Source organism: Podarcis muralis, chromosome 12, assembly GCF_964188315.1.
Source record: "Podarcis muralis chromosome 12, rPodMur119.hap1.1, whole genome shotgun sequence".
Lineage (NCBI taxonomy): Eukaryota > Metazoa > Chordata > Lepidosauria > Squamata > Lacertidae > Podarcis > Podarcis muralis.
The window spans coordinates 34,555,139-34,626,978 of record NC_135666.1 but is presented as its reverse complement, the minus strand read 5'-3'; the positions used below and the strand labels follow the sequence as shown (position 1 = coordinate 34,626,978).

The window sequence follows — 71,840 nt, the reverse complement described above, 5'->3', positions numbered from 1 at the left end:
CCACCGTACAGATTATGGAACCATTATATTGACAGGATAGCCTCAAGTACATCTGAGAGAAACTCAAATAGTAATTCTTTCTTATAATTTTTTCTGCCTGGGTACTATATCTGTAAAGCTACTAGTATCATTTGAAAAGCTAGTCCCCCACTACACAATCTTGTAACAGATTGCTATATAGTTAAGGAAACAGGATAAGAAACATAAGAATTAATATTAATGGTTACTATCCTCACCTCAGTAAAATAGAGTTCAAGGAAATACGTACTGTAGGTCAGCACAGCAGATCAGACAGCAGCTCCAAAACAATGACAACAAACAAAGTAGCATTAATATAATGGCCTGGGTTCAAAAACATTGTTTTTAAAATCAAGATTTTTTTAAACAACAACAACAACAACAACAACAACAACAGTACCATTAAACATCTCCAGCACTCAAATGAAACCTGATTGGCTCACACAATTGGCAAATCAGAGAACACCGCAGAGCTTGCTTCAAAGTTCAATTACTGTGAATTTTCCCACTGCCTCTAATGATAACCAAAAGCAAGTGCAGACAGTGAATTATTTTTCTGTGTTGAAAAGGAAAGCTGCTGTCAGCACCGCCAAAGTCAGAAGGATGCTAAATGTTCCAGCACTTCCAGCATTCGCAGAAAGTAATGAGGTGAAACTATTTTTGCCGTAATGTGCTGAAGACAATGATTACCCATGGCAGTGTCCACACAAAGGCTCGAAGACTGTTCTCTAGAGGCCTGTATCTGTTAGCTGCAGGCACTATGCCGACTCTCTCCCCAAGCCCACTCGTTTCCTCCGAAACCATATGAAGAGAGCCCACACATTCAGTCTGAAATGAGTTGAAACAAGCAGATAAATATAGGTACAAGGTATTTGCTGAATAGAAGAAAAATGTGCAAGTCTACAGGACATTGTTAACCGACAGTCACTGGCAATTATCTCCCAGAAACATAAGCCTAACTCGAAAGCAGAATAAACAAGAAGATATTAAATACAGCATCTCACTTATTAGAGGCGTTCAGTCACAGGCTACTTCCAACCACAAGAGACTGGAGTCTGCTCATTTTTGCCATGATATAAATACAGAATAACACCCGCTTAATTCAAGGATATTTTCTGCAGTGTTATGAAGAGAGAGAGAGAAGGATCTGGAAGGAAGCTTTACAAAGAAAACAAACCTTCCAAGGTGATGGCACAACTGAAGCTTCCTTCTAATCCAAAAAAAAGGGGCCTCCTGGATCATAATGCAATATATCTGGAGCCAATGGCGATTTTGTACATAGCTGCTTCACTTGACTGAGCTGTTCAGAAGAATCATTGTTGTTTTTGTAAGGGCTCCACAGGAACACAACAGCAACAAGCTTGCAATGCAGAGGTTCACAACCCTTGGCATCCTGATCGTCCTTAAGTCAAGGACAACCCTCGCCTCCAACTCTTTGAGCTTTTGAAGGAGCAATTAAATTAAACTTTTGGAGCTGCTTTATACCTGGCCAGGCTATGGTCAACCCCAGACTGCCAATCTTTTGCGGGCAGGATTGAAGGCCATCCTGAGAAATTCAGGTTGGCACAATTAAAGCGGATTAAAGTATTCTTTTATCTTAGAGCTACAAATCCAGCTTAGGAAATGCATGGAAAGGTGTTTAGCTGGAAGACGTAGAAACGCCATGAAAGCAAAGCTGAGTGAATACTCATTGTGATGGCCTAGGAATCTGATTCAGAGGCTGAACCTGAGGAATCCCAGCCTGCACAGGAGTCCCCGCCTCCAGGGCTGGCTGAGCTGGGGCAGGGGCTTGAACCTGAAGGGCCCTCACCTGTGCCGAATCCGCTCTGGCTCCGGAGGTGATCGAGAACCCATTGCCTGCAGGTGCTCCTCTCCCAGCCCTGTCAGGGGAAGGTGAGGTTGACTCTGGGTCTAGTAACCCTCCATCCTCTCCGGAGCTGCAGAGGCTCAGGGCAGAGAGGTGGAGGGAACTAAGTTCTCACAGGAGGAGTGCTCGCCTTAAGGCCAGGAGAGGTGAGTCACCTGTGGGCCAGGACCGCCCTATGCCTCAGAGGAGATAAAGGCCAGTCAGCCCAGTCCCAGGTTGTGGGAGCAACATCGTTGGTAACCTGTTCCTTCCAGCACCCTGTCCTGCTCTTCCAGAGTTCCTGACCACGCCCAGCTCCTCGCCTTGGACCCCACTTCGCCCTTGACGGACAGCCTCCATACCCTTGTCCTAGGACCAGACTCAGACCATGCCACACGGTAACCCCCCCCCCCCCGGGACCAGCACAGTCATTGCCTTATAACAGCCCTGCAAACAAATCAGAACAGAGGCTCAATAAAGACTGAGCATTATCTAAACCCTTTGTCAGCTTTGTGCAAGCAAGTCAGGATGGGTGCTAAATAAACAGGTGATGTGGAGGAGCCCTGTTTGCCCAGTTAGACCAGTTTGTCAGCTCTCTGGGGTCTTGGGAGGGGTAGTGGAGGTCTTTTCAAAATGAGGCTGCCTTTACCATCCATGGCATTTGCCATTTAGCTTCGTAGAGCTAAAAGAGAAAGGTTCATGATCATAACAAAATGCCACATGTGGGCTTTCCTAATTCAGCTTCTGTGAACATTAATGTCATATCCTCCAACACAACACAGCCCAAATCCAGGACACCATTTGGGGGTGGTCCAAAATCCCATGTGAGTCATGAGACCCATGCAAGATCATGGACCCAGGAAAAGCGCTTTTCCAGGCACTTTCATTCAAAAATGCACATTTTTGGGTGCTGCACAAGATCGTGGACCTCAAAATGGTAGCCATACTCTCATGGGAAAAACAGTATACCCTGGTTTTTCAGGGGCAGTTGGTGGATATGTAATATATTATTATTTTTCCACCTTCCTTCCGTAGCGCTCTGGTGTAAAAACATAAGAAGAGCCCTACTGGATACAGAATGAGACTCTTGTTTGCGGGATTGTTGCTTCAAGTCCCATGTTGGATGAAAGATTCCTTCATTGCAGGGGGTTGGACTAGATGATCCTTGTAGTCTTTCCAACTCTACGATTCCATGATTTCATGATTCTAGCTCAAAGGCCCATCTAGTCCAGTGTCCTGTTCTCATGGTAGTCAACCAGATGCCTATGGGAAGATCACAAGCAAGAACCAAGGACAAAAGCACTCTCTGCACTTGCAGTTTCCAGCAAGTGGGAATTCAAAGGCTTACTGCCTCCAACAGTGAAAGTAGAATATAGCTATTGTGGTACATGGAGTCCCCTGCTGGTATTGTATCCAGGAACTAACCAATGGTCTACCATGTGCCTTCAGATGACACCCTGGGAGACCCTATCCTACAACTCTATATACTCTTTACATTTTTAAAACTCCTCTTATTTAGATCCTTTGATAGATGGTTATCAGATGTCACAATATTCAAGGTCCCAGGCAATAATTAAGGAGTGCCTACCTTAACAGGCTTTGTTTAATTAACTGATTTGATTAATGCTACCAAGAAAATGTTCTGCCAACAGCTCTGAAGTACTGGCAGGTCTGGGCTTCTCTGCATTCTTCTGGCTATAACTGTTGGGCTTGTTCCACCCAAATATGTCTGTCCCCGACAAGGTTTTAGCCGTGTACTTAAAATAGAAAATTGGTATAATTCTCCAATGAGTGCTATGGGCAAAAGGCTTCAGATGTAGATCCAGCACTTGGCCTGAGAGTCCAGAAAAGGAGGGGTGGGGGATCAAAGCTGTTGAGTAAAGCCATAGACTAGGGATCAAGCCCAGTAGCATTTGATGCCTGGCTTAGCTTTGTATCAACTGCTTCTTCTCAAATGTTTTTGGACGGAAAATAATAGGGAAGCAGACAAGAAGAGCGGGAAGGAGCAATCACAAGCAAGCGTGGAAAAGGACAGGAGCATCCTCTGAATTGATAAATGATAGCCAACACAAGCTATTACCCCATCTCTGTTTGGCATTATGATTATGATTGTTGATGAGATCAACATCTGGTCTGATCCAGGAGGGGGATCTTCTTATGTTCTTAAAGGTAAAGGGACCCCTGACCATTAGGTCCAGTGGCGGATGACTCTGGGGTTGTGGTGCTCATCTCGCTTTATTGGCCGAGGGAGTCGGCGTACATCTTCTAGGTCATGTGGCCAGCAAGACAAAGCCGCTTCTGGTGAAACAGAGCAGCACACGGAAACACCGTTTACCTTCCTGCTGGAGTGGTACCTATTTATCTACTTGCACTTCATGCTTTCGAACTGCTAGGTGGGCAGGAGCAGGGACTGAGCAATGGGAGCTTATGTTCTTACACATTAACAAAAGGGTTGCAAAAAAACAAACATTTCTTGCAAAGAAGCTGCAAGGTTAAGTGCAGCAAAGCAAGGCCATGCAGAAAAAGCAAGATCAATTAAGATACAGGAATGCCATATGCAAAATAAAAAAGATACAACATGGATATATATGTAAGTGATTGCAAAAGAGTCACATATAGCAGTTCAGTAGGGTTGCCATATTTCAAAAAGTGAAAATCTGGAAAATGTTTTGTTTTGTTTTGCTGAGTTGTTGTTGTTGTTTTTTGCAAAATAAAAAAGTAAAAAAGATTTTGAGCTATTTTTTAGGGAATTCACAAAAAAATCAATATTTCCAATATGGGCTGCCATACATCTGGATTTTCCTGGATATTTTAACTGATTTCTGAAAATTCCGCCCAGATGCTATTTTCAACGAATGAATCCTGGATATGTCCAGGAAATTCCGGATGTATGGGAGCCCTAAATTCAGCATTTCACCTTTAGTTTAGTTTTGTCTAATATTATGCAGGTTGTTAAGTATATTCCACCGCCACCCTAGTCTCTATTGCATTATTATCCAGGAGGGCAGGTCATCTTGGTTGAATTTTGCTATTCGAAACGATTTCTTCAGGAACTAGTCAGTGTTTCATGAGAGTTACCCTGTAATTTTAAAAGTGCAAGATAAGGATTGGAATCAACAGATTTCCCACTAGCCCACTGAACTGTAAGAACTGTAAGATGTTTTCTGATAGAATCCATATTTGTATGCAAAGCCGTCGAGTTCATGACAATCAATATGAAAGGCATTAGCTGCCCTCACTGGTTCTGGAATCTTATAATCGACACCACTGCTTCTGAAACCTTGTGGTGTATATAAATTGATTTATGCAAAGCAAGGGGGTCGGAACATCTCAGTGGTTATAAGTTTCTGAACGGGGCTGAGGAGGAGGAAGGCTGTGGAAGAGGTCAATTTCAGGACTGGGGGGATAATTATCCATCACCAGACTGCAAGTAATTATTTCCTGCTTGCACAAGCTGACCCATACAGCTCACTAGGTGGAAAGCATGGAATTAGGAACTTTATTAGAAGTGCCATTGGCACCTTCCTTTGATCTGACCTGTATTTATGGCAAGCAGTGCAGGTCTACTGTTTATAGGTTTCTTCTGTGTCAGCAGCTGTAATATACTGAGCCAAATATAATGCATCTCATACTTTGTTCTTTCATATATATATATATATATAGAGAGAGAGAGAGAGAGAGGATACACACACATACATACACACACACACACACACACACACACACACACACATACACACGTATTTTTTGCTCTATAAGACTCACTTTTTCCCTCCTATGCTGCTTAGACTATAATGCATAAAGCTACTCATGAAATCCTGATAATTTTTAATCAATGAAACCAGAAGACACCTCACCTCCCAAATGCCATAGATAACCAACCTTGAAATTCCAAAACAGTGAAGGGCTTTCATTCTGTGCCATTGCCAGCTCCTCCTTTCAGCCATCCAGGAAGACCGCTTTAGGGAAGACACGTATGAGGAGAGGAAATACCCATGTGGCTCTGGGCAACTGGAAACAACAGAACATGCTTTTTTCACTGCCAATACTATACAGATATGTGAGCTAGGTTCATCTTGCCTATACTACATAAATTCCCAGGTCGCACAGAACAACTTTATACCTCTCTACTACTTCAAGATGAAAACCCAGATGTTACATACTTAGTTGCTAGATTTTTGCGCTGCCATGATGGAGACTCGTCAAAGGATGGCTTGCGCCAAAAACTAGGCCTAAACTGAAGGACGTGTGCTCCTAAACCAAAATGCAGGACCTGTGCTCCTTACGCTCCCTCCCTTATAGTCGCTTTTAACAGTTTGTCCTTGTTTTTATGTTATGTATGGTATAATCACCTTTTAATTACTAGTTTTATCACTTACCTGTTTTAAGTCTTATGTCAGTGGTGTCCAAACTTTTTTCAAAAGGGCCAGATTTGATGAAGTGAAGGGCCATGGGGACCGGCCAAGGGCTGGTCAAAGTTGTTGACCTTTTTTAAAGGATTGAAAATTGAAGTAGTTGAGGGTTTTTAAGGATTTTACCCCCAAGGAATAAACTGCCACAGGGGCCAGATTAAACTGACTGGCGGGCCGGATTAAACCCCCAAAACGGACTTTGGACATGCCTTTCTTATGTGTTCAGTTTATCTGTATGTTTTACCTAATGTTGTTCTGTGACTGAAATAAAGTTTGATACTGATAGTTTTGGATTCCAGAGCTCTGCTTGTCAGTGAGCCTTCTACACTGTTATCCATTGAGCTCCCAACTTTTTAGATCCGTATGAAGGGACATTTCATGTATTGCCGAAGGTTATATTAAGCATGCTGACCAAGATTAAAACATGTGTTCCCTTCTTCCAAACACCACATCACATTCCCAGGCCATGCACAACTTAAACCTAGTTGAATAATTGCCTGAATATTAGCTGAGGTGACACATGCATCGAGGATGTAGCACCGGCATTTTGCTTTTCGATGCAAGGGGCTTGCGTTTTGATGTTTTCCTGCCTTTTCAGATTGGGCATCCCTTGTGACTTGTGTGTAATGAAGAACAGGCTACTGGTGTAGAGACAAAAGAGCTGGAAGCTGCATAGCTGTGCACAACTGCACTTGGGAAAAGAATGTCTTCTGCATTCTTTTGGTTTTGTTTGGGCTAACTAGAGCCTCGTGGTTGTTCACACCACATAAATGGTGTGTAAATCTTTTATGAACGTAGCCTTGGAAGTGAAATATTCACACAGTGGCTTCTTCCCTCTAATCTCAGTTAAATTCTTCAGGGCATTCCTTTCTGATTCCTTGGAGCTGTACTTACATTAGGTCCCTTGTAAATGAGAAACGCTTTCATTCATTTTCCTCTGGCACCGACTTCTAGACGTTTAAGTGGAAACAATCATTACACAATTACCAAACTGCACATCCCGCAGGTATAAAAAGTTTTCTCATAATTAGAACGGGGGAAGGTAATGGTAGAAATGTTTTAGCATGGCTTTAGTCCTTTCTGAGTGTTCAGAAAACTTGGTAAAGCAACATACAAAGGAAGCACAGGAATGAGTGCGCTTTCTCCTCTCTGTTCCCACATCACCTTCTGCATCAGAGGGCAAGTGTCCTGAATGGCTACCAACTTGAACGGCTTTCAAGGGGAGTTGAACAAATTCATGAAGGATAAGGTTATTGATGTTACTAAGCATTGTGGCTGTGTACCTCCATCAGAGGTTGTAAGTCTCAGAGTACCAGCTGCTGCAAATCCCAGTTGGGGAGAGTGCAGTTGTGTTCATGACTTGCTTTTATTATGATTAACATTTATCGATCTACATAACATGTAATTGCTAAACAGGCTTCTAAGCCGTTTTTCAGTATAAAACCAATGGCGCTTATTTAAAATGCACACCAACGGATTGTCATCAAAGCATTAGAAGAAATATTCACAATTAACATGTTCAATAAAACAAGCCCATTCACAGCACAACAATTAGAAGAGTTAAAACAACAATCCAGTCAGGAGGTGTGTGTCTTCACAAGTGTGTGTCTGTGGGCTCCCTATAAGTCTCTGGTTGGCCACTGCCAGAACAGCATGGCTGACTAGATGTCAGGATGCTCCCAGCGGCTCCCGGCTGTTGCCCAGAAAAGTATAAAGACAAGGAAAAGTTTCTTACCGTCCTCTTCTATTTCACTATTTACAGAGAGAGGCTTTAGAATCCAGCCTCTTGGATAATGGTGTTGTCCCAAGTGAATTTCCACACCCCGTCTCTCCCACTTCCTCATTTGTCATTCTCATTCTCTCTTCTGAGTGCTGCTATGTGCCCTCTGTCTTTGAGCTCTTTGCTCTCCTACTTTTAAGGCTTGCCAGGTTCTGGGAGATGGAGGGTCTGGAATGCTTTCTAATGACAACGTGTCAGCTGCATGTTGTTTCGGCTGTCCCATGATTTCCCAGCTTTTTCCCTTATCTGCGTCTGAGCTGCTACCTCCCTGAAACCCCTGTTGTAAATCCATACTGTCTTCCTCTTCCTCTTCCCTGGAAGGGTCAGGATGGGGAGGCGGTCTCCACTATTTCTCCTTTGCCCAGTCCCTGACACTAGATGGGCCTTTGGTCTGATCCAGTGGGACTCTGGAGAGCACGCCTGCATGGGTACACCTGCAGGAACATCAGACTGGATTTGCTGGTACACCTGCCCAGCCCTGCCTTCACCGCTTTGCCTTTGTTCAGCACCATTCAGGTAAGCTGAAGGCTTAGAGAAGGCTTTTCCTAGTCTTGTGTGATGGACTCAACCGTGATGAACCCAGGGCAGTCTGACATTCCGATTTGGGCCGAAGAATGGATCTGTTGCAAACATTGCACACACTATTTACGCATGATTGATGCAGTCACAAAAAGACAACATCCACAGACAGCCTGTGGACCAACATTGTAACACTGGGGTAGGGCATCGACTCCTTTCACTGTGCAACATTTCCACCAAAAAGCATGCCTGGGGGCTTATGGATTACAGTGGAACCTCTACTTATAACCATACTACATTCCGGAGGTCCGGTCATAACTAGAAACATACATAAGTAGAGGCACACTTTTCCATAGAAAGTAATGGAAAAGTGAATTGATCTGTTCTAGACTATAAAAAACACCCCCTAAAACAGCAATTTAACACGTATTTTACTGTCTAACGAGACCACAGATCCATAAAGAGATCCCCTCAGCTTTCCCCTTCCACCGCCCCAAATCTGAATGAATCCCTCCTCTACCTTTTTCCTCGATGGAAGGCATTCTCAGCGCCCCTCCCCCTGCGCTGGGCAGCTTGAGGCTCGTTTGCCGCATGGGCTTCCTCAGCAGTCCCGCTACTGCCACGGGGCGGGCAGGAGGGAGAAGGGCACCGTTGGCCATAGGAAGAGCCGCAGCTGCCACCCAGCATGCCCCCACAGCTGTTCTGGGTCAGTCCCGGACTCCTGCTGCTGGGCTCCCCTGATGGGCAGGCGCCGTGGTACAGGGTGCCACTAACCCTAATGGGTAAGATGGCCCTGCTAAGAGCAGCAGTAAGACTGGTACAAAGTGCACTCTATTACTTTTCAGGGTTGATGGCCTTTAATATTATTTCATTACAGCGCAGTTTGCTCTGCTCTTCACTCAAGTCTCACTGAAAACTCTGTGAGTTTAGATTTGCAAAACGCACAATAGAGAAGGCCCTTTGGCACTTGGAGCAGCTTTGCTTCTGCATCTATCAAATCGACTTGAGACTGAAGCTTTGTTCCCTTTAATGCTGCCTGCTAACCGAACTGAGCAGTTTAACTAGTGATCTAAGTGAAATTGTATGGTTTTGTGGTAGTAGAAGCAGGATCCCTGCCCCTTTTGCTTGTTCTCGAAAGAGAGAGAGAAAGAAAGAAAGAAAGAAAGAAAGAAAGAAAGAAAGAAAGAAAGAAAGAAAGAAAGAAAATTAGCCTTTCTGCATGGTCACCTCTCCTGATCCAGGAAGTCTGCTCTTCCTCTCCTCCCTTCTTCCCATTTGTTGTCACAGTACAAAACCTGGAATGATTAATCATTTAATTCCACAGTGCCGGGCTGTTTTTATCAGATGTGTTGGTTATGGCTCACATTCCAGACAATGGGTGACAGCCGGTGTTAGAATCAAATACTAAGTTGAGCTGGAATAAAATAATGCAAAATGCTTCTGAATCTTATAGGAAAATGAAGTACAACTTTAATCCAAAGTAGAAGTATTAAAATGTGGTCAAAATAGCCTGCAATTTTATCTGTGTTTGACTACTGGTCTGTGATCAGTTTTGTTATCTATTACCTCAGGCTTTGATCTGACTATATAAGTCAATCTGTTATTGTATTATCTTTGTAATTTTATCTATTTTGACCACATTTTATACTTTACACTGGATGAAAGTTGTCCAGTAATCTGCTGCTGCAACCACCGCTGATTCCCAGAATGCCTTGCCACCGCTTCTGGCTGCCTTCCTCCTTCCTGAGCTCCTCCTCCTGCCAGACTGACTCCATTCTGATTTCCTGATTTGCAGTTCCAAGACACCAAATGTTCAAATGGGCCTCTGCTACAAATTCCCTTTTTCGGCACTGCAATATCCTCTTTTCATTTTCACGATTAAGTGCAGCTTGGTATTTGTTCCGTGATCATAATCAAAAGGCTGGGATCAGGATTCTAGAGATGAATAACTTAAGGACAAAGTGGTAGGCCATAAAATTGCGGGGGGGGGGGGGAATTAAGCTTACAAAACAAAGTGATATATAGTTTGGTCACCAACTGATTTTGATTTGACAGGAGATGGAAGATTGATGAAACAGGGTGATAAATTATTATAAACTAAAAGGCGACGAGAGATTTATGGTAAACAGTCATTCCAGATTGTCAGTAGACTCACACTCACACTCACACACTCTTTCTGTCACTATATAACTTTTGTTATGACAGCTACACATTTTTGGAAGAAGGGCAAAGACATAAATAATCATAGCAGACCTGAGTCGGAACCATGTAAAGAGAGGAATTTGTCTAAGCCAATGACCCTAAGAATACGGCGTGCCACTGAAGTTCTACTGAAAACAAGAGGGCCTTCTTTCACATAATTCTTATAACTCAAGAGTTATGCATGTTGGATGAAAGCAATGGATATGCCAGTGCTATTTTCCTAGAAAAAGAGGTGCCGGAACTCACCATGAACGCCTCCCTCTTTCTCCCTGCAATGGCACACACCTGAGAGGTTCTGGAACCCACCTGAGAAGTGCCAGAACTGAGTTCTGGAAAGTTCCCCCTTAACAAAAGTCCTCTATATAATCAGGGATTGTGACCAGGAAGAAAGAGTTCACTCCTCAAGCTCTTTACTTCTGGGGCATTTCTGTGGAGCAGAAATCGAGGGATTCCAATCCACCTTTCTCAGGTTATTTGCCGCCACATTCTGTGGATTCAGCAGTGGCTGGTGGAGGAGGACAAACTGTTGTCATTTATCGCCCAGCCTACAGAACGAATTGTGCATTTTATTCCGCAGAATAGGCTTGTGTGCTCTTCAGAGGAAGGAAGCATAATAATGACATCTCTGGCAGCAAGAGATTTTGCAGACTTCCCTCCTGGAGTGCACCATCATGAGGGTATGGATCTGAGCCAATGGATTTGTTATGAATACATGCTCCTCAGTGGTGCCAGGAACATGTCCTCATGGTGTGTGCTTGATGGAAAGCTACCACAGTGAGCCTCTCTCTCCCCCTGCTGTTAGATATTCATGACTCTGTGGCTCTTTGCATTTGACAGAATTGTCATTCAACCTGAAGACAAAACTCTATGCCTTTTAATCGATGTCTTTAAACCCAGTTCTCAAGGTTCTGTCACATTTTTCCATGGCCAAGATGGGCTTCTTAGTCACTGTATTTAAGTCTCACCTTGAATTAAAAGTCGAAGGCCACTGACAATTTGCAACAAAAACAACCACATTGAAAAGTCACAATATATTAAAAAAAAATTAAACTAAAAACAGCAAGAGTAGAACATAGATTATAATAATAAGAGAATCCTTAAAATGGTAGCCGCGTGAGACACATCAGAATTTAAAACTGCAGGATTATAACACAACAGCAGAGTAAAAGGCTAAAAATAGTGTTAATAACAGCTATGGTTTCTAATAATGGTTTCTTAATTGTTTCCTTTCTAGAAATAGAAGTCTTTCCTGTATGGTGGAAATCCATTAGAAAGGAACAAGGCACACTTCCTTTGAAAGAGAATTCTGAAGCTTTAGTGTGAGTAGCAAAAAGGCCCCACTTTCCGGTCCCAACCAAAGCACGCACAACCTTTTCAAAGTCCCCACTTTTCAGGATTTTGTGAAAGTCTGGATGAACCCTCAATAATATCAAATAAACAGAGTTCAGTGATGAAAAGAGGTAACCAAACTGATGAAACCAGGTAGGTTACGACAATGTAATCATACAGCTAAAACCAGGTAAAACAGTTACTACAATTATAAAAATGAGTGAAACAATTCCAAACAAATGCAAATATTAAACAAAACGTAAGAAGTGGGCCCCACAAAAAATAACTCTCAAAGCACAGGCTAAAGAGACGTATCTTCAGCATGTGACATATTACTCTGCTGATTTTATTTTATGAAACGTGCACAGAATTGGGCTACGCCACTGAATACAAGCTTTCCAAGAGTCTGTCTGTCTTATCAGAATTAAGAATAAACAGTTTGCAAGTGTTTGTTAAACATGAATATAGCACTGAGCGTAGCTTGCCCTGCAGAACAAGAGGATTGAGACTGAAAGTCCAAAGGGAAGTTTGGGAGAATGGAGCATTACTTGCAAGCAGAGCACATGACATTAGATTTGAAGCTTGACTAACATCTGTTACAGCCACTTAATTAGTGCAGAGTCCTTTATTAGCCTGGAGGGGAAAAATAATTGCAGGTTTCCATATTTGTGGTCTGGGATAACTGCTGCCAGATGAGGCCAATTCAAAGTCCACAATTCGCTGCCCTTCATGTGCATTTGGTAGATGAGTCTTCAGATAGCTTGAACTTGAAAATCCTTGCTCAACAATTAGTTTTGCTGAGTGGTGCTTTTTCTTGTACACCCTGTAAGTGGGGGAAAGCGCTGTAAACAATGAATCACATTACTTTGCCATTCCATCACTACCAGTTTCAGGATCTGCAACTGAATCACCCAGAGCACAATAGCACCAGGGAGCTTGCAAAAAACACGTGGAATGACTGGAGTAGCCATGAAATGGGAAGGGGGAAGGGGAAACAGGGACGTGGGGAGAAAGTCATTTCAATTTGCATTTAAATGCGAGCTTTTAATTTTGCACTTTTTGAAACAATACATGAACCGAAATTCATCCAACACAATTGGCACTTCACCACATTTTGAAATGCGGTTCTGCAGCCAAGTAACACGTACAAAAATGCATGTACCAGAGAAAAAAATTGTATATGTGATTGACAATAAATACATTGGGGGAATTTCCTTTGCCAGGAAAAGTGTGTGTGTGTATTAGAACGAATTGCATACAGACATGTGTATATTAGGAGACATTTGCACTAAAATGCTGATGACTTTTCATGAGGTTTTACAAACTGATGCGGAAATGTGGAGATCTGAACTAGGCACTGGAAAAATGAGAAGCTGGGAGAAACCGAAATTGACCGATTCACCCATTCCTACAGGAACTTAGATGGAAGTACTTCCCGATCCCATCTCCTACTCATGAACATTTTTATGAAATTCATATACACACTGCCAGCAATATCAACCATCATTGAGAGAGATACATTGCTGAAGTTCTCCCAGCTGTGAAAACTTCAACCAGGGCCTTGAAAGGCTTTTGATGTGTTATCTTTGGAATAAGATTTTCCCAAACATTTATATCCAGCTTTTCTTCCACACTGGGACTAAAGGTTGTCTTCCATCCAGACACTCACCAGACTCGCAGCTCCTTAGCTTGTTAGGTTGTTGTATTATATGTCTTCCTTAGCCATGGTTATTTCGATCATCGGAGCCTAGAAACTACATTATCATGAAGTGAGAGCAGCTTGAAACAAAGCAAACTTTGGAAAAACAAGCAATTGCTTCTTTTATTGTCTGTAGGACACCTCGTGGTTAGCTCATGGTTTGTTAAACAAGCCATAGCTTAAAGAAATCATGACTTGGGGTTATGTGTGAACCAGGCAATTATATTCTGAAAGCTTTTTCTCCTGTTTTTCCTAATGCAGACCTTTACATTACTATAAATTATACAACAGCACCCAATTTGCACTAAATGTAGGCCCAATTTTGTGTTATAGGATACCTGTGTTCCAATGGCTGCATCCTATTGTCATGAATGAGCCAGCCCCCAGGGAAGGTTTGTAGCCAGCTCCCAGTGACGGAAGTAGCCAGGAAGAGAGAGGGTTAACTGCCAGGCAAGATGAGCACAGCCCAGTGCCAATTCCCCTGCCCTTAGGAATGTCAGTTGATAAGAGAATGGTGGAGGGTGAGCCTTAGCCCTGCCAACTCTCTCAAGAAGTGCAAAATACTGGGAATAGAGAAGGAAGCAGTTCATCAGTCAGGAAAGAGTGAAGAGACAGTCCCTTAGAAAATGAGGAAGAGGTGGGAGCTGACCCTCTTAGTCCCAGGTCTTGGCGAATGGGAGGGCTACGGGATAGGAGGCAGTGCAAAAGACACCAGAGGGAAAAGTTCAGTTGCTTCTGGTCTCACTGGAAGTAGGCTTCAGACGGGTCATCATGATAAATGATGGCGATGGCTGTGTTAGAGCCGTTCGGAGTTATCTCTTTGTTTTGACAATAAATCATCCTTTATTGAACTACGCTCACTGTGTTATCAAACCAGGAACTGGACTCCTGACACCTATGCTGCTTTGGAAATGTATGAATGTAGGAACCACGAGAAAGGAGTAGGAGGTCATGAGAAGGACCGCACAAATGTCTCTTCTCCAATCTGATCTTTCATGATCCTATTTACATGGTTCTTCTTCCTAAGTGTTCTTGGCCCCTTCCCCCATGGGGCATCTTATATCATTGGAGCTGCCTGGGATGGACCTTGCCATCAAAACTGGACCATGCTTTTTTGTCAATGGATGTTTGATCTATGCTCAGATGTAAGGCTATTGTTAAAAACACCACAACTAAATTGGCAGTGAGGGATATCTAGGAGAAGTGAATTACATGCAGCCAATTGGTAGCATCTTATAAAATCAACTGATGAGGTAGTTGCTCAGATGGTGTCTCCATTTGATTCTCCAGTCTGCAAAGAACTGTCACGAGTCTGAAATAAATGCAAGTTTCAAAAGCACATTTTTACAATCTAGAAATAACTGCTCCAAATCTTGACAATATTATGCCAACTGCAGTGTGTAACAAGGTTTTGCTTTTAAATTCAAACAAGCCTTGCAAGGTGCAGGTTAAAGGTGTCTTAAAAGAAAAAGGAGGGAGGGGGTAGATGGAAGGAGCAACTATAGTGATTAATGTAAAGGTCACTTGACTGTTCAACTAAAATCAATCTCCTCCTCTGTAGCTATTTGGAACTTGGAGAAATGTAGCCCCTGTGGGGATTTAATAAGAGGAAATAGCAGGAATTTAGCCTTAGTAAAGCACGTGGAGAGACCATGGTCGCTATTGCTCCTATGGCAGAACATTATATTGTGTATTTCTGTCAATGAGTGGGAAGATACCATGGTTCTCCTCCCAGGCCAGTGGAAATATGTATTATGCACTCGAAGACTGCAAGGCTACAAAATGTACCCAGGATAAATGACTTAGCCTGGCATAGGGTTGTATCCAATGAAGTCATCCTGGAAGTATAGGGACTTCTGATTGCTCAGTAGGACTTCCTCTTCTGCCATCTTCTCATGCATCTCCCCAATGTGACAACTGATTTTACAAACAAACAAACAGCAAAAATGAGATTTTAGAAGCATCACATTTCAGGTCTACTGGAAACAAAGCATCTTCATGAACCATTTATATCTCACTGTGTCTTGATGCGGCTTCCGTTCCATGCAGTTGGGCTGCAACAGCTGAGTTTATTGGCATCTATTCTAGCAACAGTTGCTCCCAGAGCCCATCAGGATTTGGAACGATTTTCCAGCCGTGATTATGGTTTCACAGATAGCGTGGACCTTACCTTATTTGGAACATTTATAAACAGATGAACATTACAAAATATGGTATATAAGCACAGAACAATAAAAAATGCAATCAGTATGGGCAGATTAAACAGTTGTCAAAGAAGAAATCGGATGCTGCCTGCTGGTCATCTCATCCTTCGATAGCCTGCAAACCCTGCAAAAATAGCATCTGACCAAATGTGTATGTACAAAGTTGGAACATTTAATGGGCAGCGTGTTCCGCAAGGCTGGCGCCATTGCAAAGAAGGACCCTTTTCTTCCTTCCCCGTACCTGAACATAATACTTGTGCCATCTGACACATGTTGTTGTTGTTTAGTCGTGTCTGACTCTTCGTGACCCCATGGACCAGAGCACACCAGGCACTTCTGTTTTCCACTGCCTCCTGCAGTTTTGTCAAACTCATGCTGGTAGCTTCGAGAACCACCGTCCAACCATCTCGTCCTCTGTTGTCCCCTTCTCCTTGTGCCCTCCATCTTTCCGAGCATCGGGGTCTTTTCCAGGGAGTCTTCTCTTCTCATGAGGTGGCCAAAGTATTGGAGCCTCTGCTTCAGGATCTGTCCTTCCAGTGAGCACTCAGGGCTGATTTCCTTAAGAATGGATGCGTTTGATCTTCTTGCAGTCCATGGGACTCTCAAGAATTCAAAAGCATCAGTTCTTTGGCGATTAGCCTTCTTTATGGTCCAGCTCTCACTTCCATACATCACTACTGGGGAAATCATGGCTTTAACTATACGGGCCTTTGTTGGCAGGGTGATGTCTCTCCTTTTTAAGATGCTGTCTAGGTTTGTCCTGACCTGGAGCAGGAACCGGCAAGCCACTCCAGTATCCCTGTCAAGAAAACCCCATGGACAAAGACTGACACATGTTACTTCCAAGCAATTCAAATACTGGAGTCAAATGCCTACAAAAGCAGTGCAGAACACATTGCTAAGAATATAAGATGAATCAGGTCAAAGGTCCATCTAGTTCAGCATCTTGTTCTTTGAGAAGCCAGCCAGACAGCTGTGGGAAGCCTGCGAGTAGGATCTGAGCATAATAGCACTTTCCCAGCAGCTTGTGTTCAGAGCCATGCTGCCTTGAACAGTGGAAGTAGAACACAGCTAGCATGTCTAGGAGCCATGGACTCAAAATTAAGCCTGTAACTGGAGGGACTGCCCTTTATTTTTTATACCTAGTACGTTTCCTAGTACGTTTCAAAGTGTTGGTGCTGAAGTTTAAAGCCCTAAACGGCCTTGGTCCAGTATACCTGAAGGAGCGTCTCCACCCCCATCGTTCTGACCAGACACTGACGTCCAGCGCCGAGGGCTTTCTGGCGGTTTCCTCGCTGCGAGAAGCCAAGTTACAGGGAACCAGGCAGAGGGCCTTCTTGGTGGTGCCACCCACCCTGTGGAACGCCCTTCTATCAAACGTCAAAGAAATAAACAACTATCTGATGTTTAGAAGGCATCTGGCGGCAGCCCTCTTTAGGGAAGTTTTTAATGACTGATGTTTTAATGTATTTTTAATGTTTGTTGGAAGCCACCCATCTGGCTGGTTTGCCCCAGCCAGATGGGCGGGGTATAAATAAATAAATAAATAAATAAATAAATAAATAAATAAATAAATAAATAAATAAATACACCCCCCCCCCCATTTTTTACAAACAAATAATGAAATCAATAAGATTCCTTTGCCATTTTTTCCCCCTCCCAGATGCCAAGCAAGCCTGCAGATGTCCTACCTAACCAGGAAGAACTAAACATTCTTAATGTGACTGTTTGCATTTTCGGGTCTGAGGAACTCATGCATACCTGCATACTTCACCAACTATTTTGTAGCAGTGTGCATGTGAGGGATTTGTTCTTATTTCATTTTTTAAAAGCCACAAGGCAGAGGACAGGGGGCACAGGTTTCCTTCGAGAAGCACGACTCAGCAGCATCTTCTCCTTTTTTCTGTTTTAAAATGCTTTATTTACACTTATGCGTCATACAAATAGACAATGAATAAAACAAACATATAATACCAAACCAGAAAAATACAAAGCAGAAAACAAACACATAAATACAATAATGATAGCAAAAACTGCAGACAAGAATATAGGCGCTATATTCTCCTATGAAAAAGAAAAACACCACTCCAAGAAAAGAAGATAAACCAAGGTACCACTGTATTATCATTAGCTACCAGTCTCACTCCCCAGTTTGTAAAATGGGCAATGGTGCATTCAGGGCAAGATATCCAGGGTCCATCTCAGCAGAATGAAAAGATCTCCCAGATGCAGAAGGACTCGGCTACATTAGTCAAAACACAGCGTTTTGAATGCATTATAAACATGCAACATAATATGGCGCTGGAGAGCAAAAATAATAATTCTATGTAATTTTCCATTGTGTTTTTCTTTTGTTATGATTTATTTTCTCACTTATTTATAGCGTCGTCGTCCCCCCCCCCCCCCGGTGTGTCTAGATCCACCCTTACTACATTTTGAAGTCATAGAATAGGATCAATAGAATAATAGAGCTGGAAGGGACCGGAAGGGTCATCTAGTTCAATGCAGGAATATTTTGCCTGACGTGGGTCTTGAACCCACAACCCTGAGATTAAGAGCCTCATGCTCTACCAACTGAGCTAAGTAACACATAAAGAGGGGGTTTCTATAGGGCCACTATGTCCCGAGTGTAAAACGGTACCTCTGGAAAGTGGACGAATGTGTGATCTGCAGTGAACATTTGCAATGAAGATGAATGCAGTCAGAGTTATAAAATTTGCCTGCTCGTCCTGTAACTGATGGACGGTTAGATCTCACCAGTTATTTCTGGATGCATATTCCACTTACATTCCTTACATGCACTGTATTTACACTTCAGGGAGAAATTATCACATGAAGAAAAAACTTAGCAAAGCTTGGCAGTTTCCCCATAGTTTATGATGGGAAAGTATAGTCACAACAGAAATGCCACCTGCCACCTACACGGGTAATTTAAAATTCTCTGCTTTTGTATCAGTTTAGCAGCCCTTACACTATTGCTTCTTTAAAAAGTGGTAATGGATGTCAGATAGAAGGTGAAACCAGCGGGATGAAAAGCAGCAAGGGGGCTATTTGTTTTTCATGCGCAATATAGTTTTCCTTTAGGAAACTCAGACAAACTGTGGACGGCAGCTGCAATACAAAATGCACGTACTCCTGCATACATCAAACTGCTCTCAGTTCCTAGTCAGTAATGGAGCAATTGACACAATATAGGCAAGTGTGTGTGTGTGTGTGTGTGTGTTTAAGTTCAATTAATTTCTATGGGGAACATGTAAAAAAAACCACCACCCATGTTTTCTCTCCCACTAAAATCAATAGGATTTAAAAGGTTTCAACATCAACTGGATGATAGCCCATTTTCTCCTTGCAGAATTATGATGATAGCTATAACACACAACAGTGTCGTCCTTTACATGCTTACTGTAGATCCTGCTGTCTTCAATTCTGCTTACTTCCTAGTAGTTAGTGTGTTCTGGGTTGCATCCCAAATTGCAGCAAAGGACAATAAGGTTTGCAATGCCTCCTGCTGTTCTAAAGTACTCTTTTCTTCATTCACCCATATACACTTTGAAAACTTGTTTTTCATTCCAGGCAGTGGGTTCCTGCATAAACCCAAAGTATGGTATGCTCTAAACCAGGGTTTCCCAAGTTTGGGTCTCCAGTTGTTTTTGGACTACAATTCCCATCATCCCTAGCTAGCAGGACCGAGTGGTCTGGTCAAACTAAGCATTGCTGTGCCTTTGGTTTAAACATACACATCTAAAGTATGTATAAATAGCACTAATGGACCAAAGTGTTATGACCCCTGAATCCAGTATTATCAATCCAGACACAGATGACACAGCAAGTTCGGAGCTCTTAAAGCAGAAGCTCAGGGATGTGCTGAATATGAGCCTGTGTGGTGTAGTGGTTAAGAGCGGTAGTCTCGTAATCTGGGGAACCGGGTTCGCTTCCCCGCTCCTCCACATGCAGCTGCTGGGTGACCTTGGGCTAGTCACGCTTCTTTGAAGTCTCTCAGCCCCACTCACCTCACAGAGTGTTTGTTGTGGGGGAGGAAGGGAAAGGAGAATGTTAGCCGCTTTGAGACTCCTTAGGGTAGTGATATAGCGGGATATAAAATCCAAACTCTTCTTCTTCTTCTTCTGAAGCTTGGAAGACCATCATGTCTGAGGCTGGAAGACAGGAACCCCCAGAAGAACCTCCCCAGGGCCAGAGTCAGGCCCAGTAACTCACCACTCCAGCAAAGCAGGGCATGCACTAAGCAAGAGGCTATGGAATGGAGAAGAAGGGCCTGCCTTCAGGCCAGAGGGCTGGACCTTTAAGAATCTGAAATCTCTGTGAGTGGGTGGGGCTAAGAAGAAGGGGCAGAAGCTTAAAAGGCCTTGGTTTGCTCTCAGCCTCTGTCTGAGCAAATTGCTCACTTGGAGCTATCTGTGATCCTGCAGCTTCTGGCCTGCCTTGCTGTTGTCACTTTTGGATAAGCAATTAACAAGTAGCACCACTATACCAAGGGGGGGGGGGGGAGCTCATGCCTGGAGGCTGAATGTGGTTCTGTCTCTGGTCCTTGAACCCAGGACAACCCCCTCATTGGCGCTGTTTTACTTCCTGATTGTTTTTGCCTGCCTGGAATGTGTTATTGATTTCTGATATGTTACACTTATTTCAATGTTACATTAAAATGGTGTATAATTGTAACAGAACTGTATTCAGATTACTGCAAATAATGTTTGGACACAAGGCTGAAGCCTTGTGTTTTTCCATCGCGAAGGTGGGGTGAGCTAAGTTTTATGACTGAGTCACAGGTTTTTGGATAGATTTTCAAAGTATTTACATATGTTAATGAAGTAGCCCCCACCATTCAGAGTCATGAGTTGTTTTTGCAAGCAGACACAGAATCTCCTTGGGTGTGGACCAAAATGGAGCAAGCTGGAAAGAGGGAGATAAAGTTCTTTTGTTTTTTTAGCTGAAAAAGCTGGTTTGGGGCAAATATGTTCATGTTGCGCCTTACACGAGGACCAGAAAATATAAGAATGGAAATGTATTACTGAGGCAATGTATCTTTTGTTGTTTTTGTAGCATTTGAAACTAGGTTTCTGCAAGTAAAGCTTTAAAACTTTTGTGTGTGTGTGCTGTGGATTTATTTCTACACAAAGAGTCAGATCATTGAGAGAACTTCCACAGGCTAAATTAACAATCTTCACAATAAAGCCTCTGGCTTGCCTGAATAGAGGCTAGAGAGGGATGTGTGAGTGTTGATAGAAACTAGCCTACTGTACAAAGGTAAAAATAAATAAATCACATTGCTCCACCCACTATAGCCTCTGACCCCACCCACTACTGACTAGAGGTGGGCAATATATGGTTTTCAACATCATGATATATCACCAACTGAACATCGCGATATATAGATATGCCACGATGTCTGAAATAAGGATGGAGCTATGTAGAGGCACTGGCTGGCTTCGTGGTTTTTCCCTGTATTGTGATTTTTCCATAGCACACACACACACATCATGATTTGTGATATATTTGCCAGGTGAAAAATTATGAAACTGATATCACAATAAGAACTTCAAATCAGTTTTGGAGGATATCTCGCCCAGCCCTACTGCTGACATGCAGCTCTTGGAAAGTTTCCAAGAAGTTTCCAAGAAGGAAATGTGGCCCTCAGGCTGAGAAAAGGCTTTCTATCCTTGCATTAAACAATAAGCAATAATCAAAACAAACCTCTCTCAAAAGAAGGAAATCAAGCAAGCCTCTTTGCACATAGGAAACTATCATGACAGGGAGATGGCTTTGTGACAATAACTCTGCTCTTAGTTTTCCATGTAGATGGAATTCTTTTGAATGGAGGAGCATGAATTCATGTGAGCCCCTGCCTGCAGCCTGATGTTGCAGTCCAGACACAATATGATTTGCAGAGAGGTGGTGGGTATCTGAAATATTATGATATGCATATCTGCATCAGAACCATATATACACCTATGCACATTGTGCTTTGATTTGACTCTCACTGGCTCTTGCCAGCCCTTCTTTGTTCCTTCTGTGTTCATCATGTGTTTTCAGTACATAAGCTATATAGAACAACAGTGGAACAATGAAGGACAAATGTACCCGTTCAATCAGCAAGCTGGAATACTTGCAAGTCATTTTACTTACTGGCACGCCTTCAAATATAGGAGGCAGCAATATCCCGCACAATCCGTGAGGCACATTGCAGAAAAGTTGAATCCTGACTTCCTGGGGAGAACTTGGGCATGGAGTCTTAGCCAATGACACCACTTGCAGCTATGATCAGGGATATCAAAGGCTACAAGCTATGATGACTATGCTCTGCCTCCAGTTTGAGGCAGCCGTGCTTCTGAATACCAGTTGCTGGAAACCAAGGGGGGGGGGGAGTGTACCTGTGCTCCATTCCTACCTGCAGGTTTCCCATAGGCATGCGATTGGCCACTGTGAGAAGAGGGGGTCATGCTGGCTACGGGAGGCCTGGAAGGCCACCACGCGGCCTAGCAGAAGGCCACTCCATCCTTGCAGCCCCGATCCTCCCGCCGGATGAAGGGGGCAGCGCCAGCCACAGGAGACCTTGAAGGCCATCACATTGCCTAGCAGAAAGCTATGCCGTCCTCATGGCCCCGATCCTTCCGCTGGATGAAGGGGGGCTGCTCCGGCTACTGGAGGCCCGGAAGGCCGCTGCAATGCCTCGCGGAAGGCCTAGCCATACTCGCGGCCCCGATCCTTCCGCCAAATGTTGGGGGCAGTGCCGGCCACAGGAGACCTTGAAGGTCACTGCATGACCTAGCAGAAAGCCGTGCCGTCCTCATGGCCCTGATCTTTCCGCTGGATGAAGGGGGGCTGCTCCGGCTACGGGAGGCCTGGAAGGCCACTGCACTGCCTCGCAGAAGGCCTCGCCATACTCACAGCCTCCCACCGGATGAAGGGGGGCCGTGCCGGCCAACTCTATCTAGAGAGGCCAAGGATTGAACCTGAGACCATCACACATGAGATCAATGCCCTACCACTGAGCCAAGGGTTACCCTTACCCTGCTATATGCTATGTAAATCATTCCACCTGGAAGTGGTCCCACTTAAATATTTCAATTGTTTTATTTTTAATAGCTTTAGAATCAGAATGGGAGAAGCAGGTTATATATGTCACTATTGATGTGTATTTATTGATAACTGTGAATGTTGAAACTAGAAGAAGAGATGTTACATAACTCCAACAATTTCCCAATATTTCATATATTCAAAAAGACCAGTCTTTTCTGGGATGGAGGTATGGGGAAAATATTGCATTATCTCACTCATTCTTGTACAATGGTACTGTCAGGGCAGGACTTTGGGGCAGAAGCCTGGGGTCCCACTCAGTGTGGGTGGGCAAAACCAGCAGGGCTTGCTTACTGCATTTGAACATAAGCAGGGGTGGGGGGAACCCACCAGATTACCATCTATAGAGGAGGAACACCAGTAAGATAGGTCTGGGGTGGGTTGGGCGGCTGTGTCAAAAATTACCTGACTCCACCACTGCTCTTCCCTCACACAATGCACCAAAGAGACCTGCAGTTTTGCACCCCATAGATTATAAAGAATTACACCAGCGTCGTCGTCGCTGGGGTTGGTTCAAAGCGCTGGGCGTGAGCGCTTGTGTCGGGGCTGCTGTGAACTTGCCGCGTCCAGGCTCATGCATAATTCTTGCTAGGGCTGGGCTTCCCCCTTCGGCGTCTCCTCCCTCCAGCCAACTCTTAGCGAGGTCATTCCAATGAGAGCGAAGGAGGCGCTCAGACAAGGTCGCTTTCCCCCCTCTCTCTTTTCTGGAGAAGACACCAGCTGAGCGCGAGAAGAGAGGAGCGTGGTGCTGAATTTAATCTGCCTTCGCCAGCCTCAAGGATATCCAGACTCTTATTATACAGCGTCCGCAGAAAGAGAGAGCAAGGCAGAGACAGACACCCCAAAGGAGAACAAGATCGATGCCACCGCTGAGGAGAGTCGCGTGATCAGGAAGCGTCTGGAGAGCGCGCGTCGGGGAGGTTTGGGGAAGGAGGAATCAGCACCTCGGACAGCTCCCCGCTGAAGCTTCCTTCGGGCTCTGCGTGGCGGCAGCGGCGCTTTATCCGCTCCAGGCTTCATCGACTCCCAGCACCGAGCAGCGCGAGAAATCCACCTCCCCGACCCATCAACTGGAGGCGCGCCCAGATTTAGGATCTCCGGCCCGGCTTGGAGAGAGAAGCACGCCCAGACTCGAGGCCACCCGGCCTTCACCGCTGTGGCTATATGCCTGCCCGCTGCTGCTGAAGAAGAGGACAAAAGTTTGCCGCGGAGGGGAGAGCCCTTCTCCTCCCTCTTCCCTTCCCCTTGGAGAAGGCGAATGCGTCGCTTTCGGAGCTGATTTGGTAGGAACGATGACCGAGCGAGGATGTGCACCAGCAGTCAGATCATCGGAGGCCTCCTGGTGCTCTCCGTGCTGGAGATAGGGCTGGGGGTCTCCAGCGTGGCCGTGGGGGCGGTCAGCTTCAGCCTGGCTCTTTCCGAGCGTGCGCCTCAGCTGGGAGACTCTTCTCCGGTATGGAGCGGGGTGTGTGTACGTTAGCCATTTCACTCTCTCTTTAACTCTTGATGGTGATGATGTTGTGCTCAGCGGGTGCTAATTTTCCATACGGCCCTTTCTCTAGCTTGCATGCTCAGTGCACTCTTGATATCTGCATGATCCATGTGTATAGAATGCTTCCTTTCTTCCCTCCCCTCCCCTTCCCAACCTATTTTAGGACAATATAACCTGAACTTTATTTGAACCCTCTAGCATAAAATCTCACACCCCACCGCAGCCTTCATAAGATTTATACCTGCGGAACACTGGGCCATGCTTTTGGCCATGGAAAAATCTACAGTGGGGTGTAAAACTCTTCCAGCTGCCCTGCTCCATGCAAAGCTATGGAGGAAGGATCATAGCTCAGTGGCAGAGTGTTCATCATGCATGCAGCTCCCAAGTGTCTCTAGGGAGGGCTGGGAAAACTCCTACCTGAAGCCCCAGGTCAGAGCAGATAATATTGAGCTAGATGGACCAATGGTCTGACTTGGTATAAGGGGGCTGGGTGGGCAGGCAGAAGTCCAGGACCCCATACAGCAGAATAAGCAGAAGACTCCCAAATGGAACAGGGGTGGCTTAACACTTTGGAAGTAAGCAAAGTAATGCACATTGCCACCTTAAGCCAGTACCCCCCCTACCAGATGCTTATGCCTAAAATTATCTAGTTGCACCATTGTGCAAAGGACCAGGTGGTAGTCCAAAGACAGAAAAGGTATTTCCAAATGTGCCAAGGACATGCCTTAGACTGCATATTTCTGAAAGGATGAAAAGGAAGCATATTCTTGCAGAATTACATCATTTTATTGTGATCAGGATAGAGCAACTGCATCTTTTAGTCAGGATTTTACCAGGAACTGAAAATGTGGACAAAGTCGGTCAACATTCAAGCATATTCACAATTCATTTTGACATCATATGTTGTTTGGTTGAAATCACTTACCACCACCATCACTTTAAATATCAGTAAAACAAAGATTGACACCTCAGCTTCAATAGAGGGTGTCCTCTTCTTCTTCTTCTTCTTCTTCTTCTTCTTCTTCTTCTTCTTCTTCTTCTTCTTCTTCCATCCATTGTAACTATTTGTTGAATGAAAGTACATTGTACTGTTTTCTATTGCAATTCATGAGACTGGCATCCAATGTGCTTCAGAGCTCAGCTTTAGGCACCCTTCTCCTAAACATAATCTTTGGAAACCAGTCCTATTAATTTAAATGGAATTTGGTGCAACCCAAACAAAACTAAGCAGGTTTAATTCCCATTCAGATGAATTGAATTTTAAATCTCAGTTATATTATTAAATCCAACTGAGTGGGATAGGACTTAAGTAAGTGTAACTTTCAATGTTATGCCCAGCATGGCTAACATTGTGGTGCATGGTAATAATCATCAATGCAGCCATCATGGAGTAGCAGTGGAGTTTTCAGCTGAAATTAGTTAGGTTACAGTGGGGTATGCTGACCGATGATTTCACTTGCATTTGTATAAAAAGCATAGCATACAAGGTACATTTCCTCACTGGTTCTGTTTAAATCATTAGAAAGGAAAGCAAATGTGACCTGTATTAGGATTCATAATTTTAACTGAATAAGAACTTTAAAACTTAAAGAGAAACGAAGTGGGGGAAAACGATGCACAAGGTGACCATTTCCTCTGATTTTAGACAAAATAGCTGCACATTCCTGTGTTGAAATGTCTAGTTAGTACATTTACCTACATATTAGTACATGTTTCTTGGAAAGTAACAGCAGCACATTAATTAAGCTGCTGAGCCACAGAAGAAGCACTTATAGATTGTGGTAAGAGCTGGGAATCACAATTTCACACTTTCAGGTGGCCCGAGTATAATAGTGGGCATGTGTGTGGGGAGGTATAGCTTTCTGAAGAGCAGGCTGGATCCCACCCAAATTACTTGCACTTAGATCCCAATGAAATCAATGGGACTTAAGTTCCAACAAACTTGGGTTGGATTCAACCCTATGGCTTTTGTCAGACTAGGAGTAATCATTAAACCTTTGAATGGCAGTGCTCAGCTGAAGAAGCAGCTGTGGATAAAAAATACTAATACTGATAGACAATTAGATAATTAGGTGCATATTCATATTAGCCTAGTGGGTTTCCTGCCTCAGTGTGAGCCTGGAAATGTTCTACTATTACAAAGTTTTATTGGGTAAGGATCTTGCATATTTTTAATCTATTTCTGGGCTTCCTTGCTAGTTGCCTCTGTGCATACCAATATGAGTACACCTTAAAAAAAAATCATATATGAACAGCCTGATCTAGAACATGGTTAAAACTCATGATGGAGTCATCCAGCCATATTAATTTGCAGCTACCTTGTTCCACGTGGATAGTACACACATAGCAGGGTACACAACATACAGGACGTATGGGACATTTCCACAAGCCTGGGTTCTGGGTGGATGCCTAACTTAAAAATGTGCCATGCTGTATGGTTTTGTGACTGCATCCTCAAGTATTTGGTTTCAAGCTTACCTTTGCTAAACTGTCATTGTTTTCCCGCAAGGGTGAGATCTCTGCCTTTTTCAAGAACTGCAAGGGGTATGAGCTGGTTGATGCAGTTAGGTGTACCCTACTCAATGGCTTCTGAGAGAGCTAATTCATATAGTCAGCTTCCCCATATGATACTGGCCAGGTTGTAACCCTATCAATGGCGCAGCAAGCTTTCTGAGACCACTGTGTCTGTTCTGTAAATGTGCTCTGTGGTTGGTCTAACAATCTCATCTTAGACATATTTGCTCCGAAGAAAGCCATATTGAATTCATTGAGATTCATGTCCAAGTAAGCATGCTTGTAACTGCAGAATTAGGCTTGAAACTGAATGGTTTTGTTTTAATTGCAATAATTTCAGGTATCAGAGGGTCAGGTAGGGTGGGATGAATTGCTTCAAACTTCTGAAGAGCCCACCCATTAGAGGAAAGCTGATTTTTATGCACTCTTCCTAAAAATAACATAACATGGAAATTTAATTAAAGGCCTTTGACCCACTTCTGTCTCCAAATAGCTGCAACTAGAATGGGAGCCCAGTTTCACACATAAGTGGCTAAAGGGAAGGTTACTATGGAAACCTTAGCTCAGAATATCCTGCTTTGTGTAGATTGAAATCATGCACATCTCTATTACACATATTGTCTCACCAACCACAATATCCTATTAAGCTGCCAAATGATATATTTGCTTTTATTTGTTTACTGCCAGGCACCTTTAGCCACCTTTTCTATTTTAAAAGAACACTCAAAGTGGCTAAACATTTATAAAGCAGAGAATAGCAGTTGAATGCACCATCACCGCCAGTAAAGGTTTAAAAAAATTACCCCAACATTGTTACCCTGTAATTCAGATACAGTTAAAAAGTATCTCAAAAGCCAACTGTAATAAATATATTTTCACAAGGTGAGCAGAAATGGGACCAGACAGACTTCCTTAGGGAGGGTGTTTCATAACTTTAGGATTCCATAACTTTGGTGTTTATACCTTCTCATTGCTGTAAACCAATTTATATTGACAACAATGGTATGCAGTATAGCCATAGTTGCAATGTGTGGACTCCAGTCCACAGCAGTATTTTTTGCATAAGCAAGTCCATTATTGAAATTAAGGTCACATTTGTGCAGAGTTCTGATGCACAAGATAGTTTTATTGCTGACTGCCTTCATGGATAAAAAAATTGGTTCATGGTCAGTAGCAGACCCACCAAGATCAATGGAACTGCTCATATAGTCAGTGCTAATTGCCTTCATAATGATAAGGGTCATGTATGAGTGGAAACTTGTTCAAGGCCAGTTGGAAACATACTGTGAGATGCAGACTTTGAGGTATTGGGCATATTCTTGTGGAAATTGGCTATATCTTACTTACAAGTAATATCAAAAGATGTGGTAGACAAAGCCTATTACACTTCCTGAATACCCAAGACATCTGGGTTGGAGCAAGAACACTAAAAAATGTTGGCATCATTAAATTGATTTAGAAATCTTGGGGAAGAAAAGCCATATAAGAATTGTAGGGTCTTGCTTACTTTGGTACATAATCCAAAGACTCTCCAGCTGCAACCATGAAAAACATTATTTTAAAAGAAAGAAAACCAGATATTATTTGATATTTAATGGGAGCCGCTTCAGTCATACCATATAGGACTGGGGGGACCTGTGACTCTCCAGATATTGTTAGACTCCCAACCCCCATCAGCTTCAACCAGAATGTTCAATGGTTATGGGAACTGCAGACCAACAACATCTGGAGGGCCAAAGGTCCACTTAGAGGCTGTCTAGTGCTCATCTCTGTATTCATGATAGGGATATTAGACCTGGAAGATCCTTGGTACCAAGGATGGTCCAAAGACGCTAAAAATTCATGGCTTTGCTTGGATGAGAGTAGCCCACACTTAGAAAGATATGAAGCTGTCTCATACTAAATCTAGTTCAGTATGGTCTTGACGCTAAGGACTTGGGTGAATATCTTGCCAGCTCTTCTACCAGCTCTTTTAAGCGAACCTGGGACTTCTGAACCCAAAGTATTTTGGAAACAAGACGAAAGAGTCATCTTATGCAAACATATGGGAGCAAGCTCCATTGACCACAGTGGGACTTACTTCTAAACAAACATGTGTGGGATTGCTCTGTTCATGTCTATTAAAAGGAATTTCTGTGCACTGTCAAAATATAGAGCTCTACTCCAATAAGGGACCTTAGAACAGAATGGTTACACTAATTACAAATGTGAGAGCTAATGAGTTTTCCAAGCTCAAGAGCAGAAAGGTTAATATATCCGAGAAGAGAGAAATGAAAGGAAAAGAAATACAGTAAAATATGTAGTAAAATATATTATGGATCTTCTGCTTCTGTCGACCTAATTTTTCTGGAGTTGCAATTTGGCATGGTTCTCACTCTATAAGAAATCAGTTTCAGTTAAGGCAACAGATATTGGAAGAAGAGTCTAGTTATATGGCAACAACCTAAAATCAATCACTCAGTTAATCTCATCTGTGTGGAGACCCTTATCTTGCTTGTGATATAGATGAAGATATGTCTGTCCTCTCAGTTATACAAGTGGATAAAAGACTGAAATACAAAAACTCTTTGAATCCAGCCGCTGTATGCTGGATGCCTTTCCACTTGTATTACTTGTCATAGTCATACAACGTGAGGTGTAATTAGTCCTTTGAGGTGAATAGAATTGCTGCTAGATTTGACTTTTTAAAAAATCTACTACTCACACGGAATGAGCTGGTTCTCCATAGAAACGGCAGAACCAATTGCACGAGCGTGTTGAGCACACAGGCATACACTGCGAAGAGAGTGACAGCATGCATACAAATCGCCTCTACACACAGAGGAAGGCATGCAAGCATGCATCCACCAAAAAGGAAGAATAAATCTGCTTTTTTAAAAAACAATAATCCTGAATTATGTAAGTCACATCAGTGGTAGTGCATGCGCTAGCTACTAACTTCAAAAGTGCCATAGCGATTCAGTGTTTTGATTTCTCAAACAAGAAGTGCCCAGGCTAAAAACTGTCTAGGATCTAGACAGGCCTTTCTTCTCATTTCAGATGTTTGAGAGGGCTGCTGGCAGTGGTTCCCTGTGGTGCTTGGAAGTCACTCTGTTCATTAACAAGAGAGACACCCACCCACTCGCTCACTTGCTCTCTTCTTCACTTCCTCTGATTGTGGGCTGAGCCCTGACACCATGGCGTAGCAGGCCAGGGAGGAAGCACCACCATTTATCACACAGCAAGGATGATGAAGTCATTTCCTGGAGCCCCCCTCCAGGGGGTATGATTGGCCAATCCTCTTCATGCCAGCCATTTCATTAATCAATCAATTAATGAGATTTAATATCCTGCTTCATCAACAAAAAAAGCCTCTAAGCGGTTTACATAAAACAATATAAAAGGTTCGTTGAACAATTCTAATCAAATCAAATGTTAAAAGCAAGGTATCCAAACAAAAATAAAATCAGAAGTTTTAAAAGAAATATACATAATGCAGGAAGCTCGCAGGCTATGCGGGATTATGTTCATACTAAATCATGACTAAAACCAAAATTGTGTATAGTCAAAATGCATTGGGTTCAGTGATGGGCAGGATTGCCAAAGTTATTTCCCCCCAAAAGCTATCCCCTTTCCACCCCCTTTAAAAAATAAAATAAAATCCCCATGTGTGTAAAGCTCAATGTGCACAAGCTAAGTCCACATAAGTTGTGGGTTTAATGTAAAACCACATAACAAAATTATGTGCTGCCCTGGGCTCCTTTGGGAGGAAAGGCAGAATGTAACTTTAATACATAAGCAAATATTGAAAATACATGTATGGGTAGGTTTGATTTTTGATTATTTTGTAGCAGGTGCTGAAAACAATACAGTGAAGGCTCTTACCTAACATTAATGGGCAGGGACTTTCAGAGAGTAGGTGCTGCCACAGTGAGGGATCAATTCCTTGTAGATGTGAAACATACATCATGTGATACTTGTAAAAGTGCCGCTTCCACAGATCAAAGTAATCAAGTGGACACATATGGGGTAAGGCTATCCTTCAAGTAAACTGGTCCCAAGCTGTTGAGAGCTTTAGATATGACCATACTGTATAATAGCTTATATGCCATAATACCAATAGCACCTTGAATTTGGCTCGGTAAGAAATCAGCAGCTGTGCAGATCTCTGGGCAGGGGTGTAATATGCTGACAGGGTCTCGTTCCCGTCAGAAATCATGCTGCAGTATTCTGCACTGATTGCAGTTTCTGGGCCAAACTCAAAGGAAGCTCTATATACTGGACTGCATTGCACTAACACAGTCTTGAATTAGTGTGATCAAGCTCTCCCAGTCCAGGAAAGGTCACAACTGTTGTACCAGTTGTTAAAGAAGCTGTTCTCAAAGAGAGAAACTCACTAAGTAGGTGAGGCAGACATAGAGGTGGGTCGTATTAGCATGAATATGCCACTTTATTTTTTGAAAAACTCCCAAGTCACTTTGTTATGGTAACCAAAATGCTGCAAAATAGCTCGCAATCATTTGAGTCAGAACTGTCCATCAGGCTGGATAATAAGCAAAAAAGTGTGTGTGTGTGTGTGTGTGTGTGTGAGAGAGAGAGAGAGAGAGAGAGAGAGAGAGAGAGAATTTAGTTTGATATTGAAGCTGTAGTGTCTGCACTGCTCAAAAAAATCATTTTCAGAATGAATCATTTTTTGAGAATTAATCTCAGAAGATGTGTAGCTATTGGGGTTGTCATGAAAAGCACTTGAACTTATTCCCTGTATTTATTATATATATGCCCACCTTTTCTCCAAGGAGCTCAAGGTTCTCTTCCTCCCCATTTTATCTGCACAACAGCTCTATGAGGTAGGCTAGGCTGAGAGTGGTTAACTGGTCCGGTGAGCTTCATGGCTGAGTAGGGATTTGAACCCTGGTCCCACTGGTCCTAGTCTAGCACAATAACCACTGTACCACACTGACATGGCCTCACAATTTACCACTACTGCACTTCATGGTATCTTTAAAAAAAGGCACTGGAACTGAGGCCCCACAACCCTGGTTCAAAGTAAAGAAAATTGATTTAAATTTAACATATTCCAAAAAAATAAAAATAAAAATGTACACAATAATATTCAACAAGTAAGAAACAAAATAACCTTGTCTCTTTCACATACTGCTCAGCACATGGACACCTCATCCCCCTCCCCTCCCCAGCTTACTGTACAGCACATTCATGGCATGGATGTCAAAGCCCCACCTGCAGCCATCTACCCATTCATATTGCAGCTGGGCTCACCACTACTCTTATCTGCTTTCGCTTCAGTGCACCAACTACAATCCGAACCAGAGATGCGGGAGAAAATTAATCCGGTTTGCATTTGAAGATAAAGCTATCAAATGCATATGTTCTGAAATTGCCTGAGAACTGAAACCCAGTGATCTTTTGCAATGTTCTCTTCTCTGATTTTGCAGGGCAGTTCCCCAGCCAAACGATGTTTACAACATTGCGTATGCTAGGGGAAATGGTGCATAAAAACAGATACATTTGTGAAAACGGCACATAATGTGCATTGTCTTAGGATAAATTGTTTGCAAAAGTGCGTGCATGGGTCAAAACGGCACACAGAGGTGTTTATTCAGAGAAATCTGTACTAAAATGCTGGTGAATTTTCGGGATGATTTTTTGAAAATCTCAAATTGCTGCAGAAATGTGGAGAAACCAATTTAAGAAGAGAAAACTGAGAAACTGAGCTAGACCCATGAGCAAAGGCCTCATATGAGCCCATTGCAGGGAAGTGGTGGAAACATCTGGTCTTGCGCTAGAGGAGAAATCCTAACTGGTGGTCAGAACAGAAGGGGGACAGGTAGTTTGCCTGGAGAAGATATGGTGACTGGGCTTAGACTGGGCCTGAAGCCATCACCCAACAGCAGAGGGTTGGCTCAGGATCCATTGGGTCCTGGGGTGGCTCTGTCCTTCCCTATCCTTGGAATGGCCCATGTTGTGGATGGCTATTTCCAGTGGGGGGGGTCTCACCAGTGGCACTCCCCCCTGCCTGTGCTAGCAGAAGGGGAAGGTGTCTCATGCCTCAGGCAGGAGCTGGTGGGAGGCTGTTGGGTGGGTGAATCCAACCTCCCTCCCCACAAGTGAGGCAACAAGGGTTTTGGACTGCTGTATTAGTGGTTGTGTGAACTGATGCTCGGCCGCACAGGCACATGGGGAGAAAGGTAGCTAGAGGGAGAGGCGGGGAGGGAAAGAGAACAATGTTAATGGCATTATTATGTCATCTGATAACAGCATTCTCTGAGCAGCTTACTATAATAACATTAAAGTACAATAGCTTTCATGAGTTATTAGGTTCTGCTAAATTAATAACCACTGCTAGACCGGTCACTCTTTGTCTAGTTCTCTTGCAAAACCATCCAAGCTACCAAACAGTGCCTGAGAGAGTAAGGTAGAGGTAAAGGGACCCCTGACCACTAGGTCCAGTCATGACCGACTCTGGGGTTGCGGCGCTCATCTCGCTTTATTGGCCGAGGGAGCCGTAGTACAGCTTCCGGGTCATGTGGCCAGCATGACTAAGCCGCTTCTGGCGAACCAGAGCAACGCATGGAAATGCCGTTTACCTTCCCGCCAGAGTGGTACCTATTTATCTACTTGCACTTTGACGTGCTTTCGAACTGCTAGGTTGGCAGGAGCTGGGACCGAGCAACAGGAGCTCACCCCGTCACGGGGATTCAAACTGTGACCTTCTGATTGGCAAGTCCTAGGCTCTGTGGTTTAACCCACAGCGCCACCCATGTCCCACACCTGAGAGAGTACCTGAAGGTAAAAGCTGGACATAGTCTTCCTCTTTGCCAACTTTCTCTGCTAACCTGCGACCTGTTCTCTTAGATCATGGGTCGGCAAACTAAGGCCTGGGGGCTGGATCTAGCCCAACTGCCTTCTGGATCCAGCCCGCAGATGGTTCGGGAACCGCCACATGGATCAGCGTGGAGATTCTAATCATTCGGGCTGCACCATTCCCCCCTCCCCATCTCTCTCCAAAGTCTAACTTGTGTGTGTGAATATTAAGGAAGAAGCTTTATGTAATAGCAAGCACACACACAAAGCAAACCTGCTAACTTATTGACAGTTAAGCATTTATTTCACTCATATAGAAAACCCTGATGACTCACTTCTAAAATGAGTAACAAATGAGTGGCATTCAAATGCCAAAACTGATCCAATGATTATTCATTCTCTGAATCTTCTCTCTGGTTTAGTCACCTCTCGGTCTGCCTACAGTAAACCCAGTTAAGCTCCTTTACAGAGAAACTAGCTGCACCTAATTTCATTGAATGAAATCAGTGGTATTTTAGGTGCTCTTCAGACAAGAGACACAGATGTGTGGTAGCCCCTTTTTTGTGTGACACAATCCCATCTGGTGATTGGGATTCTGTATAGTCACAGCCCCAGCTGCATGGATTTGCTTCAGAGAAAAGCAGCCCAAAGGCTGCGGCAGCTGTGAATAAGGGCACCTTAGTCACAACTGATCTAAGTCACTGATTTCAATAGAACTTAGAAGCAATTAGCTCAGAAACCTCCAAGCGCCCCTCTTTTCCAGGGACAGTCCTGGATTTACAGAAGCCACCCCAGTTTCTGATTTGATTCCAGAATGTCCCCCTTTTCCTTAGGAGATTGCTGTTTTTCACTGGAGAAATATTGGAGGGGGTGGAGTTATGAGACCCCTGAGCCAAGGAGATAAGTAACTATACAACCTTTAGAAGACACCTGAAGGCAGCCCTGTATAGGGAAGCTTTTTATGTTTTATTTTAAAAAGTGTTAGATGTTTTATTATGTTTTTTATATATGTTGGAAGCATCCCAGAGTGGCTGGGGCAACCCAGTTGGATGAGTGGGATATAAGTAATTAAATTAGTATTAGTATTATTACTTCCTATTTTCATTGGAGAAATGTTGGAGGGTATGTTACCTTCCTCTGGATAGATACCATGGTTTTTACATGGGGAAATCAATATCTACATGCTATGCATTTTTCTTCCCCAGGACTTCAGTCACTTTTGGGAGTATGGGAAGAGGGGTGAGTTTCTAAAGCTTTCTGTCTTTCCAATGCTGCTGCTTCAGAGTGGCCAGAAGCCAAGAGCAGAGGCAATGGGACATCTCAGAAAAGAGCTGCTGCAACAGCTTTGGCATTGGGCAAGCAAACTTCCTAGTACTACAAAAAGGTTGAAGGAGACCATCTCCCTTTGATCCTCATAACACATTTTCTTTTTCCTCTGCCTGTCCTCACATACCTGAATCCCACAGCCAGAATCTTGCGAATCATGGGTGGTGTGGGGATGCAGGGCTGAACATCCCCCCACCCCCACTTCCATGATCTTCATTCATGGGTGCCTTGATTCACCTCCCTGATTCATTTATATATTTGTTTTTTACATGCTGCTCCACAAAATAGCTTAACTCAGTTGGTTCGAGCATGGTGCTGATAACATCAAGGTTGCAGGTTCAATCTCCATGTGGGAAGGCTGCATATTCCTGCTTTGCAGGGGGTTGGACTAGATGATCCTCAGGTCGCTTCCAACTCTACAATTTTAGGATTCTAAGATTCCCCCCAAATAGCCTGGTGACCAGTCTCCAAGACCTGAAAGGCATAATCAGGCCTGTGGCCTGGAAGGTCCACACCAGTGCTTTGCAGCAACCTAACTTGGATGTAACCAGAGTATGTTTTAACTGTGGCCAGAGATCATCTCCCCAAGAAGGGATATGGCTGACATGCTGGGCAAACTTATGGAAGGCACTACAAGCAGCAGTAGCACAGGGTCTAAACCAGGTGTAGGAAAGCTTTGGCCCCCCAGATGTTGCTGAACTGCAACTCCCATCAGCCCCAGCAAGCATGGTTCATAGCCAGGGATGATACACAGTTGAACAACATCTGGGCTTCCACAAACCTGATATAAATGCTTCCCCCAAGCTTTGCACCTCTTTCTTAAGGGACAGTGCAGCCCCATAACAAAGATTGACTCAACAGCATTCCCTAAATCATAGGTTGACAGCGCCTCTGTCTTATGTACAATGATCTTCAATTTTTTTTTTTTAGCTTTCAACCAGCCTATTACTGTCTCAGGGTCTGCTTCCTAAGTTACGGAGAGTGTCACCCACAGTTTATGAAAGGAGAGACCCGGGTCTCAGCTCCTTGCCTCGGTTCCTCACCTCTCTGCTCCAGACCCATTTTTTCTGCCAGCAAAGAATCTGCAGACAGCCAAATCATAGCATTCAATAGATCTTCCAAGCACTTCCCGCGTTGCAGGCTGAATATATTTTAGTCACTAGGAAAGAAATTGCCTGTAAGGGGATTTATGGCAGTCTTTTCGTTTTGGTTTAAGAAGCTCAAGTGGATCAGAACAAAGGCAATTCATTTCCAAACTACATCAGGAACTTATTGGATTAATGCACATTTCGGCCTGAATGGCCTCCCCAAGTAACTTTATGCAACTGTTTATTTTATTTTTTTTGCCTCCAGTAATATCCAATGACAGTTTATTCATAATTAGAGTTTATGCAGATTGTGACATGTCTTGCTAACCTGCTTTCTATGCAGACTGAGGATGTGGACTGAAGTTAAGTTAAAACAATCTGGGCAGAGGATGAGAATCATACTTGATAAAAGTGGTTGCTTCAGGCCAAACATGATGTGTGTCAGAAAATCTGCCTAGAAAAAAAACAATGAGTGAGCAATTTTCCACTTGACCCACACTTTCTACACATGGGTCCAAGTGGTTTCTCCCTTGCCCTGCTCCTTTCCCCCTAGGGAAAACCCATTTTCACTCTAAATAGGAGCAAATGTCAGTTCGGATAAAACCTGAATTACTGTTTGTTCCAATTGAGCACTAAAGAGTGGTTTTCCCCAGGGGGAAAGGGGCAGGACAAGAGGAAGCATGGATTAGCTGTGTGTGTGTGTGTGTGTGTGTGTGTGTGTGTGTGTAAAAGAGAGAGAGAGAGAGAGAGAGAGAGAGAGAGAGAGAGAGAGTAGAGGGAGAGGGAGAGAGAATGAATGAATGAATGAATGAATGAATGAATGAATGGAGAAAGAGTTTTAAAATGCACCAGGAGAGAGCTGAACACCCCCCTTTGCACCTTGTAGGGCTCTGTGATTGAAAGTAACATGGAAGAAAGCTGGCAGGTGAGAACCAAGTTTGGAGAAGAAAAGGGTGACTAGGGGAGTCTAGGACTCCATTTTCCATCCATCAGTTGCAGCCTGTATGATCAATACAGGGATGGTGTAATCCAACAATATCTGGAGGGCCCCAGATTCTTCATCCCTGGTTCACCTACTTTTCCTTTCCTGCCTATGCTACACTTTAAGTCATTGCACACCCCTGACCTTTTTATAGGATATTGGCAGGCTGAGTCTTGCTGCTGCTCTCCTGTATTATCGTGCCTGTAACCTCACTGCTATAGGTGGAGATTCTTCCTATGTCACAAGGTAGTTAGTCTAGGGTACAGGTGGTTCCAAATTACTGATCACCTAAGGAATCCTCCAGGCATCCTGTTTATTGAGAATTCAGCTCAATTAAGCTACACAAAGCTTACACCGAGGTTAGACTATGTCTACCGGAAAAGCTAATTGTGATGTGTCTATGTATCAATGATTGCATTCCATCAAGTGATCTACCACCAGAGAGCAGAAGTGCTTCCAAGCTTGAGGGGGACATAACAAGAGAGTCAGTGTGGTGAACCTCACTTCACTACAGAATAATTTGCCATGTTGCAAGTACCACTGCTGCATTGTGGGTTGCTGGGCCCAGAGAACTACTCAGACGTGGTGACACCAACTAGTATCCATGCATGTGTGACATCTTACACAGTGTTGGGCTTAGGTATAACCAAGCACACTGGGTTCATCTTGGTTTTCCAACCATTAATATTTACAGACCACAGACCACTCTGACAGCATTTAGGTCTGGTGATATTTGAAACAGAATTGAACTTTTTCAGGAGGATGAGGTGGAATGTGTTGAATTTCCCTAGATTTTAAAATAATAATAATAATTGAATGTTAATGTGAAACAGTGTTTTCATGTGTAAGCACTGTATGGTGGTAAACTGGAGGAGGGGTTAAATTTGGGTTTCTACGATTTCTCTGTTGAGAATAAGAAACAAGTTGGACATGCAGTGCGATTCATGTAGCTATTCTTGGAAGTCCATTGAAGTATGTTCAATGATGCTTATTCCCAGGATAATGTGCTTAAATCTAAATTCCCAGTTTTAGACTTTGTGCTTCAGTTTCTGCACTTAATACACCAGATTCATTTATTGAAATTCACTGTTTGAAATTTTCTGTGCATGAAGATGTTTGACTTGTAGCATTTGGCTGACTTTTCCACATTAAGTATAATTGGGTTCATGACCATTATTGCCACTGGTTGTCATTTCTTAAGGCTGAACTGAGAAGGAAAAGCAGAATCCATAGCCCTACCATTTTGACCAGAAGTAAGAGGATGGCTGTAAAACATTTTTTTGCAAAAGGAGAAACATTCAATAGCTGGTTAATAGGAAATATGAATAACTTTGCATGCACTCAAGGATAGATATGACCTGCCAAAAGGGCAGGCTGTAGCTGACCTTGCAAACAGGCCTAGAAACAGACTTTCAGAGCAATCCTAACTATAAAGGTAAAGGTAAAGGTACCCCTGCCCGTTTGGGCCAGTCTTGCCAGACTCTAGGATTGTGTGCTCATCTCACTCTATAGGCCGGGAGCCAGCGCTGTCCGGAGACACTTCCAGGTCACGTGGCCAGCGTGACATCGCTGCTCTGGCGAGCCAGAGCCGCACACGGAAATGCCGTTTACCTTCCCGCTGGTAAGCGGTCCCTATTTATCTACTCGCACCCGGCGGTGCTTTCGAACTGCTAGGTTGGCAGGCGCTGGGACCGAACGACGGGAGCGCACCCCGCCGCGGGGATTCGAACCGCCAACCTTGCGATCGGCAAGTCTTAGGCGCTGAGGTTTTACCCACAGCGCCACCCGCGTCCCTCAATCCTAACTATAGAATATCAGTGTAACAGGTTGGCATAGTTTGACTCATTCCAAGCTCCATCTGGGAGCCTCTGGAAGGGGCTGCTGCTGGCTGAGTCTGCAGGTGAGTGTGGGCCTAAGTGTTGAGGATTGGGCCCTAGATGACAGGATGGAGCCGAACATGGTTTTGAATAAGTGTAAGACTCCCCTTTCTCTTTCCCACAACTCCTCAGAAGTTCCCCTTTTAAGATGGCTGCAATGGGATGTTGATGTGGCTCTAAGATTGCCAGATCCAAACTCTCATCCCAGCGGATTTTGGATTTGGTTTGTGCTGTTCCTAAATACAAAGAGGTTTGGCTGAAAACTGTTTTTCGAAAGAGTAATCCTGTCATCTAGATATAGCTACAGCTTTAAAAACATGAATATTCTGCTACGGTTTTCATTGTTTTACAGCACGGCGGAGTTGACGCTGCTGTTCTAGACTTTCAGTTATGACATATGTTCTTCTTGTTGTTACAGTTTCTGCTTTGTGGAGCGTGTGGAATACTGTGTGCCAAAAAAAAATCAGGACTTGTCGTAAGTTTTTGCATGACTTGTATTATGTATCAATAGATGAAATGCAAACTGTCGTGTGTCTTGAATTATTTACTGCTGCAAGACGCCATGCTCCATCTCCAAAAGGACAGTGGAAACTGCCCTTGGGAAAGGTAGGTACTTTCCTACTCTGGGCCAGAGGCGAGCGACCGGCAAGTTTCAGTTTAATTCTGTGCTGCCCTTGGCCTAATCCCATAGGAGAGGGAAGCCCTGAGGGCGAGAAGGAGTGTAAGAGGTGGAAAAATGGGTGAAGGAATGGAAGGAGGAGGTGGGAAAGCTCTTTGAAAGCTGTCATTTCAGCTCTCTGGCAAGAATGAGGTTATCCAGTGCTATTTTTCTAGAAAAAGAGGTGCCAGAACTTGCCTTGTTCTCTCGTTAATAATAATAATAATAATAATAATAATAGTAGTAGTAGTAGTAGTAGTAGTAGTAGTAGTAGTAGTAAATTTATTTATATCCCGCCCTCCCCGGCCAAAGCCGGGCTCAGAGTGGCTAACAACAGTAAAAATAGCACAATTTATATAAAATCACAGTCTGTGCTGCCCTTGGCCTAATCCCATAGGAGAGGGAATGTATTAAAATACATTCTAAAATCGATTCAGAATCACATTAATGGCAACCATTGGGCTAGAGTTCTATGAGGATTACAGAAGGAGAGAGGAGATCAGACTGTGCCTTGGCCAAAGGCCTGGCGGAACAGCTCCATCTCAGAAAAATGTCAAGTCCCGCAGGGCCCTAGTCTCTTGTGGCAGAGCATTCCACCAGATCGGGGCCACAGCCGAAAAAGCCCTGGCTCTGGTTGAGGCCAGCCTAACTTCTCTGTGGCCTGGGCTCTCCAAGATGTTTTTATTTGAAGACCTTAAGATCCTCCATGGGACATACCAGGAGAGGCGGTCCAGTAGGTACGAGGGTCCTAGGCCGTATAGGGCTTTAAAGGTTAAAACCATCACCTTAAACCTGATCCTATACTCCACCGGGAACCAGTGCAGCTGGTATAGCACCGGGTGAATGTGATCCCATGGCGAGGACCCCATAAGGAGTCTCACCGCGGCATTCTGCACCCGCTGGAGTTTCTGGGTCAGTCTCAAGGGCAGCCCCATGTAGAGTGAGTTACAATGGCAATGTAATCCCTTATAATGGCAACACCTGAGAGGTGTTGGGATTGAGTTCCGGCAAGTTCCAGCTGAAAAAATGCCCTGATGTCATCTAATATTATAATTTATAATGGCAAAGAGCCCACTGATGCAAAACAAAGGACAATCTTACCTAGGCACCTCTTTAGCTTGGCTTTTGATTTCTGAGGTGTACACTTTTAGGGCCTCTGTTGAAAATAAACTTGAAAGAAGCATTCTGTGGTAGCCAATATGAGAAGTTGTCCAATCTGCCTGGTTGTGGCGTACGTGGTGCCCACAATGGTTTCTATGGTTTGCAGATGTGGCCGCAGGCCCCAAAAGAATGGCAACCCCTGTTACACATACTGAGACAATGTACACACAGGTGTCAGAAGTTCTGTAGAACTTCTTACACCTTTCATATATGTGTTCATTGACATGCTTGTTGTAACTGGGGTCCAAAGCTCCCCTCCTCCCACATGTCCCTACCTGATTTTCTTCAGAGGCCCTGCTATAGCTATGAGTGCCCCACCACGTGAAGTGCAGCAGGTGGCTATCAAGCAAAGGGCCTTTTTGGTAGTGGCACCTCAGCTGTGGAGCAGCCTAGAGAGGCTCACTGGGAGGCTGGTGAAGAGTTGCTGTATTTAATTCACCCAGGCTTTTAAAATTTATGTTTTGAATCTGGGCTGTACATCACTTTATGCTGTCTCTGGGCAAGGAAGGTTTTTTTCTTATTCTTTTTGGCCGTCTTTTATCATTTATGGTTGGTTTTTGGAAAATCTATCTTCTAGATTCTTTGAATTGTAGACTTGGAATAGGCCCAGAGGGTCATCTGGTCTAACCCCCTGTGATGCAGGCATCACAGCTGAAGAATCCCCATTGCATATACAGTGGTACCTCGGGTTAAGAACTTAATTCGTTCTGGAGGTCCGTTCTTAACCTGAAACCGTTCTTAACCTGGGGTACCACTTTAGCTAATGGGGCCTCCCGCTGCACCGCCACTGCACAATTCCTGTTCTCACCCTGAAGCAAAGTTCTTAACCGGAGGTACTATTTCTGGGTTAGCGGAGTCTTTAACCTGAAGCATCTGTAACCTGAAGTGTCTGTAACCCGAGGTACTGTAACGTATTGGCCCGAATATAAGCCACACTTTCCTCCCAGATTCTGACCGTGCAGCTTATATTTGCGACCTTACGGTATGCAGCTAGGAGTGTGGGACAAACAGCACCAGGAGCTTTCCCCCCCCCCCCCGAGAGTGAGGAAGGGGACAGTCCACCATCAATGCAGCATGGCTCTCTCCCCCCAGTATGCAGCCAGGAGCAGCAAGGAAGGGAGCGAGTTATATTCGGGTATTTTTCTTTTCTTTTCTCCCCCCTCCCTCCAATTTTAAAGCTGCGGCTTATATTCGTGTGCGGCTTATGTTCGGGCCAATACAGTATTGTTTGCAAAATACTTTGTCATCACCTGCCCAAGGGAGTTTTATTTATTTATTTTAATGTTTTGGGCCGTGTGGCTATATATCCATCAGTCCGTCACTCTGCTTTTTAGCCCCCCCTGCACTCCAATTGCCTTCTCTGGCCGAGAAGTCCATGGTAACGTGATCTTTCTTGTCTCCTCCCAGATGATACTTTTCTCAGCCTGCTGTATCTGTGGACTAATTGGAGGAATATTAAATTTTCAGTTCCTTCGGGCTCTGACAAAGAAATCCTCAGCTCTCTATCCTCTGCATGTCACCTCCATGTCCCTGGCTTGCATCGGCATCGGTGGCTGCACTCTGTCCTCGTGGCTGACTTGTCGGCTAGCCAGCTACGAGCAGAGAAGAATGTTTTCAGAAAGAGAGCACTCGCTGCATCACTCCCACGAAATGGGCGAGAAGGTAAGTTGGGCAGTCTTCCCAAACCGTTGCGTTTCTTCCCGAAAGGCTCTTGTGTTCTAATATATTCATTCAGCAGTAAGGGGAAGAATTCAATTTTCGGCTTTACAAAGGACTGGGAAATGAAACACTGCCGTTTGGTGCACGCTTCGTTCTGTTATAGAAAGCTATTTTTGGATACCGTATCTCCGCAGTACACCCATTTCAACAAAATGCGTCAATTATCTACATTGTTCCATTGTATAAGATAGATAAATGCTGAGCCGCTAAGTCTAGCACTCCCCAAATAACCTGCTTAATTAATGGGAATATACAGACACACCTCGTTGCATGGAAATATTGTTTCCAGTGATATTTTCCTAGAAAAAAGAGGTGCCGGAACTCGCCATGAACGCCTCCCTCATTCTCTTATAATGGCAATGGTGCCCACCTGAGAGGTGCAGGAACTGAGTTTTGGCGACTTTTGGCTGGGGGAAAAAGCCCTGATTGTTTCTCCCTGCTTAGTACTTTGTAAAATGGAGAGAGTCCAAAGATTAAATCTATGTGGGACAGGGATGGAAAACCCATGGTCCTCCAGATGTCCTTTTGAATGACAACTCACATCATCTCTGACCATTGGGAGCTGGGAATGATGGTAGCTTGGATCCCAACAACACTGGAGGCCACAGGTGAACTCCACCCCAATGTTGGAGGTCAAGCTGAACAATCAGCAACCCCATGCAATGGATGTGTTGTTGGTTTGGTCTGCTTCAAACAGCAGGTGGAAGAATCAGACGGCTGAATTTCCCACACATATTCCCAGAGCATACAAAACCTGCATACCAGGGAGGTTTGAGCCAGGCTTTCTGGGGATGTACAAGGTATTCTTAGCAAGAGAATGCACTTGGTCATCTGCTACTATACTCTAAAGAGGTACAGTCCAGCACTAGAGTATATTGTCAGAAGTTGCTGATTGTGTACATCTGTACAGGAAGTACAACTTTCTATATATTGATACTGACATGCTGCCTGTTTCTCTGCCTCATTTGTGACTGTTATATTAGAGATTGAGGGGTATTGAAATAACCGACCTGCCCAGCTGCCCAGTGGTACCCCCGACACCAGAGTTACCTTCAAGGTATGCTAAATTCTAGAATGCTACAATGCTTGGTTTGGTTTTTAATAACTCTGTAGCAAGTTTAGTTTCTTACAGGAATGCATAATCAGACTTGGGGTGGATCTACACACAGGGGGGAAATGCTATGAATAAGTCAGAAATTAAATCTTTAAAACAAAAGAAAGAAAACATGGAAAATCGCAGGTTTTTTTGGTCTTCAGCACTATCTTGTGTTGTATGTTTATAACACATTCAAAGCGCTCTTTTTTGACTAATGTTGCTGAGTCCTTGGTTGGTGTTTTGAAATCACCCCCAGAAGTCTTTATTCACTTATAATACTTCTAGGAAACATGACACAGAAAACTGCACAGTAAGATGTTAGAGTTGGAAGTATGTTCTTCATTTAACTTATTGATCCTTATTGTTGTTGTTGTTTAGTCGTTTAGTCGTGTCCGACTCTTCGTGACCCCATGGACCAGAGCATGCCAGGCACTCCTGTCTTCCTGCCTATAGGCATCCAAATAAGCATTTTGTTGAATGTACCGGTGGACTGACTTACACCTTTTCAAATCAGTATGCACTTAAAATACACACCCTTGTCACAGACAGCCAAATCATCTTTTAAAACAAAAAAAACTTACACTTTTTTGCATTGCACTTTACTGATTTAGATTGACACGGTTGCGGTGCTTTTTTTCTAGAAAAATAGGTGTCGGTACTCACCATGAAATTGTTACAGTAAGTGCCACACTTTTTAACAACAGAAAGAGGTGCTTGAGTACCCCCTGAAAAACCCCCACAAAGCACTGCACAGTTGTAAGCTTAGTGTCATGAGTTAAGCAGTTTCTTTAAAAAACTGACCATCTATAATCATAATGACTTTCAGGAGCAAAATTCAAATAGCTAACTTTATGTAAGCATTTTTGAATGAATGTACTGAGAATTTATATCTTATAATAATTTTTATTAGTTTTCAATTACAATAATCCAATAATAGCCTCATTATAACAATGCCAAATTATGATACAATTACTAATACCAATTATTCAGATGCCAAATTATATAATTTAGGTCCCCCCCCCCCGCGTGCTAGAATTGATGGTTTGATGATTTACTTTATTTCTGCATTCCAAAGTCTTATTAATTTCAGTTACACTCCAGTCAAAATAACAATCCCTTATACAACAACTTATATCAACAACTTCCATTTGTATTGACATATTAAATGATTTATAAATTTACAGTTAAACATTCAAACTATTTCCTTGCTCTTCCTGTGTGTGGCAATTATTCTGTCTGTGATGTTTCTTCCTGTCCTTGTAAACTATTATGTCTATCTTTTCCTGGTTGTTGCTGTTCTCCATCATGGCTTGGGGTGGAGCTAATATCCTGGCAAGAGCCAGGTATTGAGATGAACTGCGACTGAAGCCCATTCCCCCCTGTCCCTGGGGCGAACTTGCAAGGATTATTACCCTCAATCATCCTTGTTTTTTCTTTGGCAACGATCTCCCGCTGTCGTGGGTGCTGCCTCCATTAAGGCAGACCGGAACTGGAAGCCCAAATGAACTGAGAATTTAGACCCCCCCCCCATAGCTCACAAAGGATACAAAACAATGATGTTGCAGTTCCCATGTGAGAAGTGCCTAAAACAGCCCTTTATCCATCCATCCTCACAACTCTCCTAAGTTGTTCTCCTCTTTCAACTATTTCAACAAGTTTGGATTTGTTTATACTATGAAAAGTTATATCTGAGACAGAATCCAGTTATAATGGGTATAATCAGGGACTTTCCTCCTCCTCCTCCTCCTCCTCCTCCTGTGTTTTAATGTGATAGTACTAATAGTACTGATACACCCTCCGTTATCTCTGATCATGTAAGCAAGCTCCATAATTTCCTTTTTATAAATGGGGAAACCTAAGCAAACGCAGCGACTTGGTTGACTGAGGAGCTCCTGAGCCCTCCTCCAATATTTGTTTTACTGGATGATACTGGCTTTCACTGGTGACATCCATTGGCTTCTTAATGGCTGAAGGGATGTTAAGTTTACTCATCTCACTCTGTTTCCCAGCAGACAGGTATCTACATCACCACATCCTCACCTCAACCGACATTATCTGGCGCCCTTCCTGGAAATCCCAGCAGAGACCAAGGTATCAAATTTTGACCCAATTGTCATCTCTTCCATAATACAAACATAGGTTCCATTTCTTCCATGGGGCATTATAAAATCAGGACAAGACAGATTTATTGTAAGAAACTGCTTAGGGCGACCATTAGGGAACTTTTTCAATGTTTGATGCGGTATTGTGTTTTTAATATTCAGCTGGAAGCTGCCCAGAGTGACTGGGGAAACCCAGCCAGATGGGTGGGGTATAAATAATAAATTGTTGTTGTTGTTGTTGTTATTTCTGCTGCTACCGCTTGTCAAAGACACTTTTTCAGTCTCATGCTATCTGCTGCCTAGGGTGAAGGAAGGGCAGATGTCCTGTTGCTGTAAGGAGAGTTGAAATAACCAGGAGGCAGTTCCCAACAGCACTGGGAATGAAGGAGAAAGAAGTCAGTAGACCAGGGGTGAGGAGATAAGGAGTCTAGGGCCTTCCAGATGACCTTGGACTCCAACTCCCATCAGCCCCAGCCACCATGGCCAATAGTGAGGGATAATGGGAGTTGGAGTAAAACAACTAGATGAGCCATATCCCTAAAGTAGGTCCACATCTCAATGTGAAATATAAGTTGTTGAGAAACAGAAACCTATCAGGACCTAACAAGAACTGGAGCTTGAGGGCCACCACGAAAAGAAAGTGAAAGCTAAGTTAAAGCGGCAGTGAGGCAGATGCTTAACACAAGAAAATACCAGACAAGTCATAAAACATAGAGGGATGGGTGACAACCAAGCCATCAAGCTTAAGAACATAAGAGCCTGCTGGATCCAGCCAGTGGTCCGTCTAGTCCAGAATCCAGTGGCCAACTAGATGTTTATAGGAAGACCGCAAGCAGAACCTGAGGGCAACAGCACTCTTCTCCCCATGGTTTCTTGCAACTGGTATTCAGAAATGTACTGTCTTCTGAATTCATGGGCATTTGGGGTCGTATCTAAGCTTCAAGATCAGTTGCAGGTGTACAGGGGATGTCTTCATTTTAACCTGTTGCCTGTGTGCTGGAATGGGTAAGGTTGGTGAAGAAGCTTTTGCTATGCTTCCGTGCGTAGAATCCTTCCATTTGGTGGCTGAAGAATGTCTGGAGGTTTTTTCCTAGCTCTCTCATGCAATCACTTTTCATTACATCATGTTACACAGCATTAAGCTCCCCTAACCAATGAGCCGGGGAAGCAGCCTCAGGCCTGTGGGCCGCAAACTACCAAGGCTTTTCCACACCCATGACTAAGGGCGCTTCCAGATCCAGACTGTCACTCTTTTGGGTGGGATTCAATCATACCCCAGGAAATTCAGGCGGTGCAATTGAAGCTGATTTGGAGCCCTCACACAACAAGCCTCATTTCCGAAAGATCAGAACTTTCCCCTAATAAGCAAAGGGATGAGAAAATGCACTCGCAAGTGTTGGGATGACACAATGTCTTCTAATCTCACAAACAGATCAGAATGATGGCTCATTAAATGTTCATTTATTTATACTTTTCTATGCCACTTTTCCCTCCAAGGAGCTTGAGGTGGTGTACTTAGTTCTCCTTCTCCTCATTTTACTTTCACAACTACCCTGTGGGGAGGAGGTTATGCCGAGAGGGAGCAACTAGCCTAAGGCCACCTTTAGAGCTTCATAGCCAAGTGGGGATTTGAACCCTGGTCTCCCAGGTCATGGTCCAACACTCTAACCGCTACACCATGCTGACTCCTAATAGTCAGTGTCATCCAATCTCTCCTTGAAAAGATTGTCTGGCAGCTCCATACTCTCATTGTGTGGCAATGCACCCATGGGCTGATCATTCTGGGTGGAAAAATTCTAGGAAAGAAAATCTGGCACAGGCCAGATGTGAGCTTCAGTCCTTACGTTGCTGAAATCTGTACTGGCTAATTAGCAACATGCAAAGCTGACAAAAAAATTGCCTTTAATCATAACTCCCCATTTTATGCTTACAGGAAATGACAGACAACATGTGTAATGGAGGCCCACACCTAATTTATAATGGAAGAGCCTACTGAATGGTTTACAGTTTTCAAGAAGAACAACTACTTTCAGGATTTTCTTTAAGAGGCAAAGATGTAGATGGCAGCGACTTTTGAGAGAAGACACTTGGAAACATGGCGGCTTTTTATTTGCAATAAGTTCACAGCTGAAAACAACAACAGCACAGTGGCATCTCCTTGCAGAGATTTGTCTTGATTTTCTCTCCCGTTATTTGAAGATATTTTACTGCATATTTTGACGATACACAGTAGTGATAACGTCCTTAATGTTTTCTTCTTCTTTTGTCTGAATGATTTTTGGATGGCTGTGATCATATTTTAAAATGAATTTTTCAGACTCTTACTCGGGCTCGCCTTATGACGATTTTCTGGAATTAAAACTAAAACACAACAACCCGCAGACGTGAAAATGAAGAGTGTTTAAACAATGGATTGCACAATGGCAGGAATGGAAATGAGACTTGAAAGGCTCGCCTTTCCTACGCAGAGCCTAATGAATGAATTATGAGCATGCTGCAACAACACGGATGTCTTTGTTTTGAAAGACAGAATGCTTTAAGGATGCCATAAGTCAAAACCTGAACAATGCCTTGCTGTAAAGAAACTGTAAATATTTTCAATTTGTGAGGTATATTTCATAATTTGTTCATACAAGATGTCAAATAAAAAGAAACCTAAAAGTGTGACAGTTCAGAGTATTTGTGAAAATGTTCCACAATCATCCTGAAAAAGATACATAGGGACAAAAAAACCCTGATTTTGACTGACCTGTACCTCCTAACCACTACAAACAATCTCTCACATCCTGACAGAGTGGATCAGTCTCCTGGCATGGACGTTGGATTATTTTAAATGGAAGATGGCGACTTCACTTCCTATCCCTGTCCCCTGACCCGGAATAGTGTTGCACTGAGTACCCAAGCAGACACAGCTAGTTTAGCACAGGGCTATCCAGATTATTTGCCCAGGACTTAGTTAAACACACCAGGTTGTCCTCTGTATCCACAAACAAATGGTGGATGATAGATGCTTTATTCTGGGCAGACCTGGGACGGATCTACACTTGTCGTTTATAACGTTAAAAATGTGTTATTAAAATGTAACACTAGAGGGCACTGCAGAGCAGCGACCCACTGGCAAAGGGAAACTGCCATTAAGCATTATAGATCGTTATACTTTATAACGCTTAGAAGATCAATGCAGATCCTGCCCTGATGTTTAACACCACCACCAGACCAGGGGGTCAACTGACTAGAACACACAAATTATAACATGTAGCAGGGGAGGCAGAAGGAGCAAGGCTTTGATGCAACAACTCTCCTTTGACTGCCTCCATACCGACCCCTCATCCTTATCACAAGCAAGTGTATAACAAACTCAAGTAGTTCAGCCGAAATTCACAGTAAAGAGGCTTCCTCTGCCAAAGTTGCCGCTACAATGCAGAGCACTTGTCCTCTGCATAATTGACAGTCGGGATCATGTGTAAGCCTTGCTTCTGGGGAACGATGATCTGGCTTACACCCAGGTCATAGATTGCAATAACATAGACAATACTACTTTTCAGGGCACACAGATCTGCATTGTGTATATCTGCGGAAGTAGGAGTTGGGCCAAGGACAATAAACCCAAAGTGTAATTGAATTGCTTTGTCAGACGTTGCTGCCAAGTTCATAGAGTATAGACAAGTAGGCAAAGGACTTTGTCATACATTTGTGCGCAGCATGAAAGCTCTCACAAATGCAAAACATGAAGCTGCCAAGAATTGATGCTCAGGTCACCCCTTTCATTAAATCAAACAGAGAGGCATCAGTATAAGCTAGATCTATTCGGTTTGATTATTACAATGTATTTACCGTACTCAAATAGAATAGCTAATCTTCCCCTATGCTAGAACTAGAGAGAGATGATATAAGTGGGTCTTGCTGTAAATGTTTGACACATCCCTGAAGGGGACCATTCTTGCTGCCATTCACCCCAACCAGTGGCCTGCATTACCACTGTAAAGCAGTAACTTTGGCCATTAGTTATATGCACAGTCACAGGAAGCACAACTGAGTCACATTGCTAGCATTCATCATTTGTGGTCAAAGAGAGACCTCATGCATTAATCCCTCTGTTACAGGGATGGCTCGTGTATCTTGCCTTCAGAGATACAATTTTCATCTTTCTGGTCCTGTGAATAAGACCTTAGGGTCCAGCCTTAGACTCCTTTCACCCTTTGCTACTTCCACTTTCCACTGCAGCTCTCCAACAAACTTACTGCCTGCTGCAATGCTACAGGTATCTAAGCAACTTGAGACCACTACAGGCAGTGGCATAGTGTGGGTTGCCAGCCCCCGGGGCTGCACAGGGTGGTGGTGTATGAGGGAAGGGAACAGATGGAGTGCACAAGTGCATTCAACTGCCTGACGGCATCCACGTCACCTGTGAAATCACAGCTGCCCCAGAGATAAGAAGAGTCATTCCATTGTCTAGAGAAGTCACTTCCTGACTCGCATGGAGAAGCCAATTTCAATGGCTGACAGAAGCACACAGCTGTACTGAGGCAGCACCAGGTGTTGAATTTTTGTGCCCTTAACCATTTTCCACTCAGGGCAACTGCCCCTGTGCCCGCATCCCACTATGCCACTGACTGCAGGGCTAACAAGCAGGATACAGTGGTGCCTCCGAAGACGAAATTAATTCGTTCCGCGAGTTTTTTCGTCTTGCGGTTTTTTCGTCTTGCGAAGCACGGTGTCGGAAAAGTTTTGGAAAAGCTTCAAAAATCACCAAAGTCTTCAAAAACCTCAAAAAAGGCTACCATACCGTGTGCTATGAGTTGCTCCTCGAAGTCAAGTCGCAACTGTATTAACGGTTTTAAGAAAAAGGAAACAAACTTGCAAAACGTTTCCATCTTGTGAAGCAAGCCCATAGGGAAAATCGTCTTGCGAAGCAACTCAAAAAACCAAAAACCCTTTCGTCTTGCGAGTTTTCCGTCTTGCGAGGCATTCGTCTTGGGAGGTACCACTGTACATTTTCCTTATTTAATTATACCTTCGTCTGTTTCTGGATTTGGGGAGGTCAACTAGAACTGGCATAGACAGAGCAATGTTATTATTCTAGAAAAGCTATAATGTTAAGAACTGGAGCCTGAGATTGCTTTTTATATATATAACTTCTCCTCTCTCCCTATCTGCTTTTCCTTGTGTGTCAAATCTTGTGTCAAATTGTAAGCTTGAGGGCAGGGACCTTCTTACTGCTGGTATTTGGCTTAAGGGCAGGTTATCAATGTTTAAAATAAATATGCTCTAGATCAGCGGACAGCAAACTTTTTCAGCAGGGGGCCGGTCCACTGTCCCTCAGACCTTGTGAGGGGCCAGACTATATTTTTTGGGGGGAAATGAACAAATTCCTATGCCCCACAAATACCCCAGTGATGCATTTTTAATAAAAGGACACATACTACTCATGTAAAAACACCAGGCAGGCCCCACAAATAACCCAGAGATGCATTTTAAATAAAAGGACACATACTACTCATGTAAAAACAGGCTGATTCCTAGACCGTCCATGGGCTGGATTTAGAAGGCGATTGGGCCAGATCCAGCCCCCGAGCCTTAGTTTGCCTACCCATGCTCTAGATTTTGATGACTTGTTTAATAACAGTAACACTTTCACCACTCCTAGAAAGGCCCTTTGTCCCTCACAAAGGGGCGGGGGAAAGAGGGTGATTGTGTGGGAAGCGCAGGCAATTGACAAGAAGAGGACCCAATCCTGTCTTGATCCCCGCTCACAATCTCTTGTGACTAATACTGATACTCAGATTGCCCACATTTCACATTGGGAGCAGTACTGAAGATCACGGGCAAGCCACCCATTTCCTCTGCAACGAAGATTTTCACTCACTCGTGCTTTCTTACTTTGTTTTTAAGAACACTTTGTTAAGACTTTCCATGTGAAAGAAACAACAAAACCCAGAGGGTGTACACCTATATATTTAGTCGCAGTGAACAGAATAGCAAAGCAGAACGAATAAACAACATAACATCTCCTACACATATCAAATAAAGTAATCAGGGAACCATCATAGAGCTAATCAGCTAGCCAAGCGTAAAGAGAAGGCCTATAATATCACTCAGTAAAGCTGAATGAGCTGATGGAGAAAGCCGCTCATGCTCTGTGACCGAAACATATTTGATCAGTCACTTTTAAGTATGCTGTGAATCCATGCCAATAATTAACTATTTCCACTTTGCTTTGATGTGCAAGTTCCCTTGCCATCAAAGGCAGATTTTTTCCTAATGCTAACTGCTGTCTCGGGAAGGGAGAGGTGATTTCCCACCCCACCGGTATTATAGATGCGGAGGGAAGGTTTCACCTTTGCCTTCCCAAGCATGGCACACCTAAGAACACTGGTCATCCCCATGCCTGCTAGTTAATTTTTAAAAATTTGCAGTGGGCTGACTTTGGTTTTGTAAATTTCAGCGGCGCCCTGAGCAAGACCAAAATTTGGTGCCCCCTGCTTCTTGCCTTCCATTCTGCTCAATTTACTACATCATCATTGTGACTCCCTATGACATCACCGAGGCTCAGCGCCCAGCACAGCTGATTGGATGGTTCTGAATATGTTATTGCCCGATTTTAAGCTATTCTCTGAAAGCTAAACTGTGTCAGAATGACTTGGAGGTGTGGGGAGGAATCTCCTTCTGGTGTACATTAACATTTAGACAGGCTGTAGAATATTTATGCCTGTGATTTATGGAAAATGAACTATGTGCTCCCATGAACAAAGATAGTTTCAATTTTGACAATCAAAAGGGGGGGGGACCTCAGTGCAGATTATGAAGGAGAAATTGTTGCATGTGATATATGGCTGAAGACTTTGCACTGCTCTCTCTTGAATACATATTTATCACATATAAAATGAATTAACAACTGCTTGAACAGTGGCAAAGTCAAGTTCAGTGCTAGGCTTACATAAAGCCATTCATTATCTCAGGCAGACCAATATTCATATCAAGAGCTCTCCTGGAGGCCAAGATTTTCCCTTGTAAAGTTATCGCTGAGCTGTCAGGCCATCAAGACTTGATATATAATTGGATTCTGAGTAATATAGCTTCTTAAATCTCAGACAGGCAAGTGTTCCATTTTTAGAGTATGAGACAGGAGGTTAACAATAGCCCTAATAGATTAATGCATGACACAAGCGGGCCATGGGGACCTTACACCTGTATCACAAAATTTTAAAAATACACCAAGAATGAATGTTTCAGACTGGAAGGACAAGAGGGGCTGTGGCTCAGTGGCTTTATATTCAGAACCTTCCAGATTCAATCTGAAGCATCTCTAGGTTAGGGCTGGGGAAAGGCTGTTGTCGGAAACTCTGGAGAACCCATGGCAGTAAGATCCTGAGTTCTGTAGTTTGTTAAAAGCGCTGGGAATTGCAGCTCTGTGATGGGTCTCCTAAAAGCCCTCAGCAAATACAGTTCCTGTGATGCTTTGAGGGTAGCCACAATTGTTATTGTGTGAAGTGTTTGTAACCTTTGTCACGACTCATTAAAGGCCTCTTGTTAGGTTATAGGTTTGGAAAGAAATTTGTTTGGGTTTGGCTTACATGCTCTTCCTAGAGGAAAGAGAAAGGAAAGGTAGAGTTAGTAATAATAAAATTAATAATAATAATAATAATAATAATAATAATAATAAAATTAATAATAATAATAATAATAATAATAATAATAATAATAATAATAATTTATTTATACCCCGCCCATCTGGCTGAGTTTCCTCAGCCACTCTGGGCAGCTCCCAATCGAGTGCCAAAAACAATACAGCATTAATTATTAAAAACTTCCCTAAACTGGGCTGCCTTCAGATGTCTTTTAAAAATAAGATAGCTGCTTATTTCCTTCACATCTGATGGGAGGGCATTACACTGGGTGGGCAGCACTACCGAGAAGGCCCTCTGTCTGGTTCCTTGTAACCTCACTTCTCGCAATAAGGAAACCGCCAGAAGGCCCTTGCCGCTGGATCTCAGTGTCCGGGCTGAACGATGGGGGTGGAGATGCTTCTTCAGGTATACAGGACAGAAGCCGTTTAGGGCTTTAAAGGTCAACACCCTCAGGGTTGAACAAAAGAGATGTGAAATGAAGCAGAACAGCTTTGTTAAAAATTGCCCTTTTTGTTGTCCCTCTCTGTCCCTAGAGGTTAGGGTCAAATTCAGCAGGTTTAATAGATTAAATGTACAAGATTGATGATTATGAATATGAATTAAAATACAGTGGTATCCTGGTTTAAGAACAGCTGAGTTTATGAACAACTTGGATTAAGAACGCTGCAAACCTGGAAGTTGGTGTTTTGGTTTGTGAACTTTGCTTTGGAAGCAGAGCATGTTTTGCTTCCTGTTGAGTGTGTTCCATTTGTAAATTGAGTCCCCCGCTGCTATGGGAAAGCATGCCTTGGTTTAAGAAAGCTTTGGTTCAAGAACAGACTTCTGGAATGGATTAAGTTCAGAAATCAAGGTACCACTGTAATGTGATCTATGAACGTCATGGAGTTCTATGTTGTTGGGAAGAGCTGTGCGCAGTACAGAGTGAGCTTGTAGAACAACCCACCATCCAAAGCATAATTGGATTGGAAGAGAGGATGTGTTTATGTCACGTTGATATGATTTACTCTTAACTTGCCATCCTCCCAGTTCTTAGAAAGCAGGGTAAGGCAATTTTACTTCACAGTGGGGATAATTTAATAATAATAATAATTTTATTATTTATACCCCACCCATCTGGCTGGGTTCCCCCAGCCTCTCTGGGTGGCTTATAGCATATATAAAAAATTGTAGCACATCAAACACTAAAAATTTCCCAATACAGAGCTGCCTTCAGATGTCTTCTAAAAGTCAGATAGTTGGACTAGTAAGGATGGATCTTCCAGCTTTAGTTCTCTCTTTAGTTTAGTTCTTATTTTAAAAGGTAAAGGTACCCCTGCCCGTACGGGCCAGTCGTGTCCGACTCTAGGGTTGTGCGCCCATCTCACTCAAGAGGCCAGGGGCCAGTGCAAGAAGTGAGGTTACAGGGAACCAGGCAGAGGGCCTTCTCGGTAGTGGTGCCCGCCTTGTGGAACGCCCTTCCATCAGATGTCAAGGAAATAAGCAACTACCTGACTTTTAGAAGACATCTGAAGGCAACCCTGTTGAGGGACATTTGATGTTTTATTATGTCTTTAATATTCTGTTGGGCGCCGTCCAGAGTGGCTGAGGAAACCCAGTCAGATGGGCGGGGTATAAATAATAAGTTGTTGTTGTTGTTGTTGTTGTTGTTGTTGTTGTTGTTGTTACTGTGAATGTGCCCATTAACATTTAACTCGGTTCTCTTCAGTCAGAGGCAACTGAATCAGCTTAAGTGCAAGTAAGCTTCTTTCAGCGCCTTGTAAATCACACCAGTCAACTCCTTATATTCATATCAGTGGAAGCCCTTTTGGAATCAGCTTGTGATGACTACGAATAATGCACCGCAATGAAAGTGGCATGATCGGGGCCAAGCAGGATTTATTGCATCTCTTTTTTCTCCCCTTGCACCGAGTAAAACCGCTGACTGCTGGTAACTCTCCTTTTCTTCTTGGTGCTGCTTAAAGATTTAGCTCTGATCAAGGCTCTGTATATGCTTATGCTGCAAAGTTTCTCTGGGTTGAACTTCTGAGTCAAACATTTGCAATGCCAGAGCCAATATTTTGTGAACTCAGCCAGGCTCCATTTATCCTCCACTAGTTCTTCTCCATTTTTTTAAATTTCAGACTTGTAGGGAAAACTGAAGCCTCTTTAGCCCTGAAGGAATGGAAAAGCCCCGCTGAGAATCCGCTGGTGTGTGCCTCAGTGTTGCATTAACCTCAGTGTTGTTTTGAAGGCTTCTTCTCTTCCTCTCCTTCCCACTCAGCTTAAGATTTAACTTGGCAGCTCTTTAGGTTCTCAGTGTAACGGGTTTGACTATTTACCATCCTATTCATCCACCCACATGTGAAAAATACAGTGAAATCCCAAGATGTCAAAAGTCAATGATGTATTTTTTATGGGTTTTTTAAAAAAATATAGAAAAGCAAAGCACAAGAAACATGGAATATCTGAGAACTGTAGCAGAAATCTAGCCTTAGTTGTTAGCCCACGTATTTGTAAGAATGTTGAAGCAAATGCTCTGAAGACTCGATATTTCTCTTTCTTCTTTCTTCTTCACCAAGCTATAACATTCAAGCCATTTGAGAGGATGGTTGCTTCACCGTTGCTGTGACTACAATCTGTTTTCAATGTGGAATCAATCACACACAACTTTCATGTGTATCCAAATGAAAAAATGAATTAAATTAGTTAGTACGTGCAAAATAACAGGCTGCTCCGGGCAAAATTAAGCACTTTAAAGTTCTGTTGATTTCAGCTGGTTGGAGGTTTGAACCTCTTCCAATGGCTTCTTCCATGTTTTTCAGTGGCCTTTCATCCATGTTATGCCTCAGGGTTCCATCTTGTCCGCCGTGTTCTTGAACATGAAAACCACTGGGAGAGGTCATCCGGGGATTTGGGCTCAGGCGTGCTCACTGTGCGAATCATGGTCTGCGAAGGGCCCTAGCTCAGTGGTAGAACATCTTCTCTGCTTGCTGAAGGTCCCTGTTTCAAGCCCTGGCATCTCCAGACAGAACTGGGAAAGTCCCCTGTCTCCAATCACTGCCCATCCATGTAAATAATCCTGGGCTAGATGGATCAAATAACAGACTCCATATATACCCTGCGTCCTTCCTCTGGTTTCCACAAACTTGTTCTGATGTGGATGAGAGTTGAGGTGTGTCTTGGGGAAAACCTGGAAAATTGGGGGAGGCATTCCCTCCCATTCCCACCCATGGGCATAGCCAGGGGGGGCAGAGGGGGCAGTTGCCCCCGTAAATCAAGTCCATAAATAGAAATACTTTACTAACTGACCAATCGTGTTGCAGATGGCTACACTTGGCTACAGTTCTAAGCACCTTTAGCAAACTACAGTTCCCAGGATTCCTTGAGGGAAGCCATGTGCTTTAAAGGTACGGTGTGGGTGTGAGCTGAGTCTCAGAGAGAGCGACTTGCCTAAGGCCACCTAGTGAGATCATGGCAAAGGGGAAATTCAAACTGGGGGCTTCTAGATTTGCAGCCACTTTGTTGCACTAGCTTCTGACAATCATTTTGTTAGATTAAATCTCAACATTTCGTCATAATCACAGATAGATTCACACAATGTGCATGTTTTGTTTTTCATGTGCACGTTTTTGTGTGGGTGGAAAGATTAAAATGTATTGAAATAATATATTATTTCCTGGGATACGTTGCCAAAATACGCAGTTGAACCATTTGCACATTTTGCATGAGAAACAGACAAAAAACGGCTTTCCCTGAGGGCTGCAGTTACTCAGAGTATGCTGTTACTAATAATGGAATAATGGCATGTGGGTTTCTGAGGTCATTATTAACCAATAAATATGGGATTAATGGTTGGTTAGAGGATTTAACAACTTCTTTAAACAAATAGAAGCAAAGCCTTGCTAAGGGCACTCTCTTCTTCTCAGTTCTTCTCTGTCTTCAGGGAGATTTACAGTCGAATTCTTTACATGTCAACTCAGAAGTAAGACCCATTAGGTTCAATGATGCTTAATCCTTAAGTATGTGAATATAGGATTTCTTCTTTAGCTTCCAAAGTACCGAGTAATATAATAATGAGTTCTATTTTTTAAAAAGAAACTCAGACAAATATAATATTTCAATATTATTTTGCCAAGATAACTTGGATTTCTTTCAAACTCTTTCTGTCTTTCTTTGTAGTTGTTCATGCATGATCACAGTCTATGCAAAATTGTAACTTCCAGGTTCCTTTGACTTCAGAGTGAGAGCTAAACATGTGCCAAAGGTTGTATGTATCCTGTGCTCACTTACCTGGGAGTTAGTGACATATGAATGCAATGGATCTCCTGAGTGTTGGACAATAAATGTGGCCCTCTATGCCTTTCTTTCTGGCCCTCAGCATTCTCCTCAAACCACACCTCTCACTGCCCCTGCTCTGTGTTTTCTCTGGGTGCTTTTGCCTGGCTGGAATGTGTCCCTGAACTGTGATAATGCCACCCATTTGACTGGGTTTCCCCAGCCACTCTGGGCAGCTCCCAACAAAATATTAAAAACGCAATAAAACATCAAACATTAAAAACTTCCCTAAGCAGGGCTGCCTCCAGGTGTCTTCTAAAAGTTAGATAGTTGTTTATTTCCTTGACATCTGATGGAAGGATGTTTCACAGGGCGGGTGCCACTTCCGAGAAGGCCCTCTGTAACCTTACTTCTTGCAGTGATGGAACCACCAGAAGGCCCTCGGCTCTGGACCCCGGTGTCCTGGCAGAATGATAGGGTATACTGGTCCGAGGATGTTTAGGGCTTTAAAGGTCAGTACCAACACTTTGAATTGTGCTTGGAAACATACTGGAAGCCAGCGAAGATCCTTTAGGACTGGTGTTAACATTTTTAACATGTTAGTTCATCTGCAAGCCGATCTCTCAATGGCTACTAGCCACAATGGCTATGTTTTACCTCCACTTTTGGACACAGGATACTTCTGAATACCAGTTGATGGGAATTGTGGGTTGGGAGAGCGCTGTTGTGGTCAGGCTCCGTTTGCAGGCTTCCCACAGGCATCTGGTTCTGAAAAGAGGAAATCTGGTCTATATGGGTCTTTGGCCTGATCCAACAGGGAACTATTTATTTTCTGTTTATTTTCTTGTGTTTTCCCTCTCCACACTCCAACTCCCTGCCTTATGTAAAGCGAGGTAGGATTCCCGTTGCTAATTCATGCTAAGAAACAAAGCATTTCTAAAACTGGGGAAATGTACACAGAGTAATATAGTAGTGGAGTGTTTTCCGTATTTTTTTCCTGTGGAAAAACGTCCACCTCCACATTCCTAGTTACCTGGGTCCTGTATTTCCATAGGCAACTCTGCACATACAAAAATGTCTAGCCAGCGTGCCAGGTTTTAATGTCAATTATTTAATGTAATTGTTTTCGTTTTGTGTATTAGCGCTAGGATCTGACAATGTTAGATTTATAGATATAGAATGACTGAGATTCTTGGCTGTTATAAGCTCTTAGTAAGAAATATTAGATACGTTTCCATGGGAAAGGCTCAAGAGTTCATATATTTACAAAATCAGTGTGCATCTGCCAAGTTATGAAACAGTATTTTGATGTAAAGTTTTTATTAATCTCTACTTACATTTTTTTTAAATAAACATTAGAAATCAAATGTCTAAGCTCAGTATGGAAAAAGATTTGAAAACTCTTACTTTTAGATAAATGTAGCATTTTGGCATATTTTGCCATGAAGCAAAATATCACTTCGATGTATCGCTTACAATATATGGAGAATAAAACCAGCCACAGATTATATTAAAGCATACACTAACTTCAGTTAAAAGTGCTATGAGTACGGATGGCCAAGAAATTCAATTCAGGTCTCATTTGAAGCTGAATGGATCACATTTGCACTTTCTGAAGCAATATGCAAACCGAAACACAACTTTCATTCAAAATTCACACTGATCCAAAATTTGCAGTTTGCCAACCAAACAATGCTTACAAAGCCTATATTAAGGTGCAGAAAAATGCCTATATTGATGAAAATAACAGACACAAATCTACTATATATGTTGGGGAGAGTTCCCTTGGCAGGGGCAGTGCTCGTCATCATTTGGATGTCAACCACCATTTTGAATTAAGATGGCAGACCGAAACATGACTTCAGTGAGACTTTGCCCATTTTGGGGCATAGGTTCGACTGCCTCTCAAAATACTGTCACCAAACTTGGCACCAGAGTTCCTGAGGTGGGGCTGGTAGACTTTGTCACCATTCGGATTCTGGGTACCATTTTGAAACAAGATGGCAGACCAACACGTGACTTGGGCATGACTTTACCCATTCTTTGGCATAGGTTAAACCACCACTCGAAATATTGTTGCCCAATGTGGTACAAGTGTTCTGGAGGTGTGTGTGTGTGTGTATGTGTGTGTGTGTGTGTGTGTGTGTGTGTGTGTATCTTCATTGCTCCTTGGATGTTGAGTGCCATTTTGAACCAAAGTAGCAGACCAAAATATGAGTTTGGCATTATTTTACTCAATTTTTGGTGTGGTGAGTCCAAACTCACAGAATACACTATAATTTTATTTATATTTTTTAAAAAAAAGACAAACACATTGTCAGGGGTTCAGGGACAGAGGCACAGGTGAGGGAGGAGACAGAGAGCGAGGGGGAAGAATCCCAGGGCAGCGAGGAAGAGGATGACGATGACTTGAGGGATTCCGTGAGTCTTTCAAGTGAATCAGAGGATTCCCAGAAGGGGGCGCCTGTGGTCAGGCCAAGGGGAGTCACAGGGGGGACTCGTCAGGAGCAGGGGACCAGCGGGGGAACCCAAAGTGGGAGCTGGGAGTCGGGACCGGCTTCTCCGCCAGAGCGCAGTGAAGGGGGTGGAGATTCCAGAGTGACAGGAGAAGCAGGTCCGAAAGCAGAGAGGGAGGGGAGATCGGAACAAGACATCCTCCCGGAAGGGGAGGGCAGTAGTGCAGGGAGTAGTGTAACTGTCAAGAGGAAGGTTAGCGGTTGCGAACGCGCGCCAAGTTCAAATGTGGAGGCGCGCGGAAGAACAGGGAGCCCGGAGGAGGAGCCAGGTCCCAAAGCACGCAGGAGGGGGGAAGAGCTGTCTGGGGATTCCGCGTCAGGGGAATCCAGGAGGGGCGAAACCCCAGGGGGCAGGAAGACCCTGCGGAAAAGGAAGGAAAGGAAGAGGTGGAGCAGCACAGCCCTCTTAAACTGGTGCAGAGGAGGGACTGACTCAGAGGGGACTTCAGCGGTCTAAGCGTAACAGATGTGGGGCTGCGCGCCTCGGCTGTGGAGCGTACAATGGACTTCAATAAACATTTTTATATATAAACTGGACTTGGCGTTGGTCTCTTGTGAGCTGGGACCTGAGGCAGCCCTGACACACATTATTTTTTTGCTTATTAAAAACCTGGGCCAACATCAGGCATTCCTCACTAGTGCATTATATTAGGGGAAATTGCTTGCACAAATATGTACCTTAGCCAACATTTCAGTAAAAAATGTGTTTATTAGGAGAAATTCAAACTAGAATGCTGATGAATTTTCATGAGGATTTTTTAAAAATTGCAAATTGCTGTAAAATGTGGAGAACTGAATTGAAGAGTGGTAAAATAAGAACTAAGGGTGGCGCTGTGGGTAAAAGCCTCAGCGCCTAGGGCTTGCCGATCGAAAGGTTGGCGGTTCGAATCCCCGCGGCGGGGTGCGCTCCCGTTGCTCGGTCCCAGCACCTGCCAACCTAGCAGTTCAAAAGCACTCCCGGGTGCAAGTAGATAAATAGGGACCGCTTACTGGTGGGAAGGTAAACGGCGTTTCCATGTGCTGCACTGGCTCGCCAGATGCAGCTTTGTCACGCTGGCCACGTGACCCGGAAGTGTCTCCGGACACTTCCCTTAAGACGTTATTCATTTGTCTGCCTGATTTTCATCCTTAAAGTTGTCCACCAACATTGATGCCCGTGAGTTGCTCAATTGAATGGATGTATTTCATCACTGTATATATCTTTATGTTACGCTTCAGTTTCACTTATGTTAGGAGTTATGCAACTGATGTTGAGTCTAATACCCTGAACTACCTAGAGTAAGTAGTGTGAAAACCAGAGGCCTTTTCTCTGTGAAATTACCGGTAAGTGGTTGAAAAGATGAACTGAAAGGGTCTGTCCCAGTTTTCTGGTGCTCCCTTTGCAGTGCCTCTTCTCTTTGCTTGAGCAAAATGTATTGCTTGCTCTCTTATAATCTCCTCCCTTGAAGGTATTAGGAAAACTTTAATTGACAGAAAGATATTTCCATATCTGATTTGGAATAAACTTCTTTTTGTCTTTGCATTTGTAAGGCGGATCAGGAAGTGTGAGAAATCTCAAGAGGTCTCTAGCTGGTTTAATGGAGCAATGGAATAATCCCACTTGCTCTGTATCCCAGTAACTATGTTTTGGGCTCAAAGCAAAGTCATGGATAATTGACACTGCCAAAGGAAATTTAAACAGCTAATTCAAATATTCTAAAATCATAAGCGAGAATGTTAAATGATCTGCAAGTTCACTCCTGGGATTAGATTCAGTCCTTGGCCCTGTGACATCTGAACAGTGACTATACGTGTGTGTGTGTGTGTGTATCCCCTCAGGGTACAGTTGTTTGACAGTTTAGGAGAGCAGTAGGAAACTGCTGGCCTTCCAGATGTTGTTAGACTGCAGCTCTCATTGGCCACGCTGGCTGGACTGGGGCTGATGGGAATTGGAGTCCATCAAAATTTGGAGGCCACAGGTTCCCCATCCCTGCTCCAAGAAGCAAATATACTCATCTTCTTAGCAGTACAATGCAAACTTCGCATAGGTAGCTGCTGACAGCATCTGTATCCATTCCCAAATATCTTCAAGCCTGATGCTGGCTAAATCAAGTTCAGCTCAGCTCAGTATAGTGCAGACAAATCCTAAATCAAGAATTACTTTTAAATAAATGTGCACAGCATTTATATTGATACTGGCCAACTCCCTGCCTCTACGCGTTCTCTTGCACAGCATTCAACCATCTCTAGGATTCCGGAATAATGATCATATCACAATAATTGCTGTAACTCAAATTTTAATGTGGCATTTTCCTACCATCCAACATATCAAGGGGGGAAATTGGGACACACATCTTCCAGAGCTATGCTCCTGCCTGAGTAATGTGACTCGTGCATAATTGTGTTCCTGAAATATGTGCTAGGGGAGGGGGGCTTTTTAAGGCATCCCCCCCCTAAGGCATCGCCTTCAGCAGTAGAATAATCTTCTTTACTTGGACATGCTGCCCAAGCAAGGTGGAAACCTGGGAGACCAGCAGTAATCAATTGGATTTATTTTTATGCATGTGTTACAATCTGAAAGCAAGTCTGATTAGTACAATTACCCTAGGACAGTTGTTGAAAGTCCTGAATCAATTGCAAACATATTGAGAAAACCAATCTTCAGGTTACAAAATACAGTGGTACCTTAGGTTACAGACGCTTCAGGTTACAGACTCCGCTAACCCAGAAATAGTACCTCGGGTTAAGAACTTTGCTTCAGGATGGGAACAGAAATCGTGTTCCGGCGGCGCGACGGCAGCGGGAGGCCCCATTAGCTAAAGTGGTGCTTCAGGTTAAGAACAGTTTCAGGTTAAGAACGGAACTCCAGAACAAATTAAATTCTTAACCCAGGGTACCACTGTACATCTTTGGGCATGTTTATGTACTCAATATTTTAGCTACCTTTGATTTCAGAAAGTGACTTAAATGTAGGGTGGACTGTATCTCCGATTTCATAGTATTTAAAGACCCTCTACCAAAAAAGATTAAAAAATAATGGTCAGAAGCAGAGACATTCCTTGAAATGTCCATAACTTCCATTACCGTTCAAATGCTACTGTGAAGAACAAGAAGGAAATGCGAGATAACCACTGGCGTGTTACCTTTACCATTTCCTATGAAAGAGTTTCCATCACAGTTAAGACTGCAGCACTGAGCACTGCAAAAGCTATAGGAACAAGTTCAGGTTCAGATTTCAGCAATATTTTGCAGAATATTGTTCTTCAGCCTTTTGATGCTAAATGATGGGAAAGCTTCTATTGATTTCAGAGGGGTTAAAAACAGAATTTGCAAAAAGCAACTCAAGGCTCAATTGTGCCATCTGGTGACTCCTTCCTAAACTACATTTGTTTTATCATTGTAGATTTTTCTTTCATATGTACTCTCACCCTCTCCACAAAGACTTAGAGAAGTTGATGATATGTTGTGGGGGTTTTTTTTGGGGGGGGGAGAGATTAAAAATTCAAATGTACAAATCATGCTAACATTTACAAAAAGGGCCAGATCTAATTTACTATTAGCTGCTCCCCACCCCCCAAGAAATGAGGCTGAAGTGACTTACACAAAAAGTAATGCATGTGTGCACCCACTTAAACGTCTTGCAGTACTTCAAATAACGTGCAAGTTCAGATTTAGCCAAAAGAGATAGAAGCTTCAGAACTGAAGTGGAGCATCTTTTATTATTCTTATATGCAAGCAATTGGTGGTATTCTACTAAGTTTTACTTAGAATAGACCCACTGAAATTATGTACCGTATGTTTAGCCTGGAAAAGAGACTGAGAGGAGATATGATAGCAACCTTTAACTATCTCAAGCTTGTTTTCTCCTGCTCTGGAGGGTAGGACTTGCAACAATGACTTCAAGTTACAAGAAAGAGGATTCCGACTAAACATACAGAAAAACTTTCTGACAGTGAGAGCTGTTCAGTAGTGGAATGGTTTCCCTTGAGAGGTTGTGGACTCTCCTTCCTTTGGAATATTTTAAGCAGAGGTTGGGTGGCCATCTGTCATGGATGCTTTAGCTGAGATTCCTGCATTGCAGGGGGTTGGACTAGATGACCCTTGGGATCCCTTCCAACTCTAAAATTCTGATTCGTATCCTATCTGATCTTTTTACATCAGTAACAAGAGATGCTCTTGATTCTTCCCTGCAAGGATTCATTGAGTGAATAGTGCATGATGCTTTCATTTGAATGGAAAACAAAAAGATATTGGTATGACTTTCCATAACACTGCTGAAGACAAAGGACTTTAATTTCACTTGCAAGGCCGCCTAATTCTTCTAGTCTCTAATTTAACTTTGATTTAATCCCACCATTTTTCTTAAAAGTAGGCAGTGTGGCTATGTAAGCGCCAGAAATGAACATCCCCATCAGCCATATATCTTTTTTTTTTTTTTTTTTTTTTTTTTTTTGCAAAACGTAGGTAGGTACTGTCTTTCTGCGTTTGGCTGTTCCAGGGTTTTCACATTTCTGAAAACTCTTCTGTATTACATTTTGTGAGGGCAAACCAGATATCTTCATTGGCGGCTTATTATTTGAGGGAAGCAATTCCCTACATGTTAATAGGACAGAAAAAGCGGTAAGAAAACTAATCGGTGCTCCCACTCGTGGGAGACACTTAGATCCGCCCCCCTTTTCTTCTTATTCTTCTTCTTGCTCAAGTTAAAGAACTGTGTGGTTGTAACTACAATTTGCTACGCAAAAAATAAATAGTCATAAAAACAAAGCACAATTTCAGGGCAGCCAGTGCAGCTACTAACAAATATCATAAGAAAAAATAGTATCAGAGAGATCACGGTCGCGCATTCAAAAAATCCAGTAAGTGAATTATGTAAACTCAAATAACAGGCGCACATGATGCCAAAAAAGCAAAGCAAAACGACCTTAGCGGCTCACGGTGAAACATAAACAACTGGGGAGCTAGGATTGGCTAATCATTAGCATGTGGGAGGAGCTTCAAGCTGGGCTGATGACGTTATAGGCTGACGAGCTTAGTCGGCGAGCCAACCGTTCTCCAAGCTCTTGCCTTAAAAAAAAAAAAAGAGCACATTCCAAAGGACCCGGATGAGAGAGGCCACACCTGAGATGGCTGCCAAACTAGCACCGGAAACAGAAGAGAAGTCATTTCCTCCCCGCCGCCTCTTCCTCTCGGCCCGCCATTCGAGGCGAGTCGCGAAGACGTCATCGCTGAGCGACAGCGAGGAGAAGACGTTGCCTCGTGTAGCGCCATGGAGGAGGCTGAAGAGAAGCCTCCGGCCGCCGTCGCGGCTCCCCCGGCGCCCGCCCTGCCGCCCTGCGTGGAGCTGCCTTCCTTCGAGGCGGCCCGGGCGCTGACGGAGAGCCGCTACTCGTGCCTGGTGGTGACTCCGCAGCGGAGGCACGTCGCCCTGCCGCCGCGCTTCCTGCACCGCAAGAGGACGGGGATCCGCGCGCAGCTGGACGCCGAGCTGCGCCGCTTCTCGGAGAGGTAGCGAGAGGCTGCGGAGCTCCGGGGGGGGGGAGGCCGGAGGGACGCCCTGCGCAGCCTCCGCCGCTTCTTCACACGGCGCGTTGTCGGGGCTTCAAAGAGGATGGAGGAAGCAAACTCCCGGAGGATAAAGGCTGTGTTCTGCGGATCGAAAGCGGGGAGAGCACCGTGGCAGCCAAGAACATTAAGCAAAGCTTGCGCTGGATCAGGCCAGTGGCTCCTCTAGTCCCGCATCCTACCAGTTGCATGTGGGAAACCTGCACAAGGGCTTATTTTTCCCCAGGGGCAGATCTACTACGAAACTAATAAAGCTTAAGCTTCAGGGCCACTGATCCCAGGGGGGCTCCAGAAGTGATTCAGTCCACATTGGGTTGGTGTTTTTTTTAAGGGTCTAGTAGACGCAACTTGAGTCTGGCGGCTCAGACTGATTAATTTTTTGTTGTATACCAGTTATAAGGAAGAATACAATGGAAGGGGCCCTCAAAACAGTTCAGGGTTTTTTGGGTGGGCAAAATGTAGGACCTGCATTTTGGGCTCCCCCAAACTTGAACTGTTATGAGGGCCCCTTCGATTGCATTCTTCCTTATAATTGGTACAGTGGTACTTTGGGTTACAGACGCTTCAGGTTACAGACTCCGCTAACCCAGAAATAGTACCGCGGGTTAATAACTGCTTCAGGTCGAGAACAGAAATCACGCAGTGGCAGCGGGAGGCCCCTTTAGCTAAAGTGGTACCTCAAGTTAAGAACAGTTTCAGGTTAAGAACAGACCTCCAGAACAAATTAAGTTCTTAACCCGAGGTACCACTGTATAGGCATTTGTATCCTACCGTTCCACTTTTGAAATGGAAGTATATGTGGCAGCTTCCACATAAATTGTACAGTGGTGCCCCGCAAGACGAATGCCTCGCAAGACGAAAAACCCGCTAGACGAAAGGGTTTTCCGTTTCGGAGGCGCTTCGCAAGACGAATTTCCCTATGGGCTTGCTTCGCAAGACGAAAATGTCTTGCGAGTCTCGCCCTCCCCCCCCCGCTTTCCCCCCCTTTTTCAAAGCCGCTAAGCCATTAATAGCCTTTTAACAGCTTAGTCGCTAAGCCGCTAAATCGCTAATAGCGCTAATCCCCTTAGCCGCTAATGGGCTTGCTTCGCAAGACGAAAAAACCGCTAGACGAAAAGAATCGCGAAACAGATTCTTTTCGTCTTGCGAGGCACCACTGTATCTCTAGAAGATTTCACTACTTCCACTTGCTTGTTCAGCGTAATACTAGGAAGATGTACTTGAACAATCTTGGTTGCAGCTGACATTGGATATATTCCAGCCTTAAAACCATTCATAGTTCTTAGTTGCTCTCCTTGATATGTGTCATTACCCAGTGGCTTCTTTTATCTTGCAGCTTTCAAGGTGTTCCTGTGGCTTATGATGATATTAAAATAACAAAGGAAGTGGGAGATATAATTGATGACATTGGAGCTGTCCATCTGGACATTGAAGCAGATTTTGTTGTGTTCCAGCCTAAAGAAGGGAAAAAACTTGTGGTATGTAAATAAATGCTTCTTATTTACCATTGCTTTTAATGCTTAAAACAGGACCTTTGTATCATTTTTCTGGTACATGGTACAAGTATTCTGTGGGAAATCTAAACACAAAGTACTTGAGTTCACTTGTTACAGTGCTCCAGGGTGTAATTACCTTTTACAGCCTGATTGTATGCTGTATTCTGCATGTTGGTACCCTGAAATTAATGGTTTTAGATGTGCCTAAATGCAAAACCTGTGGTCGTCTTCTTTTTGTTGTTGTTGTATATGTGTGAGAGAGTGTGGTGCTCTTTAATTGATTTCTAGTAATAACTAGTATTGGAGCAGTGCCAACAACTGCAGGTGCATGGTGTGTGTGTGTGTGTGTGTGTGTGTGTGTGTTAATTATTTGTAAACAAGATATTACAATTGCTCTTGAAGCCTTTGACAAGCATCAGATGGACATAGGGCTTCAGAAATATCACACATCAAGCTCTTGGATGCTTTAATAAAAGTTAGATTTCTAAGACCTTGCCAATTCAGCTGTTATAGCGACAGTATTTAAGGTATCTGCAATGTATGTCAACTGAGCAGACACAGGATAAGGTTCTGAAAATCCGAAAGGATAACAGAGTTCCTAAAAATAGCAAGAATATATGTTTCTATTTGTATTTAATTTTCTTAGTGTTTTAGTATACACCAAAATTCTATACCTGCTTTTTTTAGCTGTAATACAAGGAGCTTTTCTTCAAATGTATGCAATGCTACTAAAGATTGGGCCATATCCTGTGGTGATCATTAAACCTAACATATATACCCCACCTTAAGTGTTCAAGTCAATCATTATAATGTGCATTGGCAGACTAAGTCTTCTGTGCACACCTGTGACACTGATCTCTGCTTTAAGATAGTGATGATGTCTCTTAATGTCTTATTGTATTGTCCATATTGAACATAGAAGAGACTAGTAAGAGAAACAACTGCTTGCATTTGTGAGAAATTAGAGGCTACATAGCATACCTTTTTAATTTGTCTATTTCCAGGGTACAATCAATAAAATGGCACCTAGTCACATAGGCTGTCTGGTACATGGCTGTTTCAATGCTTCCATCCCCAAACCTGATCACATGTCAACCGATGAATGGAAAGACCTTGGCTTCCAAATAGGCAACAGACTGATATTTAAAGTATTGTGTTTTGATTCAGATGCTGCTGGAGTGTTCTGCATCAAAGGAAAACTCTGTAGAAAGAGGTACAGTAATGTGTCTTTTTGCAAAGTACTTCAGAAGAATGTTTACTTCCAGCATATAAGGGAGCAAAGTCTTCTCAGAGTGATCACATGTCGAATTTAGTTGGATAACAGATTTGGATGAAATATCAGAAGTTGAAAGATGTGAAGATGAGGGTGGGAAATAGTTTCTCTTCCACAAGTCTCTGTGTTGTTGGAGTTTCACCTATATTTAGACTGAAGAGTAATCCCCGTCTTGTTAGCAAGGATAATACTGAAAGTGAAGGTTGTAAAGTATACTCAGGTTTTGATGAGCTCCGCTGTATTTGACTGCACTTTAATTTTAGTGAGCCAGTGGGGGGGGGGGATTGACCTTTGCATGAAAAGTAAGAAAATGACAGACAGTATGGGAAGGAAAACCAGTCAAATTGAAAATAGAATAGAATAAGAAATAGAATAAACAGCTTTAATAATGGTAGCTTCTCTTATTCTCATATATGATATGATATCCTTTGAAAGGTCATCTACTGCCCCCCTTTCACTTTTTTTCCAAAGCAGCATTGGAGAAGAGTTCAAGGGAAAGCACAAGGGAAAACATGAAAAGCCCCATGATGTGCAGAACGGCACAGAGGAGATGGAGATGGACATAGCGACAGCTGGCGTTGAAGAGATGAGAAACAACGACGAGGATAATGGAATATTTGATATGTCAGATCGAGGGAATGGGCAACACAGAGCAGACCTGGGACTGCATGCAAGTGACTCAAGTGGCTACCATAGTGATCACAGCAAATCTAAGAAAAAGAAGAGAAAACTTGGCGAGGAAGAAGGTGGACTCCCTGGATTATTAAATCCCAAAGCTAAAAAGAAGAAAAAGCAATGAGAAATAGTATGGATAATACCAAGTGCCTTAACTTGAAACTAGAACTCTTCCATCAGGTGTAGTTGGAGAAGGAATGCTGTTGTAGATTATCTATACGCACAGGAAAGATGAATAAAATAATATGAAACAATATAAGAAAAGAACTTACATTTTTAGCTGCCGAAGACTGTATTTTATGTAATCCATTACCAAGAAACAAACTAAAAATCCAGTCCTCCCTCTTATTACCTATATTTTCTTCTGCCTTCTGGCACAGACAGGGAGGAATGGGAGCTGAAATCCATCAATATCTAGAGGGTTGCTTCTTGAATGCTGCAAGTATGTATGAATTGTGTTTGATCTAGTCAGCATTAAGACCCACAAATACAAAAATATACTTTTAATGCACATAACGACAATGAACAATAATGGAACAGTGGTTCCATTTTCACCATTAAGTCTTTTTCAGACTTGTCCCAATTAGTCATTGGGAAAGGTTTTCTCAACAATTTGGGGAATGTGCTCCAATAATTCTTCTGAACCAGGGATTGATAATTTCTCAGTTAAAAGTTTTCTTTTGCTGAGAGGCTATTCTCCTGACATGCAGATTGGATTGCGGGTGGGGGGGGGGGGAGACAAAAATTGGTCATTTGCCCTGTCTTCCCAGGACAAGTTGGGAATATTGTACTATGTTTAGACTGAAGGCTGTCAGAAACCACCTTTGCCTTGACATCCCCAGAGCAGTCAGTATTCTTTCAAGTATTGTGAAGAATTTGGGGGAGTCATGCTTTATCCTTCTTCTCAAAATAAAAGAACTTAGGGAGAAATTTCTGCTGAACATCCATAACTTATATTTTAATGGACTAAATCTGGCATTTAGTTACATCTAGAAATTGAAGTCTCTAAAACATGTCTCTTAATTATTTGTGATGAATAACTATTTTTATAAATTTACAAAGGTGATGTAATGCCTGGAGCCTTTTTGGTGTGTTTTGTTTTTGTTTACAGCTGGAGACCCGTCATGGTATCTGTTTTTCAGGGAATAAATGCAGTCAAAAAGCAAATAAACAGAATATTCTTTTTAAAAACTCTTGTAGCAGTTGGGATTACAAGCTTAAAATTGGGGCAAATTTTAAATAAATTGTTTTTACAGATAGATGAAACTGACTGACAGCAGTTTTACTCAGCTAATCGAATTGGGGACAAGCTTGTGCTGTCTCTCAAGTTCTCCATTCTTGTGGTCTGTATTGATTTGGTCTACTGCTAATGCAAAGAACCAAGTGGCAGTAACTAGCTGTGCTGATGTGTCCTCTTAACTACAGATAATTGGGGGGGTCCCCCCCGAAATCCCTGAAATTGAGTTGGGGTTTGTTGGTACAAGGAGACTTATAGAAGGCCTGTGTGAAACCTGCAAGATGTCTGACCAAAAAGTGGGCCCTTTACATTTATGAAACTGTTATCTTGTGCAATACATTAAAAAAAAATACTCTTAGCATTTTAAGTATAAAATGGTTTTGTTGGAACAGCCAAGATATTGTGTGCTTGGTGGCCTTAATTGCCTAGGTAGCATGTGTTCAGGGGTGGGAATTCTCCCCAATGGTCACCATGGAATCTCAAGAAGCAGGAATTTGAAGCACCAATAAAAGTAGTGAAATCTTTAGACCTGGTGTGTATGGACAGTACAGTGGTACCTTGGTTTAAGAACAGCTTAGTTTATGAACAATTTGGGTTAAGAATACTGCAAACTCGGAAGTAGGTGTTTTGGTTTGTGAACTTTGCCTTGGAATAAGAACATGTTTCGCTTCCTGTTCAGTGTGTTCTATTTGTAAATTGAGTCTCCCACTGCTATGGGAAAGCATGCCTAGGTTTAAGAACAAACTTCCGGAACGGATTAAGTGCGTAAACCAAGGTACCACTGTATAGCAGAGGTGGGAGAGCTTCAGATATTGGGCTCCAACTCCCATCAGCTCCAATGACCATTTCTCAGTGGGGTTTTCTTTCCCCCTGCTGGATAGCCAGAGATATTCACAGGCCTTGCCCCTGATGTTTTCCAGTTGTTAAATAAGATCTAAAAATAATACAAGAAAGCACAGCAGGCAAAATTCTGGTGACTTGCTGCTTTTAATAATGTGAGGAGTCAGAATTGTAGAGTTGGAAGGGACCCTGATAATCATCTAGTCTAGGGACGTCCAACTCCCAAGAGACTGCGATCTGCTCCTGGGGAGGAAATGGCAGTGATATATCCATTGGGGGGGGGCAGGTCAAAGTTGTTGAGCGTTTTTTAAAATGGTGAGTGTGCAGAACTTAAATCGCTCACCAACTATACAGCAGACAACAAAGGAACACTAAATGCGGTCCAGGGAAAGACCAAGGGGGGAGGGACATGATTCTAAGCAACGCAAGCGATAAAGATCCTGCGATCGACCATCATCAT

At 43.3% G+C, this 71,840-nt stretch overlaps 2 protein-coding genes across 6 annotated transcripts; both read left to right on the top strand.

Moving 5' to 3' along the window:
* Window positions 1-23,247: 23,247 nt before the first annotated feature.
* On the top strand, window positions 23,248-48,581 carry TMEM196 (transmembrane protein 196). 4 transcript variants are annotated; one of them, XM_028751349.2, is made up of 6 exons: window positions 23,248-24,566; window positions 39,600-39,656; window positions 42,408-42,662; window positions 43,703-43,776; window positions 45,825-45,906; window positions 47,851-48,581. In XM_028751349.2, the coding sequence occupies exons 1-6, from the start codon at window positions 24,408-24,410 to the stop codon at window positions 47,911-47,913; spliced, it is 690 nt and encodes a 229-aa protein (XP_028607182.1). In that variant the 5' UTR covers window positions 23,248-24,407; the 3' UTR covers window positions 47,914-48,581. The 4 variants fall into 4 exon arrangements, with proteins under 4 accessions (XP_028607182.1, XP_028607183.1, XP_028607180.1 ...); XM_028751350.2 differs by having other exon boundaries at window positions 23,249-24,554; XM_028751347.2 differs by having other exon boundaries at window positions 23,251-24,572.
* A 16,915-nt stretch (window positions 48,582-65,496) lies between these two features.
* POLR1F (RNA polymerase I subunit F) lies at window positions 65,497-70,374 on the top strand. 2 transcript variants are annotated; one of them, XM_028750827.2, is made up of 4 exons: window positions 65,497-65,802; window positions 67,196-67,337; window positions 68,360-68,568; window positions 69,100-70,374. In XM_028750827.2, the coding sequence occupies exons 1-4, from the start codon at window positions 65,564-65,566 to the stop codon at window positions 69,425-69,427; spliced, it is 918 nt and encodes a 305-aa protein (XP_028606660.2). In that variant the 5' UTR covers window positions 65,497-65,563; the 3' UTR covers window positions 69,428-70,374. The 2 variants fall into 2 exon arrangements, with proteins under 2 accessions (XP_028606660.2, XP_028606661.2); XM_028750828.2 differs by having other exon boundaries at window positions 65,503-65,802; window positions 69,103-70,374.
* Window positions 70,375-71,840: the final 1,466 nt, after the last annotated feature.

Bases quoted from the DNA above. Each gene is read 5' to 3' on its own strand.
- TMEM196 (XM_028751347.2), top strand. From the start codon at position 24,408: ATGTGCACCAGCAGTCAGATCATCGGAGGCCTCCTGGTGCTCTCCGTG. The intron at 24,573-39,599 runs GTACGTTAGCCA...TTGTTGTTACAG, and splicing joins CGGTATGGAGCGGGGTGTGT to TTTCTGCTTTGTGGAGCGTG. The intron at 43,777-45,824 runs GTATGCTAAATT...TCTGTTTCCCAG, and splicing joins ACACCAGAGTTACCTTCAAG to CAGACAGGTATCTACATCAC.
- POLR1F (XM_028750827.2), top strand. From the start codon at position 65,564: ATGGAGGAGGCTGAAGAGAAGCCTCCGGCCGCCGTCGCGGCTCCCCCG. The intron at 65,803-67,195 runs GTAGCGAGAGGC...TTTATCTTGCAG, and splicing joins CTGCGCCGCTTCTCGGAGAG to CTTTCAAGGTGTTCCTGTGG. The intron at 68,569-69,099 runs GTACAGTAATGT...TTTTTTCCAAAG, and splicing joins GGAAAACTCTGTAGAAAGAG to CAGCATTGGAGAAGAGTTCA.